This window comes from Euleptes europaea, chromosome 18 (assembly GCF_029931775.1).
Source record: "Euleptes europaea isolate rEulEur1 chromosome 18, rEulEur1.hap1, whole genome shotgun sequence".
NCBI lineage: Eukaryota > Metazoa > Chordata > Lepidosauria > Squamata > Sphaerodactylidae > Euleptes > Euleptes europaea.
In genome coordinates this window covers 8,556,617-8,626,419 of record NC_079329.1, presented here as the reverse complement: position 1 = coordinate 8,626,419, position 69,803 = coordinate 8,556,617, and the positions used below count along the sequence as shown (strand labels likewise).

The 69,803-nt window shown below is 47.3% G+C and overlaps 7 protein-coding genes across 7 annotated transcripts; all 7 read left to right on the top strand.

Annotated features, from left to right (window-relative positions):
* The first annotated feature begins 68 nt into the window (after positions 1-68).
* On the top strand, positions 69-2,231 carry LOC130490374 (zinc finger protein 883-like). Its single transcript, XM_056864200.1, has 2 exons — positions 69-606; positions 805-2,231. The coding sequence occupies exons 1-2, from the start codon at positions 69-71 to the stop codon at positions 2,229-2,231; spliced, it is 1,965 nt and encodes a 654-aa protein (XP_056720178.1).
* Positions 2,232-10,323: 8,092 nt separating this feature from the next.
* Positions 10,324-19,918, top strand: MAPK7 (mitogen-activated protein kinase 7). Its single transcript, XM_056863021.1, has 7 exons — positions 10,324-10,543; positions 11,706-11,871; positions 12,965-13,676; positions 14,937-15,363; positions 16,653-17,596; positions 18,759-18,886; positions 19,765-19,918. Exons 1-7 carry the CDS (start codon positions 10,324-10,326, stop codon positions 19,916-19,918), a joined length of 2,751 nt encoding a protein of 916 aa, XP_056718999.1.
* A 9,100-nt stretch (positions 19,919-29,018) lies between these two features.
* LOC130489327 (zinc-binding protein A33-like) lies at positions 29,019-40,320 on the top strand. The gene is made up of 6 exons (XM_056863023.1): positions 29,019-29,447; positions 31,777-31,872; positions 33,243-33,479; positions 38,017-38,039; positions 38,513-38,637; positions 39,769-40,320. Exons 1-6 carry the CDS (start codon positions 29,019-29,021, stop codon positions 40,317-40,319), a joined length of 1,461 nt encoding a protein of 486 aa, XP_056719001.1. The 3' UTR covers position 40,320.
* A 4,657-nt stretch (positions 40,321-44,977) lies between these two features.
* On the top strand, positions 44,978-45,922 carry LOC130490373 (olfactory receptor 10AG1-like). The gene has a single exon (XM_056864199.1). It carries the CDS (start codon positions 44,978-44,980, stop codon positions 45,920-45,922), a length of 945 nt encoding a protein of 314 aa, XP_056720177.1.
* A 7,382-nt stretch (positions 45,923-53,304) lies between these two features.
* Positions 53,305-54,225, top strand: LOC130489330 (olfactory receptor 5V1-like). Its single transcript, XM_056863027.1, has one exon. It carries the CDS (start codon positions 53,305-53,307, stop codon positions 54,223-54,225), a length of 921 nt encoding a protein of 306 aa, XP_056719005.1.
* Positions 54,226-59,845: 5,620 nt separating this feature from the next.
* LOC130489340 (olfactory receptor 5V1-like) lies at positions 59,846-60,811 on the top strand. The gene has a single exon (XM_056863037.1). It carries the CDS (start codon positions 59,852-59,854, stop codon positions 60,809-60,811), a length of 960 nt encoding a protein of 319 aa, XP_056719015.1. The 5' UTR covers positions 59,846-59,851.
* Positions 60,812-64,955: 4,144 nt separating this feature from the next.
* Positions 64,956-65,927, top strand: LOC130489339 (olfactory receptor 5V1-like). Its single transcript, XM_056863035.1, has one exon. The coding sequence runs from the start codon at positions 64,968-64,970 to the stop codon at positions 65,925-65,927; it is 960 nt and encodes a 319-aa protein (XP_056719013.1). The 5' UTR covers positions 64,956-64,967.
* The last annotated feature ends 3,876 nt before the right edge of the window (positions 65,928-69,803 follow it).

Here is a 69,803-nt window from a genome sequence, read left to right as displayed (position 1 = left end):
CTTTATTTTTCAGCTTGCATTTTCTTTCCTCCCTCAGGAGAAGTTGGGTCCAGAACTGAGAATGAGGAATGGATCCCCGTCAGCAAAGAGTTCGAGGGGTGCACGTTCCCCTAGTGGAGGAAGCCCGTTCGTCTCCTGAAGAGGAACCCCGGTGTGGGAACAGCTACACAAAATGGGAGAACAAGCAGTGGACGGAAGGATGCTTAAAAGCTGGAGAGGAACTGGATTGGGAAGAGGCTTCTGATACTAGCTCGGTGGTCTTTGTTGAGGAACGGGGAGAGGTGCGCAAAAGTGGCAGCATTGGATGCGCGTCTGATTTAGACGACTTTGGGGAGAACTCCGCCCTTGTGGAGACCCCCAGCGCTGAGAGACTCCATATGGAAGGACCAGAGGTAATCCTTTATCCAAAGGGGCCTCCGACAGATGCTGGATTTGCCACCGAGGAATGTGAGGAAGTTGCTTATCGAGATGAAGGCTGTGTCGGTGCTGAATGGATCCATTTTCCAGAGGAATCGCTGGGGAGGGAGGAGTCTGAGGAGGAAGAAGCTGAGGACACTGTTTACGAGGGTGGAAAGCTATTAGAGAAAATGCCGGTTGGGGTTGAAGGTGAGTTGACCTTTTTTCCGGAGGGATTCAATGGGGAGGGGTCTGAGGAGATTCCGTGTTGGGGAGGAACTCCCCTGGATAAAGCAGCCACTGGGGGAGAGTCTGAGGTGATTGTTTGCCAAGATAAATCTCCTATAAGGGGAGGATCCAGTGGGAAGGAGCCTGAAGCAATCCACTCCCAGCAAACCTCTCTTTCAGGGAATGGATCTGACGAAGAAGCGATGGCGGAGTGGGCCGTGCCTGTGGAGGAGCTGGTTGCCAAGCAGCGGCCTTCGAAACCACGTCACATCTGCAGCGAATGTGGCCGTAGCTTGGCCAGCCATTCGGCCCTTGTCCGTCACTGCCTCATCCACACCGGAGAGCTCCCCTATGCTTGCACGGAGTGCGGACGCCGCTTCCGACAGTCCTCGGCCCTCGTCCGCCACCTTCGGGCCCATCGGGGCGAGCGTCCCTATGTTTGCGGCGAGTGCGGCAAAGCCTTTGGAGTCCGATCAGCGCTGGTTCGCCACCAGCGGGCCCTGCATTCAAGCGAGAGGCCCTATGTCTGCGGGGAGTGCGGGAAGGCCTACGCGGACCTTTCCATCCTGACAAAGCACCAGCTCATTCACGTCAACGGGCGGCCGTTTTCCTGTCCTGACTGCGGCCAGTCGTTCGGGCACCGCACCACCTTGACGCAGCACCGGCGAATCCACACGGAGGAGCGGCCGTACCGCTGCGCAGAGTGTGGGCAGACCTTCCGGCAGAATTCGGCCCTGGCGAACCACCGCCAAGTCCATTCCGGAAAGCGCCCCTTTTCTTGCCAGTTCTGCAGCAAAACCTTCACGGGCCGGCCTACCCTCGTCCAACACCTCCGGACTCACACCGGGGAGAAGCCGTACAGCTGTCCGGACTGTGGCCGCCGTTTCAGCACCAGCTCCAACCTCCTGCAGCACCGGAGGAACCACCTCGGCGAGCGTCCCTTCGCCTGCTCCTTGTGTGGCCGCCGGTTTGCCCGACGGCCCGACCTGGCTCGGCATTACGTCACCCACGCCGAAGGCAGTGTCCGGCCGCACCGCTGCGGGGAATGCGGGCGGCGTTTTGTGGAACTGGCTGACCTGGAGCAACACAAAGCCACGCACCGTGGGGAACGGCCCTATGTCTGCAGTTACTGTGGCAAATCCTTCACGGAGGCCGCCACCTTGGCTCGACACCGCCGCTCGCACCTTCCGACAACTCAGCAGGCCTACAAATGTGAGGTGTGCAGGCAGACGTTTGGGCAGAGCTCTGACCTCCTGGCGCACGGGCGGGTCCACAGCGGGGAGCGCCCCTACGCCTGCGCGGACTGCGGCAAGTCCTTCGGGCGCAGCTCCAACTTGTCGCGGCATCGGCGGGTGCACACCCACGAGCGCCCGTACATCTGTGGGGACTGTGGGAAGAGCTATACCCAAAGCACCCACCTGATGGAGCATCAGAGGCAGCACACAGGCGAGCGCCCCTATGAGTGCGCCGACTGTGGCCGCTCCTTCGGCAAGAAGGGGCATTTGGACTCCCATCGCCGGGTGCACCGCCTCTTGCCAGGACATCACGACGGTGTGGCCGAGCAGCTGGTGGAATGTCCCAGTTCTGGAAGTCCGCTGAACCAATGAAAGAGTCTGGTGGTGTTCCGTGTGTGTGAGCATGTATGTGAGCGAGTCTAGCTTAATTTGAGCATGACTCATGGAGGCTTAGCACTACAGCTTGTTTGAAGCCCCTCCGTCTCTCTCCGAAGTCTTTAGTGTAACATCAAATTACCGTATTTTCCGGCGTACAAGACGACTGGGCGTATAAGACGACCCCCCATTTTTACAGTTAAAATATAGAGTTTGGGATTGTCCCGAGTCCGCAGCCTGGGGCCGGCCCTCGGGACTGCGCCCCAACCCCGCGGCCACCCCCAGTCCTCCTGGGGCGGCTCATCCCCCGGGGAAACAACACCACTTACCAGGGCGGGAGAAAGAGGGGGCGGGGGCGGCTGGACGAGCTGGCGGGAGAAACAGGAGGAGGCCGGGGGCCGACCTTCCGGCATGGAAGAGTGTGTGCCGACCCGGCCCGGCCGGAGCAAATCCTGGAGGCGAGGCGGGGAAGGAGCCTCCCCGGGCAGCGGGAGCCCCACAGCCAGAGACGCCAGCTGTAGCCAAGGCTCAGCCCCGGGCTCTAGCGGGAGGGTGGGAGCCCGAAGCGGCGGGACGTGGCTCTCGGGGGGAGTCTGCAAGGGGAGAAGGGAGCGGGGAAGAAGAGGGGGACGGGGGCGAGAGTAAGGGCCCTCGAGAAGGGCGAGGCTAAAGGCGAGGAGAGGACTGAGCCGACGGCCTGCGGAGGACGGGGCTAAAGGAGGGTTTGGAGGGGAGGGAAGCCCATAAAGACAGAAGCTGAAGCGGAGGCCGGGGAGGAAAGGGGGCATGTTGGGTGTGCTAGGCGGCAGCCAAAACACCCTGTGCCGGGAGAAGAGAGTGGCCACCCCGGCCAGCCAGCCGCCTGCCTGCCTTGCGCTGCTGCTGGAGCGCAGCCGAGCACTTCCCTCCGTGCACCCCGGCGCGCCTGGCTCCGACTCCGAGCCGGGCAGTGAGCACCCTCGCCGGGCTCGCCTCCCCTCCCTCCTCCGGTGGACATGGACAGAGCGGAGGCGGCTCCCCAGGCAGATTCTCCAGTCCGGCTCGGAATTCAGCATCCGGCGTATAAGACGACCCCCGACTTTTGAGAAGATTTTCCTGGGTTAAAAAGTAGTCTTATACGCCAGAAAATACAGTATATAGGGTGGTTAAAACAAGAATGGATTGTGAAGAGCTCCGAAAGAATCTCTCCAAACTGGAGGAATGGGCATTAAAATGGCAAATGAGATTCAATGTGAGCAAGTGTAACTTGATGCATATTGAGGCAAAAAAATCCCAACTTCACATATTCACTGATGGGATCTGTGCTGGCAGCGACAGACCAAGAAAGGGGTGGGGGAGTGGATAGCTCGATGAAAATGTCAACCAGTGTGCTGGCAAATTCCATGCAAAGGCAAATTCCATGCTGGCCATAATTAGACATGGAATAGAGAATAAAACTTTTGCTATCATACTAGTGCCCTTAAACAAATCTATGGTGAGACCATACTTGGAATACCATATACAGTTCTGGTCACCACATCTAAAAAAGGATATTGCAGAGCTTGAGAAGGTGCAGAAAAGAGCAACGAAAATGTTCAGGGGACTGGGATACTGCCCTATGAGGAGCGGTTAAAACGCTTAGGGCTGTTTAGCTTAGAAAGAAGGCGGTTAAGGGGAGACATGATAGAGGTCTATAAAATTATGCATGGTATGGAGAGATTGGACAGAGAGAAGCTTTTCTCTTTCTCTCATAATACCAGAACTGCTGAAGCTGAAGGGTGACAGATTCAAAACACATAAAAGGAAGTATTTCTTCACACAGTGCATAGTTAAATTGTGGAACTCCCTGCCCCAGGATGTGGTGATGGCTGCCTACTTGGAAGGCTTTAAGAGGGGAGTGGACATGTTCATGGAAGAGAGGGCTATCCATAGCTACTAGTCAAAACTGATACTAGTCGTGATGCATACCTAAAAAGAGTGTCCCTATTATATTAGGTGCTGCGAAACACAGGCAGGATGGTGCTGCTGCAGCTATCTTGCTTGTGGGCTTCCTAGAGGCACCTGGTTGGCCACTGTGTAACAGACTGCTGGACTTGATGGACCTTGGTCTGATCCAGCATGGCTTTTCTTATGTTCTTATAATTACAAAGTCAATTCAATTTCAACACCTTTATTGGCATATAATTACAAAGTCCATGTGCAGACATTTTTTCTACCAGAGATCCACAAAAGTAATTGGGCTCATGTTTTTGAAGGGAAGAAGATCTTCCAGGCTGAAGAGATCCCCTGAGCCTCTCACGTTAGAAATTTTACCTGTTTGGTAAAATGAGTTGGAATTATCCAGGCTGACTGATATTCAATGAGAGGCCGCTGGTTACAAGGATAGAAACCAAGCCTTTAAGTTCTCAGTACACTCGATTTCATTTATCCCTTCAGAGCAGGGGTTCAAATGCCCAGGGGACCCAGCTCACAGGCCCTACCAGCCATTCTAGGCACCGAGCTCTGCTCTCTTCAAAGCAAGCAGAGGCAAATTTCCCAGAAAAGCTTCCACGCTCTGCTTCTCTCTTCTGACCTGTATTGCCTCACCCCCCCTCCCAAAATGCAGAGAGAAATTGGTTGCCTTTTGAGATGTTCAAATATTATTCCGCTGTTTCCTTATCAAATTTTGAGTGTCGCTCGGCAATCAGGCTTGGACCTCTGTTCCAAGAGGTTGCCCTGGATTACGTTGGAGAAACTGAGGTTCCAGTTGGGGCGTGCGTGTCTTCTACCTCGCATCTCTTGACCTGGCTGTGCTTTGCTTTGGTCCTGTAAATATACCAAGAAGCACTCCCGTTTATTAGAATTTTGTCATTTATGTTTGTTACCTGTTAAGTTTTAAAAAAAACATTAAATTGATATTAAGGGAGGCAGTTTAAAACATGCAGCAAAACCTCACTTTGGCCAGTGTTTCATGTTCATGAGAGCCAGCGTGGTGTAGTGGTTAAGAGTGGTGGTTTGGAGTGGTGGACTCTGATCTGGAGAACCGGGTTTGATTCCCCACTTCTCCACATGAATGGCAGAGGCTAATCTGTTGAGCCGGGTTGGTTTCCCCACTCCTGCGCACGAAGCCAGCTGGATGACCTTGGGCTAGTCACAGCTCTCTTAGAGGTCTCTCAGCCCCACCTACCTCACAGGGTGTCTGTTGTGGGGAAGGGAAGGTGATTGTAAACCGGTTTGATTCTTCCTTAAGTAATAGAGAAAGTTGGAATATAAAAAACCAACTCTTCTTCTTGAAAGTTTACAGGAAATCGAAAAAACAGACTTTTGTCACAGCAGTTTCCAAATGTGTATGTTGCCGGAATATTGTTACAGTGCTTGATTGTGATAAAACTAATTACAATATTAAAGGCTACTGAGAGCCCCCAACACTCCTTTTTGCAAAGGAAGCTTGCAACGGCCTCTGCTTGGTTCTGGCCCGGCTTTCTTCCAATCAGCCTCTTCTTGGATCTTCTAATTCTGCCACATCTCTGCATCAGGTGAGACTGGGTCAATTCCTGATGCAGAGAGTGCTCCAGAAACCTCTGCTTCTGGGGGCAAATGCCTGTTGCATTTCTGCATGAGTTACTTCATGGGCCTTGCAAGCCCAAGCAGCAGGGACTTCTGCAGAACCTTAGCTGGGCGAGGGCGAGTTCTTTTTCGTACACACAATAAATGGTTTCAGGTACAACAGAAAAGGGGCCTCGAGGTTTAATTTGGAAATAAAGTACGCCTTGGCTGTCAAAATTTCTGGAAAAGTTAAACGAGAAAACTCTACAATGTATGTACCCTGCAATGTGCATGTTATGTGCATCGAAGAAATTAGGAAAAAGTGATTGCCACAACTAAGAACTGGGGGTTGTGGGGACTTAGTGGATTTGTGCTGAACTGCAGTCTCTTGGGGGCATCTCGTTGGATGGGCTTTACTCAAGTTCTTAGTTCTGACTGATCTTCATAGAGGAGCAGGTCATATTGGTTAGTGCTAGTGACTTCATAGAGTTGAAAGAGACCACCAGGGTCATCTAGTCCAACCCCCTGCACAATGCAGGAAATTCACAACTACCTCTCCGCCACACCCCCAGTGACCCCTACTCCATGCCCAGAAGATGTCCAAGATGCCCTCCCTCTCATGATCTGCTTAAGGTCATAGAATCAGCACTGCTGACAGATGGCCATCTAGACTCTTAATAACCTCCAGGGAAGGAGAGCTCACCACCTCCCGAGGAAGCCTGTTCCCCTAGAAACCGCTCTAACGGTTAGCAAATTCTTCCTAACGTCTAGATGGAAACTCTTTTGATTTAATTTCAACCCACTGGTTCTGGTCCAACCTTCTGGGGCAACAGAAAACAACTCGGCACCATCCTCTGTATGACAGCCCTTCAAGTACTTGAAGATGGTTATATTTTGATCTTTTCTCTCCCCAGCTGGAGCAAGTTCCTTAGCTCTGTTGTGGGAATCTTCTGTACTCCTTGCTCCTCAAGTACCCTCTCTATTTGTGGCCTACAACTGTGCCGGGGAAGTTGTTCTATAACTGTGGGGCTACCACGGAAAAGGCCCTCTTGTGTACCCGCCATATGTGTATCTTGAGTTGACGAGCCTGTCAGGTAGGAACATATGGAAGAAGACATTCCTTCAGATATCTTGGTCCTAAGCCATTCAGGGTGGACTCTATGGTGTTACACCCCACTGAGGTCCCTCCCCTCCCCAAAACCTGCCCTCTCCGGGCCCCGTTTCCCAAAGCTCTGCGAATTTCCCAACCTGGAGTTGGCTACCCTGTCTGTTGAGCTGAAGACCTAGGGCACTTTCACACACACTGAATAATGCACTTTCATTCCACTTTCAATGCACTTTAAGGATCATTTGCAAGTGGATTTTGCCCTTTCACACAGTGGCCACCTATGCACGGGAGGTTTTGCCTTGGATTTGCCGCTCTCTAGATGCACATTTTCCCCATCCGAAATCTCAAAACTCTGCATGGGGGCTTATTGGCCATTTATGCATGGGAGGTTTTGCTTTTGATTTGCCACTCTCTAGATGCACCTTTTCCCCATCCAAATTCTCAAAACTCAAGAATAAGCCCCCCTGCAGAGTTTTGAGAATTCAGCTGGGTAACATGTGCATCCAGAGAGCAGCAAATCCAAGGCAAAACCTCCCATGCCTAAGTGGTCATTGTTGAGTTTTGAGAATTTGGATGGGGAAAATGCACATCTAAAGAGCTGCAAATCCAAGGCAAAACCTCCCAGGCATAAACGGCCCCAGTAAAATCCAGCTGCAAAGTGCATTGAAATTAATTGAAAGTGCATTATTTGGTATGTGTGAAAGCGCCCTAAACCCGGGGCAAACCGGAGCGTCGCTCATCTCTGCAGCAGAATTTATTTTTAAATTGGTTACAGATCTAGAAGTCCCGAAAGTTTTCTTTTGGATTTTCTCCTAACAGGACTCTCTTCCCTTTAACTCGAGCATCGCAGGCAGAAGTTCAACCAAGGAACTCCTCTCTCTCCCCCCCCCCCATTAAGCGCTTGTCCACGCTAGGGAAATCTCCACCTGTCGAATTACCGGGGCTTCCCTGCCTTGTGACTGGTGCTTTAACCAGTCACAAGGCAGGGAAGCCCCGGTAATTCGAGCCAATCGGAGATCGCAGGAGGTGGAAAGGCGGCCAATGAGAGAGAAGGAGGTCGGATGAAGCCGAACCGGCTTCATCCGACCTCCTCCTCTCTCATTGGCCGCCTTTCCACCTCCCGCGTTCCCCGATTGGTTCGTGGGACGAGAGCGAGGCGGGACTTGGCCGAAGGGGTGGGGGAGGAAATCGCGGCGAAGGAGGGGGGGAAAGGCGTGGAGGAGCCGCCCCTTTACTACTCGCCCCGCCCCCGCACGTCCTGATTGGCCGGGGAGGGTTCGAAGCCGTGACATCCGGGCACTTCCGAGAGGCGGCTTGTCGGAGCGAGGCGGCAGGGGAGGGGGCGGACCAGAAAGGGAACCTCCCCAGGTGAGCCAGCGACCCAGGGCGCCTCCCATTGGCCCAGGTGAGATCTCCCTCTCCATCTCACCCCATTGGGAGGGAAGGAAAATGAGACCCCCCCCCCCGAGCAGGGGGTGGACTAGCTCCTTTCTTTTCTTTCCCAACTGAACACCTCCCTTCTTCTACAGTGTAGCTTTCCCCCCCCAACCTGTAATAGAACCGCCCTTCCCCCAATGATGGTGGTCCCATGTCTTTCTACCCTGTTATTCTCTCTCTCCCCCCCCCCTCCCCAAAGATTTCCATCAGTTTCTTACCATGCTCTTTGCTCAACCCAGGAGCGAGAATCAATCCTGTCCCATCCCATAAGCTCTTTTTCACTCACCCCATGGAAGGTAGCCCCGCCCTCTCTGCCCCATTGTATCTTCGTTGATGCCCCCGAGGAGGGGCAGCCCATCTTTCCCCATCTACAGTCCGCAGTAGCCATACTTTGGATTTCACACATTAACAGATCACTTCAGGATACAATGGTTCCGTATTAACATACCACGCCCTCATTAGCACATTATCTTGATACTTACAGGACAATGATTAGCACATTACCTTTGATACTTTTTTGCAGGACAATGATTCAGCTCAAACCCAACCCCTTTCTGACTATATATTACTCTTCCTACACACTTGACACTGAGAGACGCTGTCCTTCAGTGTTACTCCTCTGAAGATACCAGCCACAGCTGCGGGCGAAACGTCAGGAAAGAAAATACCAAGACCATGGTCACACAGCCCGAATAACCTACAAGAACCAATGAAGTCTGACCATGAAAGCCTTCGACAATTTTCCCCATCTCCTTGATTGTCTCTGATTTGGGTGGGGGGCAGATTGTTTCCCTATCGGTGCTGTCTTCACTGGGTGTCCAGATGAGGTGTGGGGCGATGAAATATCCCCCCCCCTTTGTGCCTTCGTGTTGTTCATTTTCTCCTACTTCCAGCTTTACTCTGTCTCTCATACATTCCTCGGTTTGGCAGGTTCACCTACCCCTCCCACTGGTTTCCCCCTGTCGTAAAAATAGGGCCATTGTCTGAACGGGTATTGTAGAATTGGAAAACGCACAGAAAAGAGCGACCTGAATGATGAAGGGGTTGGATGACATTCCTTACAAGGAAAGGGTAAAGTGTTACGGGCTTCCCAGTTTAGGGGCAAAAGAGTTTAAGTAGCAGGCTATGGCTGAAGTTTATAAAATTGTGCATAGTGTGGAGACAGAGTAGAGAGATTTGTTTTTCTACTGGAACTGGGGAGCGGGAGCATCTGGATGAACAAAAAGTGACTTCTGTACACAATGCATAAACAATCTGTGGAACTCACTGTGACAGGATTTAGTGATGACCACTACTTTGGGTGGCTTTCGAATCGGATTAGCCTGACTCGATTAGGATTTATGGGTAGCAGTTAGTAATGTTGGCTAAATGGGACTTATGTGCACAGAGGCAGCATACCTGTAAATACCAGTTGTTGGGAGAGGGGGTTAAGAACTGAGGGAGGGCTTTGGCCTCTGTGCCCCTGCTTGTGGGCATTCTAGGACATCTGGTTGACCGTTGTGGGGAAACAGGAGGCTGGTTTAGACCTGCCCTGCCATTCCTCCAAGGAGCGTAGAGCAGCATTCTGGTTAGATATTTAAAACCTGCTTTTCTCCCCCAAGGGGACCTAATGCAGCTTACAGCGTTGTTCTTACTTAACTCCAATTTGTTCTCACAATAACAACCCCGTGAAGTAAGTTAGGCTAAGAATGTGTGACTGGCCCAAAGTCACCCAGCAAGTTTCCTTGGCAGAGTGGGGGTTAGAGTGTCAGGTCTTAGTCTGCACCTTGCTTGCTCAGTAAATGGCCTGTTAGTCAGAACTAGCAGAGGTTTTTCTTATGTCTCGGGCCATTTTCCTCCATTCTCATGCCTGAGGAGAGCTGGGCTCTTCCTATTCACTCTCCCACGAAACAGGATAGCGTGTTTTTTTTAGCATCCTACACGATGAGGACCAAACAGAGAAGAATGGTTGACCTGCTCAAACCTTGATACATCATTGACCTTTGACATAAATTTGACACTGTTCAATTACTTGTGTGTGTTTTGTTGCAGCGAGGAACCATGGCGGAGCCCCCCATAGACGATGAGGGCGAGGAAGCCGCCCAGGGCCAAGCGAAGCAGGAGCGGGCTCACCAGGAGGCTGTGGCAGCCAAGAACCTGGCCATCTTGAAGGCCCACTCCTTTGACATCACCTTTGAGGTGGGGGACGAATATGAGGTCATCGAGACGATCGGCACGGGAGCCTATGGGGTCGTGAGCTCAGCACGGCGCAAGGATACAGGTGTGTGAAGATGGAGGGGTGGTGGATGGCATGTGGGATTTCCTGAGTTCTGCCTGCAGTGGTGCAAAGAGATGGCGGCTGGGAGATCGTCACTGAGGATTAGAAGGATGCTTTGGTGGTTCCCCCCCCCCCCCAAAAAAAATACCAGATGCTGTTAGTATGGCAAACCAGAACTGGGGAGACTGTATTTGAGTTCTCCCTTTGCCATGGGGATTGCTGGGTTACTTTGGGCCAGTCATTCTCAATCTATCCTACCTCATAGGACTGTTGTGAGAATAAATGACGAGATGGATAACTGTGGCTAAGATGATCAAGGTAATAGCCTGGCCTTCATCCAAGCCTTTTGTTTTGCCAGCGTGGTGTAGTGGTTAAGAATGGTGGTTTGGAGTGATGGACTCTCATCTGGAGAACTGGGTTTGATTCCCCACTCCTCCTCATGAGCAGCAGATGCTACTCTGGTGAACTGGGTTGGTTTCTCCACTCCTACACATGAAGCCAGCTGGGTGGCCTTGGGCTAGTCACAGCTCTTTCCGCCCCACCTACCTCACTGGGTGTGTGTTGTGGGGAGCGGAAGGGAAGGTGATTGTAAGCCGGTTTGATTCTTCCTTAAGTGGTAGAGAAAGTTGGCATATAAAAAACAACTCTTCTTCGTAGCTGGGCTGGAGAGAAATCTGCCTGATGCCAAAGAGGACTGGGAGGGATGACAGGGGAGGGTTTAGTTCCCTTTTTGAACTAAACTCTAGCCCCTTATTTACTTATTTTTATTTCTTTCATTTGTACCCTGCCTTTCTCCCCTTTGGGGATCCAAAGCGGCTTATGTTGTTCTCCTCTCTTCCCTTTTATCCTTACAACAGCCCTATGGCAGAGTGGGGATTCAAGCCTGGGTTGCCCAGATTCTAGCCCAACACTCTAACCACTACCCAACACTGTCAACCCTGCTGCTTAATTTGTCAACAGGGTCGGTGAGTGAACAAAAAGGACGGCCTGCCCTCGTTGAGTCTTATTAGCTGTGATTCCTGGTTTTCAGTCCTGGCTCAGGCGCAAAAGCTTTTAGGGTTGATAAATTGCCTGGAAAGTAGGAAACAGATACGTAGAAGTACACACGAACACAAGTCCCCAATCAGTGCATCTAACCTGCCCCCCATTGCCTTTCTCCCTCCAGGCCAGCAGATGGCGATCAAGAAAATCCCCAATGCCTTCGATGTGGTGATGAATGCGAAGCGCACTTTGCGCGAGCTGAAGATCCTCAAACATTTCAAGCACGACAACATCATTGCCATCAAGGACATCCTGAAGCCCTCCGTGCCTTATGCCGAGTTCAGATCTGTGTGAGTGCTTCCCTTCCCCTGCCTATAGGGTTGCCAACCTCCAGGTACTAGCTAGAGATCTCCCTCTATGACAACTGATCTTCAGCCGATAGAGATCAGTTCCCCTGGCGGAAATGGCTGCTTTGGCAATTGGACTCTATGGCATTGAAGTCTCTCCACTCTCCAGACCCCGCCTTCCTCAGGCTCCGCCCCCAAAATCTGCAGATATTTCCCAACCCGTAGCTGGCAACCCTACCTGCCTAATGGAAACCCTTGCCTGGATACTGATTCCCTGAGGTTTGGTGCTTTCTTAGCATGATTCTGCATTCCCTTCTTGGAGATGCACCCGGGCTGGTATCTTTTCTAACCCTGCCTGTAGAAAAATAGCTTGCCAGGGAGAAGGCTATGGAGAAATTCTAATCTCTGCGTGTTACTTTTCTGCAGTTTGAGACTGGGAAGCAGTAAGGCCTTGAAATCTCAAATAATAACAGTCCAGGAAGGGCTATACCACACAGTTGATGGCATGTTTGAATTGGTTTTCTCTACCACTTAAGGAAGAATCAAACCGGCTGACAATCGCCTTCCCTTCCCCTCCCCACAGCAGACACCCGATGAGGTAAGTGGGGCTGAGAGAGTGTGACTAGCCCAAGATCACCCAGCTGGCCTCATGTGTAGGAGTGGGGAAACAAATCCAGTTCACCAGATTACCCTCTACCGCTCATGTGGAGGAGTGGGGAATCAAACCCGGGACCTTCTAAACGCCAAGCACATGTTCTACTACTGAGCCAGCATGGTGTAGTGGTTAAGAGTGGCAGACTCTGATCTGGAGAACCGGGTTTGATTCCCCACTCCTACATATGAAGCCAGCTGGGTGACCTTGGGCTAGTCACAGTTCTCTTCGAGCTCTTTCATCCCCTCCTACCTCACAAGATGTCTGTTGTGGGGAGAGGAAGAGAAGGAGGTTGTAGCTGGTTTGATTCTCCTTAAAGGGTAGAGAAAATCGGCATATAAAAACCAACTCTTCTTCGGCCTTCTATCCTTGACTGTTTTCCAAAAGGCCGCTCATCCCGCTTACCATGTTGTTCTCCCCTTGACAAAATAAATGTCCCGGCAGGTACGTCGTGTTGGACCTGATGGAGAGCGACCTCCACCAGATCATCCACTCCTCTCAGCCCCTCACCCTGGAGCATGTGCGCTACTTCCTCTACCAGCTTCTCCGGGGCCTCAAGTACATCCACTCGGCCAACGTCATCCACCGGGACCTGAAGCCCAGCAACCTGCTGATCAATGAGAACTGCGAACTGAAAATCGGTGACTTTGGCATGGCCCGGGGCCTCTGCACCAAGCCCGACGAGTACAAGTACTTCATGACGGAATACGTGGCCACCCGCTGGTACCGGGCCCCTGAGCTGATGCTTTCCCTGCACGAGTACACCCAGGCCATTGACATGTGGTCGGTGGGCTGCATCTTCGCCGAGATGCTCGGGCGGAAGCAGCTCTTCCCCGGGAAGAACTACATTCACCAGCTGCAGCTGATCATCACCGTCTTGGGGACCCCCCCGGCCAAGGTGGTCCATTCCATCGGGGCTGACCGGGTGCGGGCGTACGTCCAGAGCCTGCCGTCCCGTCAGCCGGTGCCCTGGGAGAGCCTCTACCAGCACGCTGACCGGAAGGGCTTGTCCCTGCTCTCCAAGATGCTGCGCTTCGACCCCCGCGAGCGCATCTCGGTGGTGGAGGCCCTCGGCCACCCCTTCCTGGCCAAGTACCACGACCCCGACGACGAGCCGGAGTGTGTGCCGGCCTTCGACTTTGACTTCGACAAGCAGGTGAGGTGGGTTCCTTCAGGCTGGGACCCAATTGATTAAGAAGTACTCAGAGAGAACCCTGAAGTTTAGAGATTTAACTTTAATAAAAGAAACAAAGCATCCAAGGAAACAGACAGTGTTCAAGGCAATAGCGGCTATGGACGAGACAAAACATACAACAAGGCTTTTGCGCAAAAGGGAGGGAGATACGGCAGTGAACTTTAGAACAGTGCTAGTTCTCTCCCTCAACTTGTTTCTACGTTACAGACCTCTTTATAGGCTAAAGAGAATACGGAGAAATGGTAAACAAATTCCATTGTTGTGAACTTTTGGAACCCCCCTAAGTCATAATTTAGGAGCCCCGTGGTGCAGAGTGGTAAGCTGCAGTACTGCAGTCCAAGCTCTCCTCACAACCTGAGTTCGATCCCGACAGAAGTTGGTTTCAGGCAGCCGGCTCAAGGTCGACTCAGTCTTCCATCCTTCTGAGGTTGGTCAAATGAGGACCCAGCTTGCTGGGGGTAAAGGGAAGACGACTGGGGAAGGCACTGGCAAACCACCCCGTAAACAAAGTCTGCCTAGGAAACGTCGGGCTGTGACGTCGCCCCATGGGTCAGGAATGAACCGGCGCTTGAACAGGGGACCTTTACGTTTATAGGCTAAAGAGACTACGGAGAATTGGTAGACACATTCCATTGTTATGAACTTTTGGAACCCCCCCTAAGTCATAATTAATAGTGTCTAGAAACTGGGATGTCAGGCTGACCCTTTAGGCAGGTCCTTGCCCGAGCCCCTTTTGCCAAGTACTCTTATTTCTCAAAAATGTATTCATATTTGTTCCAAACAGGATATAGGTTATTAATACAGCTTAGAATAAATTAGAGAAATCTTATGAATCTTTCTTTGCAAAACATTATGGTTATGAATATGTCTTAGCCTTAAAGGTAAAGGTCACCTGTGCAAGCACCGGGTCATTCCTGACCCATGGGGTGATGTCACATCCCGACGTTTCCTCGGCAGACTTTGTTCACGGGGTGGTTTGCCAGTGCCTTCCCCAGTCATCTTCCCTTTACCCCCAGCAAGCTGGGTACTCATTTCACTGACCTCGGAAGGATGGAAGGCTGAGTCAACCTTGAGCCGGCTGCCTGAAACCGGCTTCCGTCGGGATCGAACTCGGGTCATGAGCAGAGCTTGGACTGTAGTACTGCAGCTTACCACTCTGCGCCACGGGGATCCTGGATCTTATCCTTACTTAGGCCTTATTGTCAGATTTCTCTTTCCCAGGTGCTGACCAAGGAGCAGATCAAGGAGGCCATCGTGGCCGAGATCAACGACTTCCATGACCGCCGGGAGGGCATCCGGCGCCAGATCAGCTTCAAGCCAGCGCTGCGGCCGGCAGTTGTCGGGGGCTGTGTGACAGCCGCCGGCCCAGGCCTGCTCCTCTGCTGCCAGGACGTCGACATGCCCAGCGCCGGCTCGCCTCAGCCCAGAGAGGGTGACTATGCCATGGCATCTCCCGCCCCCTATCCGTTACCGGAAACCATAGACCTTACCTCTCCCCTCATCGCTACTGCCATTCCCCAGCCTGAGGTGAAGGCCGAAGTGGAGCCTCCCGCCGCGCCGCCCAAACGGGAGGGCGCCATTTCAGATGACACCAAGGCCGCCCTCAAGGCTGTCATCTTAAAGTCGGCCCTCCGGAATAAGAACAAAGGTAAGGTGGAAGGGGTCGGGCGTGGGGAAGGGGTGTCTGCCGGATTGTAGTAATAATAATCATAGAATCATAGAGTGGGATCATTAGGGTCATCTAGTCCAATCCCCTAAGCCATGCAGAAAATTCCAAACTGCCTCCTCTCCCTCCACACCCTCAGTGACCCCTCCTCCATGCCCAGATGGCCAAGGTGCCCTCCCTCTCATCATCCGCCTAAGGTCATAGATTCAGCATTGCTGACAGATGGCCATCTAGCCTCTGCTTAAAAACCTCCAGGGAAGGAGAGCTCACCACCTCCCGAGGAAGCCTGTTCCACTGAGGAACCGCTCCAATAATAATGAACACACAAACACGTGAAGATGTGTTATCAGAGCCTTGGTATATCAAAGTCAGTATTGTCTACTCAGACCAGCAGCGGCTCTCTGGGGTCTCAGGCAGAGGTCTTTCACATCACCTGCATGCCTAATCCCTTTGACTGGAGATGCCGAGGATGGAACCTGGGACCTTCTGCCTGCCAAGCAGAGGCTGTACCACTGAGCCACAGCCCCTCCCCTTGAACCCCACAGATCTACTCTTCTTCCCCCAAAATGTGTCCAGAGAGAGGCCAGCTGTCCTGTTGCCCTATAAGAACATCAGAAAGGCCATGCTGGATCAGGCCAAGGTCCATCAAGTCCTGCAGTCTGTTCACACGGTGGCCAACCAGGTACCCCTAGGAAGCCCCCAAAGAAGACAACTGCAGCAGCCCTATTCTGCCTGTGTTCCACAACACCTAATATATTTGGCATGCTCCTTTGATCCTGGAGAGAATAGGTCTGCATCATGACTAGTACCCATTTTTACTAGTAGCCATGAACACCCCTCTCCTCCGTGAATATGTCCACTCCCCACTTCAAGCCTTCCAAGTTGGCAGCCATCACTACATCCTGGGACAGGGAGTTCTACAAGTTAACTATGCGTTGTGTGGAGAAATACTTCCTTTTTTCTGTTTTGAATCTCTGCCCTTCAGCTTCAGCAGATGACCCCGTGTTCTAGTATTATGGGAGAGGGAGAAAAACTTCTCCCTGTCCTCTCTCTCCATACCATGCAGAATTTTATAGATCTCTATCATGTCTCCCCTTAACCACCTTCTTTTCAAGCTAAACAGCCCTAAGCATTTTAACCGCTCATAGTAGGGCAGTTGATCCAGCCCCCTGATCATATACTATATATTTTATCTCTTGAGTTCAAACATATCGAGCCACAAGAGGGTAGAGTGAACGGACATTGGTCTTCTAAAGCTGTTTGTCCCACAGACACCCCGTCCTCCATCCCAGAGACGCCTGACATCCGGAGGCCGGTGACGGCGAAGGAGCGCCAGCGTGAGCGAGAGGAGAAACGCAAGCGGCGTCAGGAGCGGGCCAAGGAGCGCGAGAAGCAGAAGAAGGAAAAAGAGAAGGAGCGCAAGGACATGCTGACTGAGAACGACCGGAACCTTCTGGAGAGGTGGACCAAGATGGTCGACCGCACCCAGAACAAGCCGGCCCAGAACGGGTCCGCGGTCCCGCCGCAGGTGACCGGCGCCAGCCATATCCTGTCTCAGGTGCCCTCTGCCAACCCTTTGCCACCTCAAGTGCCTCCTGCCAGCCATATCTCGCCCGCCTCTTCCACCAATGCTTCCACCCCCACCGATTTCCTTGCCTTCTCGGACAAGGTGGCACCTGCCTTGAGACCCAAGCTCACCCTGGTTCCTGTGGGGGCGGAACTAGCCCCAGTTCAAGGGTCCAACGCCAACGTGGTCCGCTTTTTCCCGGCCCAGCCTGCCCCATTCCTGGTCACCGCCCCGGCCTGTCAGAAAGTGGCGCTGTCCAAACCGGAGTGTGTGCTAAGCGTCAAATACGGCCCCGGCCAGATATTCCAGGCACCGTACGGGGTGACGACCCTCAACACTTGGAGCGGGGTCCCCCAGCCCGAGAACTGGGCCGTGGCCGGACAGCTGCCGGTGAATCAGCCGGAGATCGTGCCCCCTGGTGACGCGTTGCCTGAGCAGACGGTGAGTTATGGAGCGGGGGCTGGTGCGGAGGAGGCCATGTTTCTGACGGAGGCGGGCAAAGCGGAGGCGTCTTCGCTGGGTTTGGTCGCCGAGGAAACCCAAGGGCCCAACCGGCACCAGATGGCTCCGGAGCTCTCTCCAGAGACCGCTGTGCCTTCGGAAGCGCCGGATATCAATATGGTGACCCAACAGCTGTCAAAATCCCAGGTAATTGTTTTGTTTAGGTGTTTACTTTCAAAATGTTTATCCTGCCTTTCTGTCCTCACAAGGGCCGCCAAGGTGGCTAATAGTTTAAATTAAGTACCCAAGGGTCAAGGAAGAAAATCAACATCCTGAGAGCCAGCGAGGTGTAGTGGTTAAGAGTGGTGGTTTGGAGTGGTGGAGTCTGATCTGGAGAACCCGGTTTGATTCCCCACTCCACCACATAAGTGGCGGACACTAATCTGGTGAGTTGGATTTGTTTCCCCACTCCTTCACACGAAGCCAGCTGGGTGACCTTGGGCAAGTTACAGCTCTGTTAGAGCTCTCTCAGCCCCACCTACCTCACAGGGTGTCTGTTGTGGGGAGGGGAAGGGATGGTGATTGTAAGCCGGTTTGAGTCTCCCTTAAGTGGTAGAGAAAGTCGGCATATAAAAACCAACTCTTCTTCTTCATCATCCAAGGCCTAATGTTATATAATATAAAGGTTACGTCAATACAAAATGCGTGTATATTTTTTACAGGCTAAAATCAATAACATATCAATAGCCTACCAAACCAGCCTGGTCATGTAAACCTGCAACACGAATAGACACAAAATTGCAAAATTAGACTTTCTAAATAGCCTTCTTCAGTGGTCAAAACAATCACAATTCCAGACTAAAAGTGTACATAACTTTCTAAAACTCTTATATATGTTATTGATTTTCGCCTGTAATAAATTTTTGAGGCTGATCTCTGTTCGGTCTCTTTGCAGAACACTCTGCAGCCTCATTTTGTAAGCACTGGGGGGCGGTCATGGGACCTACCTGAGAATCGTCAACTGACCGTACTGCATGGTTGAGCATCCTCAAATAACAAGTAGTTTAGAGTGCCTGTGGCAACCTAATTCTTTTCAAAATTCATCGTGGGCTCCTCTGATAGTATTGGCTTTGAGTGTTGGGTCCCTCACTCTCCAGCCCTGCAAGGACTGCATTCTGTACATGCTCGGTACATGCTTTGTCCACAGTGCCCCTAATTGGTATGGACCTCCAAATGAGAGGTCTCTGTTGAATGGCAGCCACTGAAAACTCTTTGGGGCAATCCTTGTCTTATGGGGGGGGGGTTCTACAAATACCTGTTGTCTGTTTATCTTTGACTGACGAATGATCTCAGGGTTTCTTGATTCCAGGTGGAAGACCTTCTGCCTCCCGTCTTCTCTGGCACCCCTAAAGGCAGTGGCGCTGGCTACGGAGTTGGGTTTGACCTGGAAGAGTTTCTGAATCAGTCGTTCGACATGGTTGGGGAAAACAGGGAGAGGTAAGAGGGCAGTCTTTCTGGACTTAATAGGCGAAACAGGTTGGTGGAGTTTTGAATGAAGCAAGTGCATTCTTGGCTGGGAGTGGGGGCACAGATGAAAGTAGGTGGCTGGCAGCACCAGGAGCTCTGCCGGCGCTTTGTGTGTCCTGGAGCAGTTGCTCAGAAACTTCCTCAAAAACCCAACCCCCCCCCCAGTAAACCCCCCCCCCCCAAATACCCTTTTCTTGAACTAGGGGTATGATTCTTGCTTTGGGTGCGAGAGGTCCCGGGTTCAAATCCTGGATGAACCCCATCTTTAGGGCAGAGGCTGTGGCTCAGTGGTAGAGCATCTGATTGGCATGCAGAAGGCCCCAGGTTCAATCCCCGGCATCTCCAGTTAAAGGGACCAGGCAAGTGGGTGATGTGGAAGACCTCTGCCTGAGACCCTGGAGAGCCGCTGCTGGTCTGAGTAGACAATACTGACTTTGATGGACCCAGGGTCCGATTCAGTATAAGGCAGCTTCATGTTCATGTGAACTGCTGGATCTCTGATGGGAGAACAAAACACCTTTGTCTCCGCTAGAGGGTGCCATTGCGCTTGGAAAAATCCAGATTTGGCATAACCCTCAGAGTGCAAATGGAACGATTTGCTCAATTTTGTAGCCTTGAGCTGATCTCCTAATTAAAAAAACCGCTGCGATGTCTCAGCACTGCATCCTGATTGCGGTACTCAAGCTGTGTCCCGGTCGAGCTAATGCTTCGAACAGCCTTTTCTTTTGGTTTCCTCCTTGCTAAAGAGGCACACTTGGTACCTCCTGCGCCGTACAAACTGTTCTCTGTTGCTTCTCCTTTCCACTGCCTCACCCCCTCACCCTTCTTTTCTCTCTGTCTCTCTCCAGTCAAGGCGACTCTGCCCCGCTCTCGGCCTCCCTTCTCGCCGACTGGCTGGAAGTTCACCGCATGAACCCGGCCGACATGGAGTCCCTCCAGCAGGAGCTGCAGCTGGGCTCTCCCATGATCCTCTCCGACATCCCCGACCTGCAGGACGCATGAAAAGCCGGGACCTCGCCTTCCGCCTTCTCTCTCTCGCTCTGATTTTATCGGCTTCCAAAAAAGGGCCACACCCACTTACCTTCTCATGGGACGGTTTGTCCGTTGGCCTTCCCTGTTCACTCTGGCTGGGAGCTTCACCACAGTGCCTGTTTTCTTATTGCTGAAAGGAAAACGCAGGTCAGGCCTGGTGGTTGTGTTGGACTGGAGGCCTTTAACAAAAGGTTTTCAGATGGCCTCGCTACAGCTGGGTAATCCTGGGTCGGTGGGTTGTGGGAAACGGCATCCTCACCACTCACTAGTGACCTCTGTCACGACACTAAGGGCCTTCCTTCTTGCTTTGGGGACCGGCGTCCGGTCGACTTCTTCCTGACCCCTCACTGTGTTTCCTTACCACGTGGCCTGAAGCATGGATATTACTCGGATGTGGAAAACAGCATGCATTGCCTTGATCCCGAAACGTCACCTCGCCTGAGTACGTTAGAGAATGGAACACCTGAAAGCATGAAGAGCTCCATAGAATTGCCCTGGGAGTGCTTCCTCACAGGTAGCCCGTGAGGGTTCCCACCTGCCGAAATGTCAAGAAGCGGTATCTTACATTGGCGTCTGGCCGGCTGTTTGCATCGTGTGTCTTTATGGATTCCGAGGGGCTGCGGTTCTCTAGGCCTCAGGCAGATGCCCTTCCCGCCTTCTGAAATCCTTTAAAGGATTATAATAAAAGGTCCCCCCCCTGGCCTGAGATGTTTGGGATTGGAATCAGGACCTTCCCTGTGCAAAGTTGTGTGCTTTCCTCATAAGCCGTGGTGGCTACTGCAGCTGCCGTCGGTGCCCAGACGAACATCTAGGAGAGCTTCGCTGCTTCTGTTTTGGTTCCAAGTCTGGACGACTCACTTGGCTTTGGGGTTGCCTTGTTGCCACCCAGAAGAGGGCTCCTGTCCCCTGGCCTCCTTTTTGGAGCTTCCAGAAGGCCCACAACTGTGTTAGCTCTTTGGTGGTTAAAGTGCCAGTTGTAACTTGTGGGGCTGGCCTGGGTGGGGTCCCACCATAGTCAGGCGAGCTTCTCAGGCAGCCCTTTCGACACCCGAGAAGAAGCAGCTATTTTGGACAGGACCGTGGGACCAAACGCGGCGGCCTGGCTGCCTTTGGCTTCAGCATTTCCCCTCATGCCAAAGGCCCTAGAGTTACAGCTGAGAATAGTAAGTGCGGATACTCCCGTTTTCACCAAGGTGAAGGTACCCCAGGCTTCTTGGAGTGCCTTTTGTAGGGCCTGTTTCTTTACACGCAGCCAGCCTTTCGAATTTAGGATTTGGAAGCGATGACCCCGTTAATCCTGAGATGATAACCTCTAGGTGGTTGAAACTGATCCAGGGTTGTTTGCCATTCTTGACGGAAGGGTGTGTGCGACACTTCCTCTGGGAAATATGAATTTCCTGCACCACAGGTGTTTGCTGCCCTCCCCGCCCCCAGTTCATGATGACCTACTAGTAAAAAACAGGGACCTACCCAAATGTGTAGGGGAATGCAACTAAGGCATGTTGACTTGAACAAACACTGATAGATTTATTTGGGAGTGGAGGGCGTTCAGGTCTTTCTGTCAGTTCAAATAATTCCGCCGCCACAATGCTTTTGAATGCTGGTTTGTCAATTGTTACATTTCTCTACGAGAAGGTGAGTTTGATATTTTGCACATATCTTGGGGCCTCTGGCGCTAGGACATATCCAAAACCCACCTCTGAAGAGCCAGAGGTCAGATCTGAAACTGGATTACTTGTTTTTGTTGTGTGGTTTTTTTATTTTGGATTTGTATGTACAATTCCTTTGTTTCCAGCTTTGGGTGCTGCTGACTGTAGGTGTTCGACCGCGCGGTGGATTTCCCCAAAGTGATGTGGTGTTAAGATGGTTTTGCCATTAAACTTTCTATTAAAATGGTGGTTTCTATTTTAGAAAGCCCAGCGCCGTTATCACTTTTTTGTACCGTGGCTTCCAATGTTGTCTACGTGTTGCAGGTACGGGCAAGGCATTTTTTGGGGGGGGGGCGTATTTGGGCTTGCAGCAGGAAGGGGGGGAAATGAGAAAGCACTCCACTGATGGAATTTCTGCTGTCAGCGGTAATATTTGGTAGTCTCCAAGCCTATATGCATACGGTTGGGCTTCGTATTGTTTTCAAGGGAAGGAAACAAGCTGACTGACGAGGCCGCCTGCTCTGTGTTGGGAACGGTTGTGTGCTTCTGTGAAGAAATCGAAATGGAGCGTTCGTCCTTAGCATTTAAGGAAACAAATCATTAATGTTTACCTTGCTTCTTCCAGATACCCTTCAATAGAACTTCCTCCTTGCCAGGCTATTTCCACTGGTTAGAAATTCATAAGTTCAGATGAGCTTTCTTATTGGCGAGAGGTAATGCCCTAGACTCGGCCGAGACACCAGGGCGATAAAATAAAATTACTGCAGAAGAACGCAAATGCCCATTTTGTCCGGATCAAATAGACTCCCTAGCCCACACTGTTTGAGCATGTCCGCAAAATAATGTTGCACGAAATAAATATATCACTCCCTGAATAAAACAGCTAAAGACGCTTTCTGAGAAGCGGATGCTGCGTTATGTGCTGTCAAATAGATCAGTCAATTGTGTGAGATATGTGGCAACGTTTCTCTTTAGAGTGTCAAGGAAAAATTTAATTTAACTTCCCCCTTTTAAAGCGTGATGTGGTTGATGGATAGCCGGTGGCTGTTAAATCTGGGGAAAGGAAGTGGAACATTCTCAAGAATCGCAAAATATTTCTTCTGGAGAGTCCAAGCAATTCTTAAAAGACACTCTGCGTCTGCTGAGGCTTCAGTTACATAACCGTGACTTGTAAATCTTGGCACAGGAAACAGAATGTGCTCCCAAAATGCAATCAGCTTCGAGGTACAGCTCTTGAAAGGGCATAAAAGAAAGTTATCTGGAATGCATTATTAGGGGTCCCTGCTCAAACAAGCTGCCAGGAAGGGTTCAGAGAGAGGCCGGCCGGAAAAACCTGCTTCTTCTCGGCCGGCTGATCTTAGCATGTCAGCAAGGGAGGATTTCCTGTCCCAGCCGGGCTGCAGTGAGGGTGCAGAGGTGGGGTGGTGGAAAGACAGGGAAAGACAGACGGATCCGACCCTTTCGGCCATGGCCTTTGGCGAGTGACAGTCTCTCTGCTTCAGCTCTATATTGGTAATATTGGGAAATAACGCTGACCACATGGCGACTGCTCTAAAACAGGATGACGCACCTGGAAGAGTTATGCAAGTTTTTATTATGCTACCAGTACAAGTACAGGGTGACGTGTGTGTGTCAGGGATTGGGAGAGACCGGCTCTGATCTTAAGCTGTAACGGAAAGATTTTGGATCCCAGATTCCTGCAGTTTGGGCCTGAACCTCTGTTGAGAACCTGGTTTGAATCCCAGTTCTGCCATGGGAGCTCACTGGGTGGACTTGGGCCAGTCACCCACACTCTCTCGGCCTAACCTACCTCACAAAATTGTTGTTCTGAGGATAAAATGCATGCATGCATGTGTGTGTAGACCTTTGGGTCCCTGCTTTAGGGGGGGAGCAGGGTCTAAATAAAACAATACTGTGATTCCTTATTCTCAGCCGCTTCTAGTTTCCTTGCACAAAACTTTCCCCATGATCAATATGCACATTTTTGAAAAGTTAATTTGTGTGTCAATACATCGGCAATATTCTGCTCATAGAAGGGGCATGCATACATAATAAATACATCAATGTTGTGAAATATATTGGGCATACAGTATATTACCACAGGGGTTCCTGAAACAAATGAGTGTACAAATCCTACAGTGAAAAGCAGAGAATTAAAATGGTTGGTGATAAGGATCGAAATATAAATAAACACACAAAGAAATGAAATGGAACATTTTGCTCGCACCTATTGCAAATGGAGGCACCTAAAAGGAACCCTTTTTGGAGTCTGTTGCCAATCGGAGGCGTTGACTGTTCTTTCGCATCGCCCTCTTCCCTGATCTGTTACAGGTTTCCTAGTGCTTGTTAGAAACTTTTGACTCTGTCACTATCTCTTGGATGTACTGCCCCTGCCAGGATGGAAGTTAAAAATTATTTATCCGGCAGGGTTATTTAAAGCTGTACAACATTAAGACGTATCTTTGCTGCTTCTCTTTCTCACGTTGCCTGATTTTTGGGGGGGGTGGGGGATGGAGGCTAGAAAAATATCTAATCTGGAGAACTGGGTTTGATTCCCCACTCCTCCACATCAGTGGCAGACTCTAATCTGGTGAACTGGGCTGGTTTCCCCACTCCTCCACATGAAGGCAGCCGGGTGACCTTGGGCTAGTCACAGCTCTCTTAGAGCTCTCTCAACCCCACCTACCTCACCGGGTGTCTGTTTTGGGGAGAGGAAGGGAAGGTGATTGTAAACTGGGTTGATTCTTCCTTAAGTGGTAGAGAAAGTCGGCATATGAAAACCAACTCTTCTTCTTCAGGCACAGTAAAACTGGATAACTTTATGGGAGTTCTTACAAAACATGTTATCATTTCAGGTCTGTGCTTGGTGGAGATGCGACATTTTTTTCTGGCTCAAAAATAAAAACTTGCCTTATAAGCTGGTTGGACTACTGGTCCATTTGACCAGTACTGGTCTTTCCCAGTCTCTCCTGTGTGAGATCCCCCCAACACTGCATCTGGACCCTCCCCATGTCTCCTCTTGCACTCCTTCCTTGACTCTGGCATGTTTTCCCCTTGTATCTGCTTGCTTTCCTCTCTTTCCCCTGCCTCCACCATGGCAAAGGAGGAGGAGTGAGAGGCGGGGGAAGAAGCAAGTTGGAGCTCGCTCCAGATTCCCCTGATAGCTGCTGCTGTCCTGCTTTTGCATGCTATTTTGGGTTGCTGTGGATACTCAAAGTACCAATGAACTTTGTTTTTTGACAGTCTGCGCGTGCACAAATGATGCTATTCAAACTTTGGCAGTTTTGTATCCCCCCTTAAAAAAACTAACAAACAGAAAACATAAGATAACATAATTAGCACATTACCTTGATACTTACAGGACAATGATTAGCACATTACCTTTGATACTTTTGCAGGACAATGACTCAGCTCAAACCCAACCCCCTTCTGATCATATATATTACTCTTCCAACACACTTTGACACTGAGAGACACTGTCCTTCAGTGTTACTCCTCTGAAGATGCCTGCCACAGCTGCTGGCGAAACGTCAGGAAAGAAAATACCAAGACCACGGCCACACAGCCCGGATAACCTACAAGAACCGATAACCTACAAGAACCCAGAAAACATAAGATTTTTTCTGTAAGTCTGGGGTTCTCCTAGCCAGGGCTGTTTGGTTTTGCCTATCTGCAAAAATTCTGAAGTGTAAGGATGTGTCACTGGCAACCAAGATCAAGTTAATTCATGCCATAGTATTCCCTATTACTGTGTATGGGTGTGAAAGCTGACAGGAAGAAAGTTGATTCCTTTGACAGGTGTTGGAAGAGAGTGTTGTGGATACCGTGGGCCACCAAAAAGACAAGTAATTGGGTTCTAGATCAAATTGAGCCTGAACTGTCCTTAGAAGCTAAGGACTAAACTGAGGCTATCGTACTTTGGTCACATTTTGAGAAGACAAGAGTCACTGGAAAAGACAAGCATGCTAGGAAAAGTGGAAGGCAGCAGGAAAAGAGGAAGACCCAACAAGAGGATTGACTCTATAATGGAAGCCACGGCTCTCAATTTGCAAGACCTGAGCAAGGCTGTTCAAGATAGGACGTTTTGAAGGACATTGATTCCTAGGGTTGCCACGATTCGGAAGCGACTTGACAGCACTTATCACGCACACACATGGGAAGAAGAAGAGTTGGTTTTTATATGGCAACTTTCTGTATCACTTAAGAAAGAATCAAACTGGCTTACAATCACCTTCCCTTCCCCTCCCCACAACAGACACCCTGTGAGGTAGGTGGGGCTGAGAGAGGGTGACTAGCCCAAGGTCACCCAGCTGGCTTCATGTGTAGGTAGTAGGGAAACAAATCCAGTTCACCAGATTAGCATCTGCTGCTCATGTGGAGGAGTGGGAAATCAAACCCGGTTCTCCAAATCAGATTCTACCTTTCCAAACCACCGCTCTTAACCACTATACCATGCTCCAAACCACCACTCTTAACCACTATACCATGCTCCAAACCACCGTTCTTAACCACTATACCACAATAATGCTAGGGAAAGTTGAAGGTGGCAGGAAAAGAGGAAGACTCAACATGAGATGGATTGATTCTCTAAAGGAAGCCAGGGCCCTCAGTTAGCAAGACCTGAGCAAAGCTGTTAATGAGAGGACGTTTTGGATGACATTGATTCATAGGGTCGCCATGAGTCGGAAGCAACTCGATGGCACTTAACACGCACACGGGAACCAGATATACAAATAACTAAGCACAGACATGTCCATTGTTCTGCTAGTCTTACAGCCTGGGCAGCTGATTCTCTTTGCTCCTTTTGATAGCATTTCAGCAGGAGTTATTTTTGTGCGGCTGCCAAGGATTTTCCCAACGGTGTTACACAACCGAATCCAGGGCGTGGAAGCGTTGCACCACTGAAGCTGTGCGGATGGAGGAGGAGAGAGGGCCCCATGCTAAAAAGTGACACAGAGTTTTCTAGATCTTTCGACCTGCTGTATTGGGTGTGTAGGAGGAGCGGAATTGCATTGATCCACAGAAACCCACCGTCCATGACATGGGCTGAGCCGCTTTGGACCCACTTCCTACAGGGGTGATTCACCTGAGTCAACAGCATGCATTCCTAGAGGGGCCAGGTGATTCACCTACTGAGTCAACAACGTTCATTCCTAGAGGAGCCTGGTAAACGAAATTTCGAAACTGAGGCAAGATCGGAAGAACGACCCACTAATTCACAACTAAAGAAGCTTCACTTCATTAGGGAGACGTCCTTTTAAAAAATGAGTCACAAGTCAGAAAAAAATAATAAAGCTGTAAAATCGTTTTTCATCGCCCGGATTTTATGAAACAATTGAGAGGTGGGAAAATAGAGGGGAAGGACGACGCTTCAGTACGTTTCCCAACTCGAATTAAAAAAGGTAAAGGTCCCCTGTGCAAGCACCGGGTCATTCCTGACCCATGGGGTGACATCACACTTACTATGCAGACTTTGTTTGCGGGGTGGTTTGCCATTGCCTTCTCCAGTCGTCTTCCCTTTACCCCCAGCAAGCTGGGTACTCATTTGACCGACCTCGGAAGGATGGAAGGCTGAGTCAACCTTGAGCCGGCTACCTGAAACCGACTTCCGTCGGGATCGTACTCAGGTCGTGAGCAGAGCTTCAAATTAGCTCATGATATTTTCTTGCATAGTACTCAGACAACATTCCTTCTAATGGAAGTTCCTCAACTTTTAAGAAACAAAAGAAAGAAAAGAAGTCATTGAGTTTGGCATATTAACAAGGCATGGGGTTTTGACTTTAGGGAAACTTTTCCTCAAGGTAAATTCTGAAATTCCAAAATCTTAGGATTCAAATTTTGTAAATGTTTTGTTCTTGGGAGGTGACAAGGCTCAGTGGTAGAATATCTCCAATTAAAGAATCTGGCAGAAGGTGAAGGAGCTGCTCCCAGTTTGAGTAGACAGTACTGACTTCGATGGACCAAGGGTCTGGTTCAGTATAAGGCATCTTTATGCATGCTTCTCCCTGCCCCTAACCAGTTCCCTCTGGTTTGATGGCCTCTGGATGAGAGGGAACTGGAGATAATTGTAGCACCCTTGTAAAATTAGTTTTATTTACAGATACGGGAGCAGCGCTTAGAAAAAACAACAGCTAAAGGGTTGGTGGGCAAAAGAGGGCGAGACGCGGACACTGTAGCAACCTCTGGGAAACTCTATGAAAACCATAGAGTTTTGGTGGAGATTGCTAGACCGCCCGCGTCACTTCCGAGCAAACCCGGAAGTGACATCGGCGTGTCGAGTGGGGTGCGTGTGTGCATTGTGCAGGGTGCGGGCACGCATCACGCGTCCCCCGCAAAGTTCCTGCTGGTGGAGTGAAGGACCTGGCAACCCTACACCCAGCCCTGAGGGGTCAATGATCAAAGCCTGTTAAATAAAAGAGAATACTGTAAGAGTGTGATTGTTTTAAGCATGTTTGTATTTTAAGTTAAAAAATAAATAAAGTAAAAATAATACCATTAATTGGCTTTGTGTTCTGTAAAGTTTGTATCTCCGGTGCCTGGCATTTTATGGTACACATGGCCCGGCCTGACCAAGTGACATTTACGTCATATTCGGCCTTCGTGACAAATGAGTTCGACACCCCTGCCTTAGCCCTTTGCAAACATTCTTGTTAGTCCTTATCACTCATAACTGGTTTGGTGCTCTTGAACAATGAATGCCTATGAATGTATTTAGGTGATGTGGGAGTCTGGGAGGTGCCAGCTATCAGATGCTTATGTTGGCATGAGTGATATACACATGCATTTGTAGGGAAGAGGCGGGCCGAAAAGGGCAGGGCCTTTGTGGGAAATAAAAGAGACCGAGATATTGGAGAGATTGAATAAAGTCCCAGATTTGACACACAGCTTGACTCGGAGAGTCTCTTTATCTGCGATCTGGCAAATTATTCAGCAGCTGCGTTGAGACTTGTGCGGTTTGGGCAGGGCTGATAGGAAAAGAAGTGCTCGAAAGACTCGCAGAAGGAGAGACGGGAGGAGAGAGACATTCTTGCAGAGGAGAAGAGAAACGGGAGGAAGGTGGCTCGGCGGTCCAGTGAGTGAGTGGAGCAGTCGCTATGAAGGGCTAGGCTTAGAAACAAAAAGGCACAGGCGACGTAGAAGAACAATAGCTAAACGGTACTGGAGCTGCCGTTTGGAGAAGCTAGAGCAAAACAGAGAGTCGTGACGTGACCCGACAACCAGATGCGTACAGAGAGAACGGGATAGAAACTCGTAACAGAGGTACAGAAATAGAACAGGAGAGGAAGCACGGGCCGTGGACTGCTGAATGCAACAAGAGCCGCAAAACAGAAAGGGAAGGAGAGAAGTATTATACATAACCAGATAGGGAGAAGAGTTGAAGCTAAAGGTGTCCTCCTGTTGCCCTGTCTTGCTTTTCCTCCATGGCGGCCCCAATCGGAGTGGAGGACTTGGCGGAAGACCTGAGCTGTTCCATCTGCTTGGAGCTCTTCTCCGACCCCGTCATCCTGGAATGTGGGCACAATTTCTGCCAGGTCTGTATCACACGCTATTGGGAGGAGATACCTGCCAACGGTGGGGAAGACATGCCGCTTCCCACCTGTCCGGAGTGCCGCTGCGAGATACCGGGGGGCAAGTTCACGGCCAACCGGGTGCTGGGGCAGCTGGCGCAGAAGGCGATGGAGTCCCTCTCGGCCCACGCCAGCGACGAAGATGCCGAACTCGAAAATGGCGAGGATGTGCAAGGGGACCTAATCTTCTGCACGGAGGACGGCTGCCTGGCAAGGGTCTTGCAACCAGAACACTGGGGGCACCAGTGCCTTCCTCTGGGTGAGGCTGTCGAACACTATAAGGTCAGTAGGGGGCACTGCCATATACCAGACTTGGCAGTTAATTCAGCTGGTCAGGAGGTCATTGTTCAATAGTCAGAGTTAAACTGTGGAACTCCCTGCCCCAGGATGTGGTGATGGCTGAAACTTGGAAGGTTTTAAGAGGGGAGTGGACACGTTCATGGAGAAGAGGGCTATTCATGGCTACTAGTCATGTATCAGTTCCCCTGGAGAAAATGGCCGCTTTGGCCATTGGACTCTATGGCCATTTTTGCATGGTAATTAGCAGAGCGTTCCAGGCTGAAGTGCCCCGCATTTTTTTTTAATTTTGCATGCTTAACCATCACGTTTTGCTTTTGGCTATTTAAAGATTTAAAGATCTGCTTGGAACCTTCATGGTCCTCCAATTTTTCTCTTACTATGGTTTTGTAATAATCTGCGTTGCGCATTGGCTGATGAAGCCAAAAGTGAAATGTGTCAAATTGATCTGGATAACACGTCCTGAAGACCTCCACGTTATCAATCCTGGACTCAAGCCTTCACTGCTTCCCTGGAAACGGCTTTTTGCCCATTTGAACTTACCAAAGGCTTTTGCCTTATGAACTGTATTTATATTGCTTGATGACTTGCTGTGTTGATATTCATACCAGGTGTTGATACTTTGGTCTTCATACCATGTAGGTGTATATACATATGTTGGTGTATGTTTGTCCCATTTTGTCACATCACTTGTTGTAATATAGCACTACTTGTTAGCAACCTGTTTTTGGGTACTGTCTTTCTTCTTTAGTAATTACCTGGAGGTTGGCAACCCTACCTAGCAGGGAGCTTGTTTGGAAAAAGCCAAACAGATAATGGGAAGCATTTCAACAAGCGAAGCCTGGCCTTGTGGCGCAATCCAACAGGGCTGTACCACCTGATGAGCCTGAGTATGTGGCTCATTCATTTCGCTACCCTCCCGGGCCCTGAAACTGGAAGGTTGCTCATATCGCTCCTGATGCTTGCTCGCCCAGAGAAGGCCTGATTCATGAGCTTTGGGCTTCATTACACAACTCCGCACAAGCCGCCTTTGCCGGGTGTGCCCGATCATCTTGTGTCGTCATCCTGGGTATTGCTAAAGAGCTGCCCTGCAGCTGGGCTCTCATGCCCCAGAGTCGGCCACGCTTCGTCGATCCAAGTGGGTTTTTCTTTTTAACTTATTTGAACATTTTAATCCTGCGTTTCCTGCCGGATGATGGCGATTTGCAAGTCTTCACTAGCGAGCGGCAAATATTTAACACCCGGGCCCTAAAAACAAAATTCACAAGTGTGTGACATAGGGTTGCCAGGTCCCCTTTAGGGATGGGCTGTGGCTCAGTGGTAGAGCATCTCCTTGCCTCGCAGAAGGTCCCAGGTTCAATCCCCGGCATCTTCAGTTAAAGGGACCAGGCAAGTAGGTGATGGGAAAGACCTCTGCCTAAGATCCTGGAGAGCCGCTGCCAGTCTGAGTAGACAATACTGACTTTGATGGACCAAGGGTCTGATTCAGTATAAGGCAGTTTCATGTGTCCCTCTTTGTCACTGGCCGGAGGTTTCTGGGGCGGAGCTTGAGAAGGGCGGGGTTTGGGGAACGGCGGGACCTCAATGCCATTGAGTCTAATTGCCAAAGCGGCCATTTTCTCCAGGTGAACTGATCTCCATCAGCTGGAGATCAGTTGTAATTGCAGGAGATCTCCAGCAAGTACCTGGAGGTTGGCAACCCTAGTGTGACAACAGCCCTTGACAACCACCTTCATCCCCCAGGGATGATAATTGCCCAACTCAATGGCCATTAAAAAGCTTACCTGTAAGACCGATGTGTTCTGCCAGGCCTATGGTTAGGTTTGCCAGCTCTGGGGTGGGAAATACCTGGAGATTTTAGGGGTGGAGCCAGAGGAGGGCAAGGTTTGGGGACAGGTGGGACTTCAGTGAGGTATAACGCCATAGAATTCACCTTCCAAACAGCCATTTTCTCCAGGTAGGGTTGCCAGCTCCAGGTTGGGAAATACTTGGAGATTTTGGGGGGGGGGGCTGAGGAGGGTGGGGTTTGAAGAGGGGAGGGACTTCAACGCCATAGAGTCCAATGGCCAAAGCAGCCATTTTCTCCAGGGGAATTGCATTCCAATTGCCTTCAAGCAAGTCACTGAGATGAGGGTGTCTATGTTGATCAATGTAAATCACTTGTCTCTTTGCAAACTGAAGCTATGGCAGCAAGAACTTAAACAAGAGCCTGCAGGATCAGGATCAGGCAGAAGGTTCAGCATCTTGTTTCCCGCAGGGGCCATCCAAATGTCCCTAAATCATGTCTCTTTGTGGTGTTTGTATTTCCATCCAGGTGATCTTGACGGCGTCTCAAGCACCGCTGGAATCCAAAGCCCAGGCAGCAAAATCCTTGCAAGACTTGAGTGCCCAGAAGGTCCCCGAAATCACAGTGAGTCCAGCCCTGTGTTCTGTCTGTCTGTCTTAGCCGTGGGCTTCCTCCAGCTCTTTCGTTTGGCCATCATGCATTCCACCAGGGGTGCCAACATCCCGGTGGGGCCTGGGAATCAATCAATCGACCTTTACTGGCATATACTCAGAAACATGATGTAAGCAGTACACAAAATTCACTGTCCATACATTATCGATTTAAATATGGTTTGGACTTTAGTCCTTATATTGACAACTTCCATCAAAAATTCCGCCACCTTTAAAGTGACTTCAGGAAAATCATTCAACAAAAACTGGCATACAGAGAATTCTTAGCTAGATTTCATTTTATCAATCAAGGATAGAATTGTTTGTTGTTGTTTTTTACGAGGACTGTCATGCAGGTGACAATTTATGATTATATGCTGTAGCGTATCGTGTTGACTCAAGCCACATACACATAACCTTTTCTCAAAAGGAATATTTTTAAACCTGCCATTTAGTACCGCCAAAGGGAGGGCATGCCTGGGAATCTCCCGGAATTACAACTGGGGTTGCTTGAGGAGGGCGGGGTTTGGGGAGGGGAGGGACTTCAATGCCATAGAGTCCAATCGCCAAAGCAGCCGCTTTCTTCAGGTGAACTGATCTCTGTTGGCTGGAGATCGGTTGTAACAGCAGATCTTCAGCTAGTACCTTGAGGTTGCTGAAATAGTGTAGACTAATGGAAAAAGAAGCACGTGGCTCATTTCTACAAAATGAAAAAGCAGAATTAGCTATTGGAGTAAAAATTGTATTTTCTTAGGTAATTAATATATGCAACTCCAAAGGGAAACCAATTATATGAACTGGCGTGTTGCTGGACACACCCACCAAAGAACAAAACTGCCACGCAGGGCTTAAAGAAATGCTGGGTTATTCTTTTATGTTAATGCTTTTGTTTTATTATCATTGTCAGCCTGGTGAGGCTACTTTTTAGTTAACTGCCATTATTCATAGCTTTAAGCCCTGTGCGCAGCTCATAAATTACAAGCCCGGTTGAAGTTGTCATCAGTTATATATTTCATATTAATTTTCATTGCTTTAAGCCCTGCGTGGCCGTTTTGTTCTTTGGTGGGTGTGTCCAGCAACACGCCAGTTCATATAATTGGTTTCCCTTTGGAGTTGCATATATTAATTACCTAAGAAAATACAATTTTTACTCCAATAGCTAATTCTGCTTTTTCATTTTGTATAAATGAGCCACGTGCTGCTTTTTTCCATTAGTACCTGGAGGTTGGCAACCCTAGCCATTCTGCCATTCAATTTTTGCACATGGTGATTGTAGAAGAGAACGGAGAAGTTCCACCAGTGCATCAGGCCGCTCATCCCTTCTTGTCTCTGTCTTCTCCAAAGGCCCAGCGGCTCCGACTGGAGCAGCACCTCTCGTCCCAGTTCCTTGAGCTCCACCAGTGGCTCCAGGAGAAGGAGGCAGCCATGAGGAGGGAGATTCGGCGGGAGGAGGAGCTACTCCTCAGCGAGCTGGAAACCAACCAGCGCAATGGGCAAGAGCAAGTCCGTGTGGCAGAGGGGCACATGGCTAAGATCCAAGCTCAGCTGGAGGAGCAGCAAGATCCTGAGATGTTCCTGAAGGTTGGTGCATCTCTCAGGGTTGCCAGCTCCAGGTTGAGAAATACCTGGAGATTTTGTGGGTGGAGACTGAGGAAGGCGGGGTTTAGGGAGGGGAGGGACTTCAGTGGGATATAATGCCATAGAGTCCACCTTCCAAAGCAGCCATTTTCTCCAGGTGAACTGATCTCTGTCGCCTGGAGATCAGTTGTAATAGTGGGAGACCTCCAGCTACCACCTGGAGGTTAGGAAAAACTGCACCGGAGACCAAGCGTACAAAAATAGCAAAATTCTTATTAGTGCTTAAGACATATATAACAATCACGCAGAACAGTGGAATACATGAACAAAAGAGGTGGAAATATATACAATATATACAAAACTGAATAGATGTGAAGTCTATGCAACAAGGTTAAGAGACACTAAGGTCTTCTAGGTATATATTTCTAAAGGTTTCTTCAAAAGGTCCAATTGCTGGTACATAGATCCCAAAAGCAACACTTTATGGGAAATGCTGGGGGACGGCCGTTTCAAAGTCTTTTCTTCAGCCCCATTCCTATATTAAACATAACATGATTTATTTTTATACATATCACAGTATATCTAAGGTTGCATGTATACAGCAAATAATTTTTACTTACAAAACTATGTTTCCAGATAAATATCCTTCTGTTAAATATTCTTTAAGCAGTTCACAGTTCTCAGTTCCACAAGGGATACTCCAAAGTGCAGCCGAATACTAAGCTCTCCTACTGAGTGCTCTAGATACAAAACAGGTGTTGGTGAAACACATCGCATTCGTTTGTCCTGAGCAAGTTACCATATACTATCTAATGTTTGAGCCAGTCATAGTTATTACCATATAACATCCAAATTATATATAACATGAAAAATCATTTTCTAAATTCAAACCGTTTGGCTTTATTGTATCAAAAAGGCGTATGAAGAATGTTTCTTTTTGCCTTAAAATTCTTTCTCTGTCCCTTCTGTCATAACACTTGCCCTGTAAGTTCCATATAACAAAAAACCTAAGATCGTTCTCCGAATGGCGGGCTTCCATGAAGTGATCAACAACCGGAGCTTTAGAAATTTTTGCGCGTATGCTCGCATGATGTTCAAGGATCCTATTTTTTATTGGTCTAATGCTGGATCCTATGTACAAATAACCGCAGGGACACCTAGGGCAATAAACAGAATTTTTCGTTTCACAATTTGTGAAATTATTAAGTTTGAACGTGAAATGTCTATCTGTCCGTTTGAATTCTTTCACTTCCAAACTAAGATTGCAAGCCAAACAGCCATGACATTTATAATGTCCTCTACATCTACTACTCTTGTTATCTGTGGTGTCAACAATATCTGTATGAACTAATCTGTCCCTAATTGATGTAGTTCTTCTGTACCCGAACCGCGGTAAGTTCTCACATCCGGGTATTTCCCTTAACATATGCCAATGCTTCTTTATTATCTGGCTGATCCTACCTGATAAGTGTGTGTGTTGTAATGCGAATGTGAGTTCTGTGCATTATTACTATGAATTGGATTATCATATAATAAGGATCGCCTGTCCCTTTGCTGCGCCCGTGATCGAGCTTGATGAATGATCCTATTCGGATATCGTCTAGCCACTAATGCATCTGTTAGTTCGTTTGCTGCTTGTTGATAATCCTGATCTTGAGTTGAATTTCTTTTCAGTCTAATGTATTGACCATACAGTAGATTTTCCCTGAGGTGTTATAGGAATGGGGCTGAAGAAAAGACTTTGAAACGGCCGTCCCCCAGCATTTCCCATAAAGTGTTGCTTTTGGGATCTATGTACCAGCAATTGGACCTTTTGAAGAAACCTTTAGAAATATATACCTAGAAGACCTTAGTGTCTCTTAACCTTGTTGCATAGACTTCACATCTATTCAGTTTTTGTATATATTGTATATATTTCCACCTCGTTTGTTCATGTATTCCACTTTTCTGCGTGATTGTTATATATATCTTAAGCACTAATAAGAATTTTGCTATTTTTGTACGCTTGGTCTCCGGTGCAGTTTTTCCTAACCAATTGGTATTAGCACGGAGGTGCCTCATTGTTCTGATTTATAACTATTGTTGTGGCACTATGGACAAATTGACTGATACCTTTTCATTTAGTGCAGCCGAAAGGGATAGAATATTAAAAGATTTACCCACTGTTTGTGATACTAACACTGAAGAAGTTGATATATCTGCTCTGTATTATGCTTGTAAAAAGACCATCAGATGTGAGCTACATGCTGCTGTGCTATCATGTCAAAGCCAATATAATACCGAGGGGCTTAAGAATGAATAAAGTCCATATTTGTTCAAAGAGAATGTTGAATTTAAGGAAAAGTGGGTTGCCATTTTAAATCGATGTTCCATTGACCTAATGTTGTTAATCATTGATCAAGCGAAAAAAGAAGTGATTAACATTAAACAGGAAACAGATTCCTTGAAACTTACCCTGGAAAGTCAAACAACACCTGACTCCTTTAAGACCCAAATAGAGAAGTTAGAACGGGATGTTAAAACTTATGCTGATGATATTAAGGACTTCAAAGCAAAAAATTTAAGCGGGATAAAGATGATTATGCTGCCAAAAGAGTATATACTTGGTATTTCTCTCAGGATAAAACTGAGAACAATAGAAAAGTCAGAAAAAATTACAGGAGAAAGGATCGTCGCAATGACGGATATTCTGATGAGGGGGAGTCTAATAGTGTTTCCATGGCGAGCTCCAACTTGAGCCATAGCTACATGCTGCGCCCCAGGGATCAAAACCATCATTTTTTTGTGAAGCGCCCATACCGCAAGAAGAAAAATCAATAGTGAATCTGTCTTCTAGAACGCTCAATCCAACAGAAGAAAAAGTTTTGAGTCTAGATCTATGTACCCATGCCGACTTATTCACCGCTTCAAACGCAGGTTGATTTATATAAGCTGTTTCGTATTGTCAAATTAAAAGATCATTTCAAAACCAACTCTACACATAGTGGTCCTTTCCATCCCAAGTCTAAATTCAACCCGACAAGCAACAACCCTCTCATTAGTGCGTTTCAATCTGTAGTCCTGAGAGACATACATAGATTAGAACAGGATAAAATACCCAGATATCACAATTTAACCAAATAAGAAAAAATAGCCTTAGAGGGATTGGCTTCAGATAAAAATTTAATAATCAAATCGGCTGATAAAGGCGGCACGATAGTCCTACAGGACAGAATACACTATATGCAGGAAGCGATGCGCCAGCTTAATCAAACTGCTTACTACAAAAAAATAGCTAGGGATCCCACTGACAGGATAGCAAAAACAATACAATCTGTGGTGTTAGAAGCTTTTAGATCGGGTAGTATAGATAAATCAACAGCTGAATTCTTAATTAATAAACATCCACATATACCTATATTCTACATACTTCCCAAAATACGCAAACCTGGTCAGATACCCCCAGGAGGACCCGTAGTATTAGCTTCACAAGCCATAACCGGACCCCTGGCAAAATATTTGGACTATCACCTAAGGCAATTTGCTATGGACACAGCCTTTTACATAAAGGATACTGGGGACTTCATTAGGTATGTTGAGAACCTAGAAGTCCCGCCACAGTACATACTGGCAACAGTAGATGTAACATCTCTGTACACAAATGTTCCTATTATAGAGACACGTGACATTATTCAAGAGCTCTTAGAGTCACGTATAGACCCAAATCCGGATTCGAAATTTCTTTTATGTTTACTCAATATCATTTTGGAAAACAATTTTTTCAGATTTGGTAATCAGTTATTTTTACAGGTAGATGGAATAGCCATGGGTTCGGCCAGCGCTCCTACCATTGCAAATATTTTTATGGCTGAAATGGAATGCCGTTTTATATATAATAACAACCCGTTTATAGAATTCATCATAGGGTATCGGCATTTTATTGATGATTTGTTTTTCATTTTTTCTTCCGATATTGTTTTTGAAGATTTTCTTAATTGGCTTAATACATGTTCCTCAATTAGATTTACAGGTACCTGCAATGCTAAATCTATATCCTTTTTGGATACTGTTGTGTACCGTACTACATCTAATACATTGGCGGTCAAGGTTTACAAAAAACCTACGGACTGTAATGCATTATTGCATTTTAATTCATTCCACCCGAAACACCTCAGGGAAAATCTACCACATGGTAAATACATTAGATTGGAAAGAAATTCCAACTCAAGATTATCAACAAGCAGCAAACGAACTAACAGATGCATTAGTGGCTAGGCACTAAGCTATGAGAGCCAGCATGGTGTGGTGGTTAAGAGTGGTGGACTCTAATCTGTTGAACTGGGTTGGTTTCACGACTCCTTATTTAAGGTTTGAGACTCCTTGAAGGTAGATAAAAACCAACTCCTCCTCCTCTTTCTTCTTCTTCTTCCATTCAACCTTGGTTGAAATAGACACAAGCAATTTCACCACCTAGTTTTTAACTAGCTTCCATGTAGGCTATGATAGAAAATTATGCTTAACAGCTGCCATTCCTCTGCTAATTCCTCTTATCTTTTCACAGAACATCAAGGCTTTCGTGGAGAAGTGAGTAGATCTTAGGATCTCTTTCCCCCCTCTCTTTCTCACCCATCTACCCTCTCACCCGTCTACCAGTGTGGTTGTAGGGAGCCAGTATTGTGTAGTGGTTAAGAGTGGTGGTATGGAGTGGTGGACTCTAATCTGGAGAACCGGGTTCGATTCCCCACTCCTCCATATGAGTGGCAGAGGCTAATCTGGTAAACTGGGTTGGTTCCCCACTCTTACATATGAACCCAGCTGGGTGACCTTGGGCTAATCACAGCTCTCTTAGAGCTCTCTCAGCCCCACCTACCTCACAGGGTGTTTGGAAATAATTTTGTTTGTAATGTTGTATTTTTGTAAATCTTAATAAATATTTTTTAAAGAGCCTAATAAGCTTGTAGTACTTTCACCATTGACTACTAGAGGGTGATAAAGATGGGCTTCTTCCACCTAATTCATTCCCTTCATCAAACGTTGTGGTTCCTGCAACCTTTTAGATATTGCCCCAGCGAAGAGAGAGGGTCCATCACGCCAGTGGTCTTCCGGGATTTCAGCCTGGGCCAATTTAAAGGCCCCATTCAGTACATGGTGTGGAGAGAGATGCTTCCAGCTTTGAGACCTGGTAAGTACTGGTATAGTCAGCATTTACTTGTGTCAGTTTGGGGTGTAAGTTTGATCAGGATGGGACCTGCTAACTGGAGCAAGAGACTCCCCAGCTCTGAGGCTTAACGATCCAGCTCCATCCTGTTTGGGGCTTCAGTTTCTCATCTTTGGGGTCAGCATTGCTGGTGTTATTCCAGATGTTGTCTTTGGCACTGGACTCTATGGCATTGGAGTCCCTCCTCTCCCCAAACCCCACCCTCCTCAGGCTCCGCCCCAAAAACCTCCCACCAGTGCCGGAGAGGGACCTGGGAACCCTAGACAAGACCCGCGTTGCAAAGTTCATCATGCAAGGCCTCATGGGAAATTTCCTCCCAGAAGAAGTACCCCGCTGGTTCAGTTTAGGGCTCTTTTCTCTTCTTTGAAAGAGGATAGTGAACATTCCAACCCATATTTCATGTTGCCTTCCTCCCCCAAAGACCCCTGGGAATTGTCATTTGGGTATGTGCGTGAGGGGGTCGCCATATGTTGGCAGAGACTTGACAGCACTTTACATACACACATGCATGCTGAGAATCTTTTAGTATGAAGAACTCCTAGGGTTGCCAATCTCTCAGTAAGGCATTGATCTCCAGACAACAGAGATCAATTCCCCTGAAGAAAATGGCGCTTTAGAGGGTAGACTCTATGGCATTGTAACCTGCTGAGGTCCTTCCCCACAACCTGCTGTCTCCAGGCTGCGCCCCCAAAATCTCCATGAATTTCCCAACCCAGAGTTGGCAGCTCTAAGAACTACAGTTCCACAGCTTCATTGTTAGGTTTCATTATCAGATTGAGATTGAAACCATGAAGCTGCCTTATACCCTTAGTCCATCAAAGTCAGTATTGTCTACTCAGACCGGCAGCGGCTCTCCAGGGTCTCAGGTAGAGGTCTTTCCCATCACCTGCTTGCCTGGTCCCTTTAACTGGAGATGCCAAGGATTGAACTTGGGACCTTCTGCATGCCAAGCAGATGGTCTACCACTGAGCCACCGCCCCTCCCCAATCGGGGGATTGGTTTGCATATTTAGTGTAGACAGGTTGTGTCTGTTCTTTTGGGATTTTCAAAATTTGGCCCAGACAGGTAATCTTCATGGCTGTCTTATCCCTCCAGCTCCGTGCCGTATAACGTTGGATCCTGCCACCAACCATCCCAACCTTGTGCTCTCCAAGGACCTCGACAGTGTACATCTGGTTGACAACCCCGAGGAGGAGGTTCCTGATGGACCTGAGAGGTTCAGCAAGTCAGTATGTGTCCTGGGCACCCAGGGTTTCACGTCGGGACGTCATTACTGGGAAGTAGAGGTGGGCGAAAAAACCAGCTGGGACGTTGGCGTAGCCAAGGAATCGGTCAACAGGAAGGAAGCCAAAGTGACCGTCAAGCCCAGCAATGGATTCTGGGCCATCTGGCTGCGGAACGGCAGTGAATACAAGGCTCTTGACTCTCCCTCTAAGCAGCTGGCCCTCAAGGCCAAACCTCGGAAGGTGGGGATCTACCTGGATTACGAAGGGGGACAGGTCTCCTTCTACGACGCTGACACCATGGCCCACATCTTCACCTTTTCTGACGCCTTCTCCGAGTGCCTCTACCCCATGTTCAGCCCTGGGTTCAATAAGGATGGACTGAACGCTGAACCCCTCCGCCTGCTGTCCCCAGTGTTATAGCCAGGACTGCGTGTAGGGTTAACGGATCCTACAGTTGCTTGAATTGGAGCTGAGAACAATCTGGGAATGACTGGATTTTTTTGTCATGGTGTTGAAGTCAACTGGCCACGGACTTGATTGTCACCTGGAAGAGAGACTGCTTGGAGTTCCATGTAACCTGCTCTGAACAAAGAGAGGGCTATGTGTATAATGAATAAGTGAACTTGATTCTACCCCTCCAAATTCTATTAGAATTTTCTGTGTTCTGAGTTTCTTGGACTCAGCAAATTACTTATTCATACCCAAATCCAGTCCTGAGGCCAGAACTGCTCATGCCGGCTGTGGTTTTCAGATTAGTTTTCCTAATCCAGGAATATATCCAAGCACAGACTTCTTGGAGATATACTTTACAGGCTGCCGAGCACCAAGAACTCCTGCTGTATCCTCCATCTAAATACTGATTTTTATATTTTATTGGAGAATTTTTATTTATCCAGGAACTAATTCTCCCCTTTCAAATACCCCCTCCCAGCTCTTTTGTCAATTAATACACACTGTTTACCTTTGCATGCAAGTAATGATTTGTACTGTAAAAAATGATCAACACTGACATTTTCAAATGAGTTTATTAAAGACGTAGTATTTATGGATGGAGCCAGCATGGCGTAGTGGTTAAGAGTGGGGGACTTTAATCCGGAGAACCGGGTTCGATTCCCCACTCCTCCATATGAATTCTGCTGGGTGACCTAGTGCCAGTCACAGTTCTCTCAGAGCTCTCTCAGCCCATGCAGAGGCAGGCAATGGCAAACCACCTCTGAACTTGTCTTGCCTTGAAAACCCTACAGGGTCGCCATAAGTCAGCTGGGACTTGACAGCATTTTCCACCACCATTTATTTCCGTCTAGACATTAGGAAGAATTTTCTATCAGTTAGAGCAGTTCCTCAGTGGAACAGGCTTCCTCTGGAGGTGGTGAGCTCTCCTTCCCTGGAGGTTTTTAAGTAGAGGCTAGATGGCACCTGTCAGCAATGCTGATGCCATGAACTTACGCAGTTCATGAGAGGGAGGGCATCTTCTGGGCATCTTCTGGACATGGAGTAGGGGTCACTGGGGGTGTGGAGGGGAGGTAGTGGTGAATTTCCTGCGTTGTGCATGGGGTTAGACTAGATGACCCTGGTGGTTCCTTCCAACTCTATGATTCTATGAAGAAAAGTAAGCGCCAAAACTTTATTTTTGAAAAAGCAGATTTCCATAAGCCATCATCCATAGGAAAAGGTAACTCCAGAGGCTGCTAACGCTCTTCCTGTAAAGACATGAAAGATAGCACCAAAGATTCTTCACCAGCCATCAACATGACGAGAAAGTTTGTGCTGTGAAAATTGTCAATAAGAATGAACAGCCAGGTTCTGAGTGTCATTCATGCCCAAAGGGGCATGTTATTTCCTTTTTTAAAAATTATTTTTTAATTATTATTTCATAAATGTAAAAAAACAAAGCATAACATAAAAACCCATCACCCCCCTCCAACCCCTTTATATACCGCCAGTGCATGACTTCCGTTAGAGTATCACCCAAATCCAAATTCTACATTACTTCCCCTATTACAGTACTCAAATATTATAACCTTTTCACAACAGTTCTAAAATCCACCTTCGCATATTTAGCTAAATACACAAATGCCAAGCTCCATTTCTTCCCAAATTCTTCCATATCCTTTCCGTGTAGTCCATTTGTTAGCTTATCCACCTGTACATTCTCTATTAGTTTTTCTCTCCAATCTTTCTTCGACAGTTTTTTATCTGCTTTCCAGGTTTTTGCAATAATTATTCTTGCCGCTGCAAAGCAATATTGACAGATTGTTTTATCTTCCACATCCCTGGAATGTGGCATGTTATTTTTCTACCCCCTTTTCTACCCTCAGGGGCATGTTATTTCCCAAGGCTTCTGGGGAAAGCAGGGGCTGGTCCGTTGATGAGGCCTCGGGGAGGACGTGTGAGGGTAGAAAAGCGTCCGTTGGCTCAGCCTGGAAGCCTCTCCTCAGTCGGTCGGCTGAGTTATGTTCTCACAGGTAAGCTTTCTTCTTTGTTTCCCCCTGTTCTTAGACCAAGATCTTGAACAATAAAACCATAAAACTTAAATAAGACCCATCTCTAAAAACACCTCCCTTCGACTCTTCTCCGCAGCCTCCAAAAAGATGAGCAACAAAATAAGTACGCTGAAGGTCAGAGTCCTCTAAGAGGAACTGAACCTTTTGCCCCAAAGTTGCTCGAGAAGATGTGGACCAGTTGTTAAAACATGGTATAATCCATTTTAGCCTAAGTTGGTAAACGTAAGGACAGAGCAAAAGGATATGTACCAAGGAGTCCACTGACTGAAGAGGGCAGGGATACAGCCGGTCTGAAAAAGGGATCTTTAGCATATGGCCCAGCAAAACCATTGAAAAAGGGCAATTAAATCTTGAATGCATAAAGATACTACATAACTTTGGTCTAACCAGAGAATCCAGATAGGAAGGAAGATTACCTTTAGATAACAGGCCCAGGGCATGCAAAGAACATGTCCTCTGAGCCTCACAGGTAAGCGTGGGTGTTCTGTAGTGTTTTCAAGCAGGGTGGAGTTTTCTGCATGTTAACTGTTGAACTCCTTTGGAAAAAGCGCATCTCAATGTTGTTTCTCAAGTTCGATATTTGCATTTGTTCCCAGGAGTCAGCCTGCATAGATCTTGTTCAGGGGTAAAGCAGACACGCAATCTGTATACATGAAGCTGCATTTTATCTCTCAGCATGGTCTGCTGACTGGCCAAGGGTCTTGAGCACAGAAAGCTCGGGCACAGAGAGCCAGCGTGGTGTAGAGTGGCGGACTCTAATCCGGAGAACCGGGTTTGAGTCCCCAGTCCTCCACACGAAGCCTGCTGGGTGACCTTGGCCTAATCACAGTTCTCTCTGAACTCTCTCAGCCCCACCTACCTCACAAGGTGTCTGTTGTGGGGAGAGGAAAGGAAGGCAATTGTAAGCTGGTTTGAGACTCCTTAAAGGTAGAGAATCATAGAATCATAGATTTGGAAGGGACCATCAGGGTCATCTAGTCCAACCCCCTGCCCAATGCAGGAAATTCCAAACTATCTCCCCCCACACCCCCAGTGACCCCCTACTCCATACCCAGAAGATGGCCAAGGTGCCCTCCCTCTCATGATCTGCCTAAGGTCATAGAATTGGCATTGCTGACAGATGGCCATCTAGCCTCTGCTTAAAATCTTCTTTCTCATCACCTGTTAATGGAGATCTTTTCACTGGAGATGCTGAAAGTGAACCTGAGACTTGCAGTAGGTGAAGCAGGGTGCTCTACCACTGAGCTCTGCCCCACCAGTCATCCATTCCTCCATATTTTTGGAGAAAATGTGAAGTTTATTGAGCCCACGTAGCTCAGGCTATGGTTGAGAGCATGGGCTAGAATTTTGTAGGACACTGTAGTGAGATGTGCATAATAGGCTGTAGCTATGCAATCAGAAAGAGGGAAGGCAGTATGGTACAGCCCAATGCCATCAGATCTTGGAAGCTAAGCAGGGTGGGTCCTTGGAAGGGAGACCATACTGTTCCTGTTTACAGTATCTTTCGTGGGTCCACATTGCATGTTGCAAAAACTTGGCTACATGGTTAATTGTGACCACATCCTGAGCAGACATAAGAAAGGCTACCTGGGTGCCCATTCCCTACCAGCGAACAATGGGTTGATTAACTTAAAAGAGGACAGTGCAAAAGAGCACGTGCAACTGATTCTATGTGATTCATTCCACAGGGGCATAACCTTGCAGTGAGTGATATTGATTGAAATCTCCCCTGTAATAGAAGAAGAAGAAGAGTTGATTTTTATATGCCAACTTTCTCTACCACTTAAGGGAGACTCAAACCGGCTTACAATCACCTTCCCTTCCCCACAACAGACACCCTGTGAGGAAGGTGGGGCGGAGAGAGCTCTAACAGAGCTGTAACTTGCCCAAGGTCACCCAGCTGGCTTCGTGTGTAGGAGTGGGGAAACAAACCCGGTTCACCAGATTAGCCTCCGCTGCTCGTGTGGAGGCGTGGGGAATCAAACCCGGTTCTCCAGATCAGGGTCCACCGCTCCAAACCACCACTCTTAACCACTACACCACGCTGGCTACACCACGCTGACTAATACTGATGAGGATAGCACATTTAATCTTGCTAACATATATGCCCTCCTTTGTTTTGGATCCGTTAAATTAAAAAAATAGGTTGCCACTGAATGTTCACATTTTGCCATCCCCAAACTCACACAAGCCCCATTCCTGACTTTGCTGTTGCGTTCTTGCAATTCGATGTCCAGCAATCTGGGTTGGATAATATCGAACACCGGTTTTTCTGATAGGCAATAAAGGGATTCTACTGATATTCCTATCTGCCTGAATTTGTTCTCAATCCCTTTTTGCCACCCTGATGTTTGATAATCAGCTAGATAGACTCTCTGATAAAGTGGTGTCCCCTATTTGGGCCATGGTCCTGCCACTCAGACGGAGACTTTTCAGTTTGGTTCCAGAACCTTCACGGCTGTGCTGATCCAGAAGGGAGAGGAAGAAAGAGGAATGGCAAACGTATGCCCAGATAACCTTCATCAGCATCTGTGTCTCTCTCTTTTCCTATAGATGAAGTATTTATTACCAGTCATGGCCAATCACTCTTCTCTAGTGAGCGAGTTCATCTTTGACGGTTTCTCTGGGTTGCCCCATTTGCAGACGTTCCTTTTTATGGTGGTCCTCTCCATGTACGTCGTGTCGCTCGCCGGGAATGCCACCATCACTGCTGTGATCAAGTTGAACCCAGTCCTTCATACGCCCATGTACTTTTTCTTAACAAACCTGTCCCTGTTGGAAATCTGCTACACAACAGCCATTGTTCCCAAAATGCTAGTGAGCCTGGTGTCTGAGAACCGAAAGATACCTCTCTGGGGCTGTGCGACTCAGATGTATTTCTTCACCCTCTTTGGCATCACAGAATGCTGCCTCCTGGCTGCCATGGCCTATGACCGCTACGTGGCCATCTGCAACCCGTTGAGGTACACGGTCATAATGAATCGAGGGGTCTGTGCCCAACTCTCTGTGGCCTCATGGTCAGTAGGGGTGATAGTAGGACTAGGCCAAACCAACTACGTCTTTAGCCTGACCTACTGTGGGCCAAATAGGATTAACCACTTCTTCTGCGATATCCCACCTCTCCTGACGTTAGCTTGTGGTGATACCTCAATGAATGTCATTGCCGTGTATATGGTGGCCATTCTTTTCATCACCACTCCTTTCCTTCTCATCCTCACATCCTACATATACATCATCACCTCTATTTTGAGGATGCCATCAGCTGAGGGCAGGCGTAAAGCTTTCTCTACATGTTCCTCACACCTCATTGTGGTCTCCTTGTTTTATGGTTCAGGCATCATCACCTATCTTAGGCCCAAATCCAGCTACTCCACAGCAGGTGACAAGTTACTCGCCCTCTTCTATACAGTTGTGACATCCATGTTGAACCCCATCATCTATAGTCTGAGGAACAAGGAAGTCAAAGAGGCCTTGAGAAGAACGATCAGCAGTGGACTGTGCTCTGGAGAGATCAAGTGATCCTCAAAGGATCCAGTGACTGTAGCTGAAACCTAGCAGGCCTCATGCTTCAGTCTTCATATTTAGGGTGCCATCTATGTAAACCTTTGAATAATTTTTTTTGTGACAGAAAAGTGGTTGTTTGCATTTTTATAACAGGTTGTGTGTGTGTGTTAAGTGCCGTCAAGTCGCTTCCAGCTCATGGCGACCCTATGAATCAATGTCCTCCAAAATGTTCTATCTTTGACAGCCTTGCTCAGGTCTTGCAAATTGAGGGCTGTGGCTTTCTTTATTGAGTCAAGCCATCTCTTGTTGAGTCTTCCTCTTTTCCTGCTGCCCTCAACTTTTCCTAGCATGATCGTCTTTTCTAGTGACTCTTGCCTTCTCATAATGTGACCAAAATACGACAGCCTCAGTTTAGTCATTTTAGCTTCTAGGGTCAGTTCAGGCTTGATTTGATCTATAACCCACTGATTTGTATTTTTGGCAGTTCATGGTATCCGTAACACGCTCCTCCAGCACTACATTTCAAAGGAGTCTACTTTCTTCCTGTCAGCTTTCTTCATTGTCCAGCTTTCACACCCATAAATAGTAATAGGGTGTGATAGTAACAGGTAATATATGCTATAAATATTCAAACAATATTAGCTAATAGTGCTTACAAGAGTTCATAACCAGAAGAAGTTCACAGTTGCAACAATACAAAAGAAGCTTGTTAGGCTAAAGCTCCGGTTTCATAGCCTGCTGCATCCACTCCAAAACTGCCTCCAAGCATTAGTTCGGGGTTTCTACAGTCTACCTGTGATGAGCTGGAAGCATGAGATAGAGCTGTGTCATCTGCAAATTGGTGACAATTCAGCCCAAATTCCTGGATGACCTCACCCACAGTTTCATGGGTCTGTTAAAGAGCATAGGGGACACGATGAAACCTTGTGGGACCTTCTGGGCCAGTGGCCAAGGGGCTGAGCAGGAGTTCCCCAGCAATGTACTCTGAAATCTACCCTCCATGTAGGACTGGAACCACCACAATACCATAGTACCTCCCAATACCAGCCTGGAAAGGCTGTTCAGAAGGATACCATGGTTGATGGTATCAAAAGCTGCTGAGATGTCCAGGAGAATCAACAGAGTCACACTTCTTTAATCCATCTCCTGGCACAGGTCATCAATCAGGGTGACCAAGGCTGTTTTAGTCTTATGACATACTCAAGTGCTGTCAAGTCGCAACCAGCTTATGGTGACCCCAGCGGATAGAGGTGGTTTGCAATCGCCTTCCTCTGCAGAGCTTTCCTTGGTGGTCTCCCAGCCAAGTACTGATCCTGCCCCTTAGCCCCCTTAGCCCCTGAGATCTGACAAGATCAGGAGTCACCATGTTGCCTTCCCTCTCTCTGACTGGGTAACCAAATTACATTGATTGGAAGTAGGTTTAGGAAAGACGGAATAATCATATATGGTGTGAAGAAGTGTCTTTGCCTTATAGAACTGTCTGGTACAAGCTAGCTTAGATTCTTTTTATAGGACCTTAGATAAATTCATGGACGGTAGGTTTACTGATGGCTATTGGTCATGATCTATGAAATACCAATGTTCAGAGGCAGTGTACCTCTGAACACCAGCTATTGGGGGAGGACAGGACAATAACTCATGGCTCCAAGACAGAACACATTATTTGGATACAGGAAGTCCCTCGTACAATCCCTAGCATCCACTTAAAGGACTACAGTTGGAAGAAGCTTGGAAATACTATGAAAAAAAGATCCCTACACTTTGGTAATTGACACATCAGAGAGAAGGTTAGACTTGAAACCAGCTAGATTTCTTTATGTAAGGATTTTGTTCTTCAGTCATGTGACCCTGAACATTCTATCTATCTTGGTCTAGTCCACATACCTGTTCACCATCTAAGTCAACTAGGCTTAAAAGACCTGTTTAGACCCAACTCTAAACAGAAAATTCATTTATGTTTTATATATATATTATATGCCCTTTATACACATAGCCTGAATTTAATTTTGAACAATATTTTAAAATAATTTTGATTATGTTGAACCATCAGAAAGCTGCTTGGTGCGCTGCTGAGGTCCTGTGAATAATGCCTGCATGTTGGCTCAAAATGTCCATATTTCGGATCTTTCCATATTTTGGATGTCTGGATAAGGCATACTCAAATTGTATAATGCCCCTGAGTCCACCCTCTGAAGGAGAGGAGCTGTGGCTCAGTGGTAGAGCATCTGCTTGGCATGCAGAAGATCCCAGGTTCAATCCCCAGCATCTCCAGTTAAGGGGACTAGGCAAGTAGGTGAGGTGAAAGACCTCTGTCTGAGGCCCTGGAGAGCTGCTGCTGAATAGAAAATACTGACTTTGATGGACCTTGATGGTCTGATTCAGTAGAAGGCAACTTCATGTGTTCAAGCTATCGTTTTCTCCAGAGAAACTGATCTCTGTTTTCTGGAGATCAGTGATTATTATGGGAGAACCCCAGGCTCCACCTGGAGGTTGACAACCCTAAAGTAGTGGAAGAAGAAGACTTGGTTTTTATATGCTGCCTTTCTTTACCACTTAAGGGAGAATCAAACCGGCTTAGGATGAGAGAGCTGTGACTAGCCCAAGCTCACCCAGCTGGCTTCATGTGTAGAGTGGGAAAACAAATCCAGTTCACCAGATTAGCCTCTGCCACTCATGTGAAGGAGTGGGGAATCAAACCCGGTTCTCCAGATCAGAGTCCACTGCTCTTAACCACTACACCACGCTGGCTCTTTTATTATTGGGCTGAAGACTGAATCAGAAGTATATCTCTGGCACCACCAGAGGAGCTGGAATTAGGGATGCCAGCCTCCAGGTGGGACTTGGGGATCTCCTGGAATTACTCCTCATCTCCAGGTTACAGAGATCAGTTTCCCTGGAGAAAATGCTGCTTTGGAGGGTGGACTATCTGGCATTGTACCCCACTGAGGTCCCTGTCCTCCCCAGGCTCTATTCTCCAAATCTCCAGAAGTTTCCCAAACCCAAACTGAATCTAACAACCCTACCCCCCATCCCCTGCTGTTGGCCAGGGCGGGCCTGGCAACCCTACTTGGAATTATATCTAACACTGCCTCTTGGGACCATGGAGGTCCTAGCTCCTCCCTCGTGTGCTGCCCTACTTCACTAAGTAGCACAAGAGCTCTGGACCAGGGAAGCACAATTACCCCTCGACCTCTATTTGTGCTTCGTCCCCCCCCCATCCCCGGGCTGGACCTCTGCTCCGCGTCTTGCAGCTATGTGCTTGGCTGAGAAAGGTGGTCCAGCTCTGAGTGACCCTTTCTACCTCTCTATGGATGAAAGGAATTTGTGACTGTATTCCACTGGAGAAATGGACACAGACTACGTACTATCTGTAAGTATTACCGGCCGTTTGATGCAAAGAGCAATTGTAATGGTGAGGACCAAGGCTTAAGAAAGAGGGCGGACTTGAGGTACAGAGACAGCTCATGAGAAACAAGTAGGGTTCATCAACAGCAGCTGGAACATTAGGAATGGGAGAGGCGATGTTCTGGAATGGATGCTCAGAAGTGTAGAAAGATGGGGCCGGATGAGAGCAAGTCGGGTACGTAGGACAATCTGCTCATGCCGAGTTTTGTGAAAGCTCTCATAATTTTGAAAAATCCTTAGATAGTGTCCACCATATCTCAACATGATTTGGCGGGGTTTGCTACAATTATAACCTCTGCTGAGTATTATTGAGGCGTGGAAGACTTAAATATGAGCTTCCAGGTCAAAACAGACTCGATGATTTCACAGATGTCCGTCAGTCTGCATGAACGAAGCTGTGCCTTGGATCAGGGCTATACATGGAAGGTAGAGGAGATTTTACCCTTCTACCCCTCACCGTCCTGTTCAGTTCTGTTGACGGGAAACTGGCCCCCTGCATTTTTATTAGTGCTTTAAAAGGGGGAAGTATGTTTTAACAGAACACACACACACCTTTAAAACCATTACCAAAAGCGAGAGGGGGAAGCCCAGCTTTACTTAGGAAAACTGTGCAGGGCTTAAAGGACTAAATCCCTATCCCATACCTCCATGGCCCTGATCCAAATCACAGCTGTGTAAAAATGACCTTACAGACAGGTCTGTAATCAGACCTCTTTTGGTCCTCAAATGGCCACTGTCTCTGGATTCGGTTCCCACCGAAAGCTCTTTTCACTCCTGTTTTACTTTGCCAGCTATGGGGACATCGGTCATTTGTGCTGTATTTTGATTCCTATGAAGGGCTTTTAGAGCAGGGATGCCAGCTTCCAGGTGGGACCTGGGGATCCCCTGGAATTACAACTCATCTCCAGACTACAGAGATCAGTTCCCCTGGAGAAAATGTATGCTTTGGAGGGTGGACTATGGCAGTGTACTCCACTGAGGTCCCTGTCCTCCCCAGGCTCCATCCCTAACCGTCCAGAAGTTTGCCAACATGGATTTGGCAACCTATGTCCCCCCCATTCCCTGCCAATGGCCAGGGTGGACTTGGCAACCCTATACGAGAGCCAATTTTGGGCTGAGAAGTGGGATGAAAACGCAGTAAGCTAAAAATAAGAATTTATTGGGAGATATGATTGAGGACATACCGTAACGTGAAAGGAATAGCCAAGCCAGTTGAAAATTTAACACTGGAACACCCACAAAATGAACAGCCAGAAAATTAGAGAGAGAGAGAGAGAGGTCTTGATGCAGCTTGATTGATCAATGTTCCTTTTTAAAAAAATACTTTTTATTCTTCAAACAAATAAAACAAAACACATAAACATACACATCAAATTCTTACATTATAATGGAACTTACTTTATAACTTCTATTCTATTATATCTTCTTTGAATATTATATTTGCATATCTGTTAGTGCATTTCTTAAATTCTTACATTCCATTATTTTTTATTAGTTCAGATATATACTCAAAAATACTTACCATTGTTCATAAAAATCAGAGGTTGATTCACTGAAGACGGTAACTTAGCCATAGTTGCATATTTTGCTTCTTTATTTGTCCATTCCGTTACATCTGGGTTGTCCTCTGCTTTCCACTTTCTTGCATACTCCACTCCTGCCGTCGTCACCATATACTTAAATAATTGTATATTTTTGGCATATTGCCTGGCAAAATATTCCTAAATTTTGCATCCATTTTACCATACTGTCCTTTACTTGTTCTGTCTCAGTTTCATTCTGTAGCAACAGTTTATAAATCTTCCCTAACAATTGTCGTGAATCTCCCGTTATTTGACGTTCAAAATGGGTCTTTTCTCTCAAAAGTCCACCTTCTATTTTCAACTGTTCTTTCATTGTTGAGAGAGTGTGAAGACCGTGCAGAGTTCCAAGAGGATCTCTCCAAACTGGAGGAGTGGGCATAAAAATGGCAAATGAGATTCAATGTGAGCAAATGTAAAGTGATGCATATTGGGGCAAAAATTCCCAGCTTCACATATACACTGATGGGGTCTGTGCTGGCAGCGACAGACCAAGACAGGGATCTTGGGGTGGTAGTGGATAGCTCGATGAAAATGTCTACCCAGTGTGCGGCTGCTGTGAAAAAGGCAAATGCCTGCACATAATTAGACAAGGAATAGAGAACAAAACTGCTGCTATCATACTGCCCTTGTACAAATCTGTGGTGAGACCACATTCGGAATACTGTGTACAGTTCTGGTCACCATACCGAAAAAAGGATATAGCAGAGCTTGAGATGGTGCAGAAAAGAGCCACCAAAATGATCAGGGGGCTACAGCAACTGCCCTATGAGGAGTGGTTAAAACGCTTAGGGAAGCCCTGCTGGTGTGGCTGACTGGCTGTGTTGGCGGTGGGGGTTGCTAGCACCAGATGCTGGTGTGTTTGCCCTCGCACTGGCGTAGCTGCCGAGATAAGGTGGCGCCTACGCCAGCGCGGGGTCATGCCGGCTCCTAAGGAGCTTCGCCCCCCCCCCCAGGGTAGCCAACCTCTAGGTAGTAGAACCATACTGTGTATGGTTCTGGTCACCACACCTAAAAAAGGATATTGCAGAGCTTGAGAAGGTGCAGAAAAGAGCAACCAAAATGTATAGGGGACAAGAGCAACTGCCCTATGAGGAGCGGTCAAAATGCTTAGGAAAGCCCTGCTGATGTGGCTGTGCTGGCGGTGTGGCGGCGCCCAGATGCATGTGTGCTTGCCCCTGCGCTGGCGTAGCTGCTGTGATAAGGTGGCACCTTTGCTGGCACGGAGTCATGCCGGGTCCTAAGGAGCTTCGCCCTCCCCTTCAGGAATGGGCTCAAAACTAATAAAAATTTAATAATAAATCCAATAATTAGAAAAGGAAAAAATAGCTGAAATACCACAAAAAGAAAAAAACACCAACACCAGCAATAAGAATATAAAAAACAAATAAGATTTTTTTAAAAAGAAAGAAAAAATCAAAATTGATGTTTAAGCTTTTGTCCCAGTTTGTAAACTTCCAAAGAAAAAAAAGGAGAGAGAAAAGCAAAGCAAAAGATTTTAAAAAGATTAAAAAAGAATAATAAACCTAGTCCACATTTTCTAATCCAAACCAGTATTTTCAGAGTATTTATTATACCTTTATAAAATATTCCAAACTAAAATATTGTACGTCCAGCAAATGGTCACAAATGTCCCTTTAGGCCTTACCCTTTTCAGTTAGCAGGTGTATTGTAAACCCAGTAAATGGGAACAAAGGTCTTCTCCCTTCTATGAGATCTTACCAATTATATTATAAAGCCAACACATCCAAAAACGGTCACAAGAATCTTCTCCCTTCTCCCTGGTTTTAATAACAAAGGTATTCTTAGGTCTTTTGACCTTGCACTATTCTCTGAACAAATATACTGTAATCCAGCAGATGGTAGTAGAAGGCAGCAAATATCTTCTTTTCTGAGGTCTAAACTACCTTCTTTCAGCAGATTTTTCAAGTGTAATGGTTGAGTCCAATGAGCTGGTGCTTGCACAGGAGACTACCTTTACCTTTTAATGATTGAGTGTACCTACAGGGTTGCCAACTTTGCGTTGGGAAATGCATGGAGATTTGCGGGTGGAGGGCGGGCTTTGGGATGAGGAGGGACCTCAGTATAATGCCATTAAGGTTGCTAAACTCCAGGTAATACACAAGCAAAGTATCACCAATACTGTAAGTTCAGTTAAGCAAAGTAACAGTACTTAGCTCAGAGTTGATATAAGGCACAAGGCAATTATTGCGAGACACAAAATTTACTGTACAAAACAACAACCAACAAGGCAAAGAGTGCGAGACATAGACACAATATATACATTCTGCAAAGCAGGTAGGATGGACACACGAAGTCTTGTTAAATATACAAAGTTTCTGTAGCAATTTTGCTGCAATTCTATAATCTTGTTTCTTCTTGTTGCAGGAAAACTCCTCCGTGAGCAGAGAAATGGACAACAGCACAACAGTGACAGAATTCATGTTGATAGGACTTTCAGATCTTCCAGCCGTCCGGTTCACCTTGTTTGCTGTTTTTTTGCTTGTCTACATGATTACTTTGGTGGGAAATGGCACCATCCTTCTTGCCATAGGAGCCGACTCCCGTTTGCACAACCCCATGTATTTCTTCCTCACCAGCCTCTCCTTGCTGGACATCTTCTGTCCCACAGCCACGGTGCCTAAGATGCTGGAGAGCCTCTTGTCGGAGAACAATGTCATTTCCTTTGTCGGCTGCATTCTGCAGCTCTACTTCCTGTTGGCCCTGGCCGGGACTGAGGGCATCCTCTTGGCTGTCATGGCTTATGACCGCTACGTGGCCATATGCAACCCATTGCGATACGAAGTCATCATGAGCAAGAAGCTCTGTCTTCAGATGGCTGCTGGCACCTGGATCACTGGGTTCCTCCACTCCTTGCTCCACACGGTGCTGACCTTCATCCTACCTTACTGCAAATCCAATAGAGTCAATCAATATTATTGTGACATTCCACCCGTTCTAGCTCTCTCTTGTGCTTCCACCTACTTGACCGAGATGGTTGTTTTTATTGTCGGGGGCTTTTTTGGAGTGGGGTCTTTCCTGGTCATGTTGGTCTCCTACGTCTACATCATCTCCACCATCCTTCGGATTCGCTCTGCCGAGGGGAAGCGCAAAGCCTTCTCTACCTGCGCCTCTCACCTCACGGTGGTGTGCCTCTTCTACGGGACCACCATCTTCACTTCTTCCAGCCACCATCCAGACCAGGACAGAGTCGTGAGCATGCTGTATGGGGTAATCACCCCCATGTTGAACCCCTTGATCTACAGCCTGAGGAACAAAGAAGTGAACGGGGCTTTAAAAAGGGTAATCGCTCATCTGTGGCGCAAACAATGAAAGACTGGCTTTGGTAGAGTGATGTGTCCTCTGCCATGAACATGTATTTATTAATATATTATACCAAAGCAATGAAATCCTGCGCCAAGGAAAGGCAGAATTCTGTGACTGGTCTAGTAAAGCCAAATGATGTGAATCTGTAAACAGCATCTCAAAACCCGCCTCTGACATGAAGGCTCCAGCCGTTTCTCCCTTCAACATGTATTGTTACGGCCATTGGCCAGCATAAAATAACAGAGCAGTACAAGTACCTATATAACATTAGTAAAAAATAACAATAAAAAGGGGAAATAAAAATACAGTAAAAAATCAAAAATAAACTGATTAAATACATTATTAACATAATAGAGTATCAGATAAACATTGTGCGTTGTATATTGTGAATTTCTTCACCCTTCAGTCGTCATCTGATATGTCACTAATAATATAACCCTTTTTGTTTTGATCGTTCCTTTTAATAAAAATTTAGCTACATCATAAGAAAGAGCAGGATTTTTATCTTCGAGCAGAAATTGGATAATTAATCTTTCTTCCATTATAGGTTGATGCAAATAACCATATCATTGTAACCAGGGATCGATTATAGGTCTTCTAAATTCCTCGTAGAGTTCACAATACAATAAAATGTGTGTCAAGGCTCTTGCTGTACACGCACATTTTTTCATCTTTCTGGGTTGATTTAGAAATCTACCCAGAAGAACAGCCGTGTTTTCCCCTTCAGTCTTCTGCTTGCTGCCATTTCCCCCAGAACTCCCGTCTCAAATACTGAAACCACTTTTCCTCTTTCCCCCTCAAAACAGCGGTGACGTGAACGTGTCCGAACTTACTCCAGGCATCTCAAGTTGACGACAATGGGGGACCCAATCGTCCAGTAGCAGAATCATACTGGACAGAAAAGAGCAAGAGTCCAGTAGCACCTTAAAGACTAACAACATTTCTGGCAGGGTATGAGCTTTCGAGAGTCGCAGCTCACTCCGTGATCTGTCTTCTCTGAGGAGGAGATTTGTAGTTAAGGGGTACTATGGGGCTAAGAATTGCTGTCTGGTTGTCAAGTCCCTTTTGTGGCTCAGACCTAGTTCCTTTCATCAGCTTTGGCCAGTGTGCCAGCTGCGCCCATGGCTGCAAAATGGATTCCTGGCTACTGGCATTCATAGAATCACAGAATCATAGAGTTGGAAGGGACCACCAGGGTCATCTAGTCCAACCCCCTGCACAATGCAGGGATTTCACAACTTCCTCCCCCACACATCCCCAGTGACCCCTACTCCATGCCCAGAAGATGGCCAAGATGACCTTCCTCTCATGATCTGCCTAAGGTCGGAGTAGCATTGCTGACAGATGGCCATCTAGCCTCTTCATACTCTAGTTAACCTCCGGGCTGAACTGCTGTAATGAGCTAAATGTGGGGTGAAGTTGGACAGTGATCTGGAAACTGCCCCGATACAGAGTGGTGATACTTGCTTCTTCAGTATGAGCTGACAAGAATATATCACAGGGGTTATTAAAATGTATTTTTGTTTAAGTTTAATAGAAATATAGAAAGAGACAACAAATATAGTATACTTCAGAATGTATCGGGATACAAGGGATACCCACTCCCAGGGTAGGCATGCATGCTTTTGTCAATAAAACTGAACAGTAGATAAGATTTGTGAAGCATCATTGTAACCCCCTTCCCCCCTATCTTTTTTTTTATGCATGATTTGGAGAGAGTGGACAGGGAGAAGCTTTTCTCCCTCTCTCATGATACTAGAATACGGGGGGTGAGAGATTAAAAACTGGAGGATGAGAGATTAAAAACTGATAAAAGGAAGTATTTCTTTACACAACATATAGTTAAATTGTGGAACTCCCCGCTCCAGGATGTGGTGATTGCTACCAACTTGGAAGGCTTTAAGAGGGGAGTGGACATGTTCATGGAGGAGAGGGGTATTCATGGCTACTAGTTAAAATGGATGCTAGTCATGATGCAGACCTGTTCTCTCCAGGATCAGAGGAGCATGCCGAACATATTAGGTGCTGTGGAACACGGGTAGGATAATGCTGCTGCAGTCATCTTGTTTGTGGGCTTCCTAGAGGCACCTGGTTGGCCACTGTGTGAACAGACTGCTGGACTTGAAGAATCAAAGCGGCTTACAATCACTTTCCCTTCCCCTCCCCACAACAGACACCCTATGAGGTAGGTGGGGCTGAGAGAGTGTGACTAGCCCAAGGTCACCCAGCTGGCTTCATGTGGAGGTATGGGGAAACAAATCCAGTTCACCATATTAGCCTCTGCCACTCATGTGGAGGAGTGGGGAATCAAACCTGATTCTCCAGATCAGAGTCCACCGCTCCAAACCACTGCTCTTAACCACTATACCACGCTGGCTCTGCATCATGACTCAGTGGGGTGTAATGCCATTGAGTCCACCCTCGGAAGCTATCACTTTCTCCAGGGACAAACTGATCTCTGTGGTCTGGAAGATCAGTTATTATTCTGGGTGAACACCAGGCCCTAAAGTACTCTTATCATTGGGCTGAAGACTGAATCATAAGTATACATCTAACGCCAGAGGACCTGGGATTTGTGGTGCCAGTCTCCAGGTGGGACCTGGGGACCCCCCACAATTACAGTTCATCTCTAGACTACAGAGATCAGTTCCCCTGGAGAAAATGGTCACCATGGAGGTGGGACTCTATGGTATTATACCCCACTGAGGTCCCTGTCCTCCCCAGGCTCCTTGACCAAATTTCCAGACGTTTCCCAACATGGATCTGGCAGTCCTACCCCCACCCCCATCCCCTGCAGGTGGCCAGGAGGGACCTGGCAATCCTACCTGGAATTGCCATCTTAATTATAGTTAACAATACCTTTTGGGTCTTGTTTGAGTGGAGAACAAAATTTCAACAGCCTTTGGCTATCAGTGACTGATGGGGCAGTGTGCCCATTACAGGAGGCCATGGGAGTCCTAGCTCCTTCCTCTTGTGCTGCCCCACTTCGCTAAGTAACACAATAGCTCTGGATTGGGGGAGCACAATTAACCCTCTACCTCTATTTAAGGGCTTCATTCCCCCACCCCTGGGATGGACCTCCGCTCTATGTTTTGCAGCTATGTGCTTGGGTGAGAACACATGAACACATGAAGCTGCCTTATATTGAATAAGACCCTTGGTCCATCAAAGTCAGTATTGTCTACTCAGACCGGCAGTTGCTCTCCAGGGTCTCCGGCAGAGGTCTTTCCCATCATCTACTTGCCTAGTCCCTTTAAATGGAGATGCCGGGGATTGAACCTGGGACCTCCTGCATGCCAAGCAGATGCTCTACCACTGCGCCACAGAAAGGCAGTCCAACTCTGAGTTCCTTTGTGGACTCTATTCTACTCCTTTTATAGTCCCAGGGAGGATTCATTAAGCAGCGAGCCCATTACTTGCCTGCTCCCCGCATGTATTTTTGTCAGATACTCCCTGCTGTCCATCAGAGTTTCTGTCCACATCACCCACCCCAAAAAGAGTCTTGGCTTGCCTCAGACACACAGGTGCACCCAGGTGGAGGTAGCACTGCTCAGGAGAGAACTCAGCAAGGTTGGGCTGAACTGAGGTTCCTCTGGCTCTTCTTTCTGTACCTCTCTTTTTTAAACATAGTAGAAGCTCTGTGGGGAGAAAGGGCTTGAATGAAGGTTAATCAGCAGGCCGGCTGTTCTGGGAATTCCCATTCCCATTCTTCACTTCAACATTCACCATGGAAAATGTAGCAGCCATAGTTTGGCCCAGGGGGATCTACTATTCTCTTGGGTTTCCACCGCACACCTTTATAGGAGAAAGCTTGGCTGCCAGAGCGAGAAAGTGACTCTTTCCATCGCTCTACGGATGAGAAGAATCCTTGCCTTTATCCATTGGAGAAATGGACACAGACTACGTACTATCTGTGAGTGTAACTGGCTGTTTGATGCAAAGAGCAATTGTAATGGTGAGGACCAGGGCTTAAGAAAGATGGCTGACTTTAGGTACAAAGATAGCACAGCAGAAACAAATAGGGTTCATCAACAGCAGCAGGAACATTATGAATGAGTGTGGTAATGGGAAAGTTCTCGAATGGATGCTCAGACGTGTAGAGAGTAAGTGTAGTGTAGTGGTTAAGAGTCGCAGACTCTAATCTGGAGGACTGGGGTTGATTCCCCACTCCTCCACATGAAGCCTGCTGGGTGACTTTGGACTAGTCATATTTCTCTTCAAACTCAGCCCTACGTACCTCACAAGGTGTCTGGTGTGGGGAGGGGAAGGGAAGGTCATTGTAAGCCATTTTGACACTCCTTAAAGGTAGAGAAAAGCAGGGTATAAAAACCAACTCTTCTTCTTCTTAAGATGGGTCTGAATGGGAGCATGTTGGACAATCTGCTGAGTTTTCTTAAAAGCTCACAATTTTTTTTAAAAAAAACCCATTAGCTAGCATCTACCATATCTCAACATGATTTGGTAGGGTTTGCTAAACTGTTAACTTCTACTGAACATTATTAAGCTGTGGTAGACTTCAAATATGTCCCCCCCCCCCCAAGTATACAAGGTTGAACTTAAATATGAGCTTCCAGGGTCAAAGCATGCTCGATGACTTCACAGATAGACACCTGTCAGTCTGTTAAAGGTAAATGGCAAGAATGAAGCTGTGAAAAGTAGAGATTTTACCCTTCTACCCCTCCCTCCCCCCATTCAGTCCTGCTGATTGAAAACTGGCTCTCTGCATTTTTTATTATTGTTTTAAAGGGGGTAAAACATGTTTTAACAGAACACACACCCTTTTTTAAAACCATTAACAAAAGTGAGGGGGGGGGGAAGCCCATGAAAACCGTGCAAGGCTTAAAGGGCTAAATAAAATGAAAATCTAATATAAGATACTGAAGAAGAGTTGGTTTTTATATGCCGACTTTCTCTACTTTTTATATTCTGACTTTCTCTACCACTTAAGGAAAAATCAGACTGGTTTACAATTGCCTTGCCTTCCCCTCCCCACAACAGACACCCTGTGAGGTAGGTGGGGCTGAGAGAGCTCTAAGAGAGCTGTGACTAGCCCAGGGTCACCCAGCTGGCTTCATGTGGAAGAGAGGGGAAACAAATCCAGTTCACCAGATTAGCCTCTGCCGCTCATGTGGAGGAGCGGGAAATCAAACCCGGTTCTCCATATTAGAGTCCACCGCTCCAAACCACCACTCTTAACCACTACACCACGCTGGCTCTCAGAGCTATACTTGTTTCTGGAACTATACTTGTTTCTCTTTACTTACCATTACTTGTAAAGGCTATGGCTAAACAAATAACCTCAAACTGAATAAGGAGATGGTATAGAATTCAGTCCATTATGGAATGACAAAGGTTCTTCAACATATTATGTTTCTAGTGTTGGTCAGATAGGGAAGATTACTCAGTGAGTATGCAGTTGATAGCGAACCCCCAATGTTTGTATCCATGAGCTAACATTTGAGCTTCTGAACAGGAATTTTTCATTTATAGCCATTATAATCCCTAGATGGATCCTCGATGTCCGTGTCTAATCCTTTTGAAAGCAGACCTTCATGACTGTAACTTTTCACAAACTTAATATGCTTTTCATAGCTTCTTCTTATTGCAGGAAAATTCCACTCTGAGCAGAGAAATGGACAACAGCACGATAGTGACAGAATTCGTCCTAATGGGACTTTCAGATCTCCCGGCCATCCGCTTCTCCTTGTTTGCTGTTTTTTTGCTCATCTACATGATCACCGTCATGGGAAATGGCACCATCCTTCTTGCCATAGGAGCTGAGTCTCGTTTGCACAACCCCATGTATTTCTTCCTCACCAACCTCTCCTTGCTGGACATCTTCTGTCCCACAGCCACGGTCCCTAAGATGCTGGAGAGCCTCTTGTCGGAGAACAATGTGATTTCCTTTGTTGGCTGCATTCTGCAGCTCTACTTCCTGGTGTCCCTGGCCGGGACTGAGGTCTTCCTCTTGGCTGTCATGGCTTTTGACCGCTACGTGGCCATCTGCAACCCTTTGCGATACACAGTCATCATGAGCAAGAAGCTCTGTCTTCAGATGGCTGCTGGCACCTGGATCGCTGGGTTCCTCAACTCTTTGCTCCATACGGTGCTGACCTTCACCCTGCCTTACTGCAAATCCAATAGGGTCAATCAATATTATTGTGACATTCCACCCGTTCTAGCTCTCTCTTGTGCTTCCACCTACTTGGCTGAGATAGTTGTTCTTATTGTTGGGGGCATTTTTGGCGTAGGGGCTTTCCTGGTCACGTTGGTCTCCTATGTCTACATCATCTCCACCATCCTTCGGATTCGCTCTGCTGAGGGGAAGCGCAAAGCCTTCTCTACCTGCGCCTCTCACCTCATGGTGGTGTGCCTCTTCTATGGGACCACCATCTTCACTTACATACGTCCTTCTTCCAGCCACCATCCTGACCAGGACAGGCTGGTGAGCATGCTGTATGGGGTGATCACCCCCATGCTGAACCCTTTGATCTACAGCCTGAGGAACAATGAAGTGAAAGGGGCCTTGAAGAGAGTGATTGTGGGATGGGGCAAGCAAAGCTTAGAGAGAGCTAGACGTTGTTTGCATTGAAGGAAAAAAAAGATTAAATCAATGCTCTGAGGTAACCAAGTACTGAGTCAAGAAAAGCAATATTCTGCATTCAGTAGAAATGAGCAAATCTCATGTCAATACCAACTGTTTCCATGAACACTTTGGTTCTTAATTTCTAGTACTTGAACCTTAAGAAAAACTATACAGTTAATGTAAACTGAATTTTCTTACATTTTCCCCTTCCTTACTATTCACCCTTGTCTTACTTAGTTGTTACTTATGAGTAAAGGAGAAGGTTAATGCAGTATAGTGGTTAGAGAGCCGAATTCAGGATCAGCCAGGAAGCTTGTTGAGTAATTTTGAGCCAGTTACTATCTCTTAAACTAACCTACCTCACAGGGTTGTTGTGAGGATCAAAGGGGGGGCAGGAGAGGGCCACCATGTATATCTCCCTGTGACTCTGGTAGAAAGGTGGGATAAAAAAATAAATAAACTCCTTTGTTGAAGGATCCCTCTGTTTTTTCATGCTATGAAACTGTACGGTACCCAGTACACTAACAATAATGAAGAAAATGGATATCAATCCATGTCATAAGCACAATTTTGATTCTTTTGCGGTGGCAGAGGGCTTGTGTCATTCTGGATTTAGGTAGAAATATGGAAATTCTGTGAATGTTTCTTTGAAGAATGGCATAATGCGTAAACACTGAATAAAGTATAAACGATGGCTATATGGCCTGCATATTGTCAGAGCTATGTTGTCCCTGCTCTGGATCAAGATTGCAAAGTTGGTTGACACCTGGTTATCCTTGGGTCACTTCCTGACATATTTTTTTACTGGCGAAAGAGGAAGAAAGGAACCATTTTGATCACTGAAAGGCTATGCCTGGGGATTGTGAGACAAAAGCCACAGGGAATCGATACTTCATGGAGTAGCAGATTCAGGTGACATTGAGCGCAGGATACAACCCATTGGGCCTTGCTATGGCTGTACATGGGTTTTTTGGGGGGTATTTTTTGGCTTCAGGTTCACAATACCCAGAATTTTTCAGAAAATCCATTAAAAAAAAATTGGGTAAATAAATCTGAAATCAAAAAAGTGCCGAAACCCCCGAAACCCACCCCACGCAGCATCCCCTGGATCCAGGGAAGCCACATAGCTAGGGTTGCTACTTGCCAGGTCCCTCTTTGCAATAAGTAGCATATATACACAGAGACACTCTGTTTGACTGTTTTGGTGCTGTGCATTGCTCACACTTGGATTACTGGCAACTATTCTCCCCTATCATTTTGCTTTCTATAAAGCATCTCCAAGAAGCTGTTTAGCCCCATAAATATCTTTGCTTGCTATGACCTGCATATATTGGTGATTTTAGCACCCCACCTATCACGCCTATATACCTTAACATAAAGATTTCACTTGCTCCCCTTCCAACTAAGCTAATACATATTTTCCTTCACCACTAAAAGAGGAATAGAAGAAGGAAAGGGAAAGACTTGAAGGGTTATGCATGACAATTCGTTTTTCTTGCTAGCTTCTCTCTGGTGTTCAGCTGAGCTCTCAAAATAATAATATAGCATTAGGGAAGGTAGATGAAACCCAATGGGCCAGCAGTGGCTGTCAGGATTGAGAAGATCTCCAACAGCCACCATGAATCTCCCCATGAATCTTCATTCAAACTCTCTGGCAACTTTCTTGGAAGGAAAGCAATGGTGAAGCTACTGATGGCCAGAAAGCCCGTATAGGCCAGGACAATATAGAACAGGGGTGTCAAACATAAGGCCCGCAGGCCGGATCCAGCCCCTTTATCCGACCCGCGACCCAGCCGAGGAAGCCACCCCCTCCCCACTTTCAATCTGGGCTGACGAGGCATGGCCCGGCCTGAGCAAGTGACATTTATGTCATATCCAGCCCTCGAAACACCCCTGATACAGAACATGTTGTCCGAGCCTTCAGTGCATTGTGCAAAGGGTCTCTGTGCATGTATTCAGATGATGTTGCTATTTTATTTATTTATTTCTCTTTTACCCCACCCTCCCTGGCCCAAAGGAAAAGGATGACAGCATGTAGAACAGGGGCCGCCAAACCTTTTGAACCCATGGGCACTAGGGTTGCCAACCACTACGTAGTAGCTGGAGATCTCCTGCTATTAAAACTCATCTCCAGCCGATAGAGATCAGTTCACCTGGAGATGATGGCCGCCTTGGCAATTGGACTCTATGGCATTGAAGTCCCTCCCCTCCCCAAGCCCCACCCTCCTCAGGCTCCGCCCCAAAAACCTCCAGCCAGTGGCAAAGAAGGACCTGGCAACTCTAATGGGCACCCTTGGAATTCTGATATGGAGCGGTGGGTGCAGCCACGAAATGGTTGTGGCCAGCTTCCCTTCAGTCATGCAGGGAAGGTTCTTGTGCTATGGTGGCAGCTGCTGCCAAAGAAACATTTTTTAAAAATCTCCAATCAAATCTGCAATGGCTAATCAGAAGCCGTGCTGGGCAAACGCCTCACCTGGCCCCGCTCACTTTCTAAAGAGCTTTGACAGGCTCCGCGGCATGAATCGGCCCCACACTGGGAACCTCTGATGTAGAAAAAAATATTTTGTTGTGCCATTCTTTCCTCCCAATTGCATACCTACAAACATGGTCAAATGGGTTGCCTAACACCGTTGCCCAATAAATAATTCAAGCTGACAAGGTTTAGTCAGGAAACATCACTCGATTTATTACATCTCGGAAGCATTCGCTGTTATTTTTCTGATCTGAGTTTTCATCTGCTTGCAGAAGGCGCGATCGGGTGGGGTGGTGGGGAGAAGGCGGGACAGCCCACCCATCAGCTGGCCGGCGGGAGTGCGCTGGAAGAGGGCCCGGCAGGCGAATTACCGTATTGACCTGAGTATAAGCCGAGGTGAGTTTTTTAAGCCAAAAATCATGGCTAAAAAAACTCAGCTTATACTCGAGTATATACAGTACTCATATGCACACACATAGAAGCTTTAGGGAAGTTGGCATCCAAAGGCCTTTGAGCCAATAAATCATACTCTGCCTGGTACTGCCTCTCACCAGTAGAGAGAAAGTTGTCTTTGAATTACCTCTAACTTTAGGAATGTAGTTTCTGTTTCCTAGCTCACAAGATCAAGCACTTTCCTAAGTGACACCTTCGGGCTACACTAATAGGCTATGCTAATTAACTACTAGTAGATACCTAATGTGTATTGGTTCTTTTGTAATACAAAATGTTTCTTTGTAAGGCAATGTACCTCCCCCAATCCTAAGATATAAAGGATCTATCCCATGCTTTGTTCCTTTGTGAGTAACCCTGTGCCTTATCTGTGGTTCTCACCCAGCTCTGTGTTTAGCTAAATAAAGAACTGTTTGCTGTTGAACTTAACCTCCTCCTTGCTGTCTGTTCATTGGACTCTATGAGACAGCCAGGCACTTCAGAAGCCTCTGGACTCAAATCTGTGTGTGTGTGTTAAGTGCCGTCAAGTCGCTTCCGACTCATGGCGACCCTATGAATGAAAGTCCTCCAAAATGTCCTATCTTTGGCAGCCTTGCTCAGATCTTGCAAATTGAAGGCTGTGGCTTCCTTTATTGAGTCAATCCATCTCTTGTTGGGTCTTCCTCTTTTCCTGCTGCCCTCAACTTTTCCTAGCATGACTGTCTTTTCCAGTGAGTCTTGTCGTCTCATGACGTGACCAAAATGCGAAAGCCTCAGTTTAGTCATTTTAGCTTCTAGGGTCAGTTCAGGCTTGATTTGATCTAGAACCCACTGATTTGTTTTTTTGGCAGTCCACGGAATCAAATCTAGCAATTATCATATGTGTTAACTGGAGAAGGCTGTGGGCACCACAAGACAATAGCTGCCACAGGGGCTAGGTGGGACCAGTCACAAAATGGAGGCTGCTGTTTCCAAATTGGGGCTCCCCGCGGGCAAAAAAGAAATGCCGCATGGGCTCTTCTGAAAGAGAGCCAGTGTGGTGTAGTGGTTAAGTCCAAATGGACTCTAATCTGGAGAACCGGGTTTGATTCCCCACTCCTAAACATGAAGCCTGCTAGCCATTATAATCCCTAGATGGATCCTCGATGTCCGTGTCTAATCCTTTTGAAAGCAGACCTTCATGACTGTAACTTTTCACAAACTTAATATGCTTTTCATAGCTTCTTCTTATTGCAGGAAAATTCCACTCTGAGCAGAGAAATGGACAACAGCACGATAGTGACAGAATTCGTCCTAATGGGACTTTCAGATCTCCCGGCCATCCGCTTCTCCTTGTTTGCTGTTTTTTTGCTCATCTACATGATCACCGTCATGGGAAATGGCACCATCCTTCTTGCCATAGGAGCTGAGTCTCGTTTGCACAACCCCATGTATTTCTTCCTCACCAACCTCTCCTTGCTGGACATCTTCTGTCCCACAGCCACGGTCCCTAAGATGCTGGAGAGCCTCTTGTCGGAGAACAATGTGATTTCCTTTGTTGGCTGCATTCTGCAGCTCTACTTCCTGGTGTCCCTGGCCGGGACTGAGGTCTTCCTCTTGGCTGTCATGGCTTTTGACCGCTACGTGGCCATCTGCAACCCTTTGCGATACACAGTCATCATGAGCAAGAAGCTCTGTCTTCAGATGGCTGCTGGCACCTGGATCGCTGGGTTCCTCAACTCTTTGCTCCATACGGTGCTGACCTTCACTCTGCCTTACTGCAAATCCAATAGGGTCAATCAATATTATTGTGACATTCCACCCGTTCTAGCTCTCTCTTGTGCTTCCACCTACTTGGCTGAGATAGTTGTTCTTATTGTTGGGGGCATTTTTGGCGTAGGGGCTTTCCTGGTCACGTTGGTCTCCTATGTCTACATCATCTCCACCATCCTTCGGATTCGCTCTGCTGAGGGGAAGCGCAAAGCCTTCTCTACCTGCGCCTCTCACCTCATGGTGGTGTGCCTCTTCTATGGGACCACCATCTTCACTTACATACGTCCTTCTTCCAGCCACCATCCTGACCAGGACAGGCTGGTGAGCATGCTGTATGGGGTGATCACCCCCATGCTGAACCCTTTGATCTACAGCCTGAGGAACAATGAAGTGAAAGGGGCCTTGAAGAGAGTGATTGTGGGATGGGGCAAGCAAAGCTTAGAGAGAGCTAGACGTTGTTTGCATTGAAGGAAAAAAAAGATTAAATCAATGCTCTGAGGTAACCAAGTACTGAGTCAAGAAAAGCAATATTCTGCATTCAGTAGAAATGAGCAAATCTCATGTCAATACCAACTGTTTCCATGAACACTTTGGTTCTTAATTTCTAGTACTTGAACCTTAAGAAAAACTATACAGTTAATGTAAACTGAATTTTCTTACATTTTCCCCTTCCTTACTATTCACCCTTGTCTTACTTAGTTGTTACTTATGAGTAAAGGAGAAGGTTAATGCAGTATAGTGGTTAGAGAGCCGAATTCAGGATCAGCCAGGAAGCTTGTTGAGTAATTTTGAGCCAGTTACTATCTCTTAAACTAACCTACCTCACAGGGTTGTTGTGAGGATCAAAGGGGGGGCAGGAGAGGGCCACCATGTATATCTCCCTGTGACTCTGGTAGAAAGGTGGGATAAAAAAATAAATAAACTCCTTTGTTGAAGGATCCCTCTGTTTTTTCATGCTATGAAACTGTACGGTACCCAGTACACTAACAATAATGAAGAAAATGGATATCAATCCATGTCATAAGCACAATTTTGATTCTTTTGCGGTGGCAGAGGGCTTGTGTCATTCTGGATTTAGGTAGAAATATGGAAATTCTGTGAATGTTTCTTTGAAGAATGGCATAATGCGTAAACACTGAATAAAGTATAAACGATGGCTATATGGCCTGCATATTGTCAGAGCTATGTTGTCCCTGCTCTGGATCAAGATTGCAAAGTTGGTTGACACCTGGTTATCCTTGGGTCACTTCCTGACATATTTTTTTACTGGCGAAAGAGGAAGAAAGGAACCATTTTGATCACTGAAAGGCTATGCCTGGGGATTGTGAGACAAAAGCCACAGGGAATCGATACTTCATGGAGTAGCAGATTCAGGTGACATTGAGCGCAGGATACAACCCATTGGGCCTTGCTATGGCTGTACATGGGTTTTTTGGGGGGTATTTTTTGGCTTCAGGTTCACAATACCCAGAATTTTTCAGAAAATCCATTAAAAAAAAATTGGGTAAATAAATCTGAAATCAAAAAAGTGCCGAAACCCCCGAAACCCACCCCACGCAGCATCCCCTGGATCCAGGGAAGCCACATAGCTAGGGTTGCTACTTGCCAGGTCCCTCTTTGCAATAAGTAGCATATATACACAGAGACACTCTGTTTGACTGTTTTGGTGCTGTGCATTGCTCACACTTGGATTACTGGCAACTATTCTCCCCTATCATTTTGCTTTCTATAAAGCATCTCCAAGAAGCTGTTTAGCCCCATAAATATCTTTGCTTGCTATGACCTGCATATATTGGTGATTTTAGCACCCCACCTATCACGCCTATATACCTTAACATAAAGATTTCACTTGCTCCCCTTCCAACTAAGCTAATACATATTTTCCTTCACCACTAAAAGAGGAATAGAAGAAGGAAAGGGAAAGACTTGAAGGGTTATGCATGACAATTCGTTTTTCTTGCTAGCTTCTCTCTGGTGTTCAGCTGAGCTCTCAAAATAATAATATAGCATTAGGGAAGGTAGATGAAACCCAATGGGCCAGCAGTGGCTGTCAGGATTGAGAAGATCTCCAACAGCCACCATGAATCTCCCCATGAATCTTCATTCAAACTCTCTGGCAACTTTCTTGGAAGGAAAGCAATGGTGAAGCTACTGATGGCCAGAAAGCCCGTATAGGCCAGGACAATATAGAACAGGGGTGTCAAACATAAGGCCCGCAGGCCGGATCCAGCCCCTTGCAAGCTTTTATCCGACCCGCGACCCAGCCGAGGAAGCCACCCCCTCCCCACTTTCAATCTGGGCTGACGAGGCATGGCCCGGCCTGAGCAAGTGACATTTATGTCATATCCAGCCCTCGAAACACCCCTGATACAGAACATGTTGTCCGAGCCTTCAGTGCATTGTGCAAAGGGTCTCTGTGCATGTATTCAGATGATGTTGCTATTTTATTTATTTATTTCTCTTTTACCCCACCCTCCCTGGCCCAAAGGAAAAGGATGACAGCATGTAGAACAGGGGCCGCCAAACCTTTTGAACCCATGGGCACTAGGGTTGCCAACCACTACGTAGTAGCTGGAGATCTCCTGCTATTAAAACTCATCTCCAGCCGATAGAGATCAGTTCACCTGGAGATGATGGCCGCCTTGGCAATTGGACTCTATGGCATTGAAGTCCCTCCCCTCCCCAAGCCCCACCCTCCTCAGGCTCCGCCCCAAAAACCTCCAGCCAGTGGCAAAGAAGGACCTGGCAACTCTAATGGGCACCCTTGGAATTCTGATATGGAGCGGTGGGTGCAGCCACGAAATGGTTGTGGCCAGCTTCCCTTCAGTCATGCAGGGAAGGTTCTTGTGCTATGGTGGCAGCTGCTGCCAAAGAAACATTTGCAATGGCTAATCAGAAGCCGTGCTGGGCAAACGCCTCACCTGGCCCCGCTCACTTTCTAAAGAGCTTTGACAGGCTCCGCGGCATGAATCGGCCCCACACTGGGAACCTCTGATGTAGAAAAAAATATTTTGTTGTGCCATTCTTTCCTCCCAATTGCATACCTACAAACATGGTCAAATGGGTTGCCTAACACCGTTGCCCAATAAATAATTCAAGCTGACAAGGTTTAGTCAGGAAACATCACTCGATTTATTACATCTCGGAAGCATTCGCTGTTATTTTTCTGATCTGAGTTTTCATCTGCTTGCAGAAGGCGCGATCGGGTGGGGTGGTGGGGAGAAGGCGGGACAGCCCACCCATCAGCTGGCCGGCGGGAGTGTGCTGGAAGAGGGCCCGGCAGGCGAATTACCGTATTGACCTGAGTATAAGCCGAGGTGAGTTTTTTAAGCCAAAAATCATGGCTAAAAAAACTCAGCTTATACTCGAGTATATACAGTACTCATATGCACACACATAGAAGCTTTAGGGAAGTTGGCATCCAAAGGCCTTTGAGCCAATAAATCATACTCTGCCTGGTACTGCCTCTCACCAGTAGAGAGAAAGTTGTCTTTGAATTACCTCTAACTTTAGGAATGTAGTTTCTGTTTCCTAGCTCACAAGATCAAGCACTTTCCTAAGTGACACCTTCGGGCTACACTAATAGGCTATGCTAATTAACTACTAGTAGATACCTAATGTGTATTGGTTCTTTTGTAATACAAAATGTTTCTTTGTAAGGCAATGTACCTCCCCCAATCCTAAGATATAAAGGATCTATCCCATGCTTTGTTCCTTTGTGAGTAACCCTGTGCCTTATCTGTGGTTCTCACCCAGCTCTGTGTTTAGCTAAATAAAGAACTGTTTGCTGTTGAACTTAACCTCCTCCTTGCTGTCTGTTCATTGGACTCTATGAGACAGCCAGGCACTTCAGAAGCCTCTGGACTCAAATCTGTGTGTGTGTGTTAAGTGCCGTCAAGTCGCTTCCGACTCATGGCGACCCTATGAATGAAAGTCCTCCAAAATGTCCTATCTTTGGCAGCCTTGCTCAGATCTTGCAAATTGAAGGCTGTGGCTTCCTTTATTGAGTCAATCCATCTCTTGTTGGGTCTTCCTCTTTTCCTGCTGCCCTCAACTTTTCCTAGCATGACTGTCTTTTCCAGTGAGTCTTGTCGTCTCATGACGTGACCAAAATGCGAAAGCCTCAGTTTAGTCATTTTAGCTTCTAGGGTCAGTTCAGGCTTGATTTGATCTAGAACCCACTGATTTGTTTTTTTGGCAGTCCACGGAATCAAATCTAGCAATTATCATATGTGTTAACTGGAGAAGGCTGTGGGCACCACAAGACAATAGCTGCCACAGGGGCTAGGTGGGACCAGTCACAAAATGGAGGCTGCTGTTTCCAAATTGGGGCTCCCCGCGGGC

Bases quoted from the DNA above. Each gene is read 5' to 3' on its own strand.
- MAPK7 (XM_056863021.1), top strand. From the start codon at position 10,324: ATGGCGGAGCCCCCCATAGACGATGAGGGCGAGGAAGCCGCCCAGGGC. The intron at 11,872-12,964 runs GTGAGTGCTTCC...ATGTCCCGGCAG, and splicing joins TATGCCGAGTTCAGATCTGT to GTACGTCGTGTTGGACCTGA. The intron at 17,597-18,758 runs GTAATTGTTTTG...TCTTGATTCCAG, and splicing joins AACAGCTGTCAAAATCCCAG to GTGGAAGACCTTCTGCCTCC.
- LOC130490373 (XM_056864199.1), top strand. From the start codon at position 44,978: ATGGCCAATCACTCTTCTCTAGTGAGCGAGTTCATCTTTGACGGTTTC.
- LOC130490374 (XM_056864200.1), top strand. From the start codon at position 69: ATGGATCCCCGTCAGCAAAGAGTTCGAGGGGTGCACGTTCCCCTAGTG. The intron at 607-804 runs GTGAGTTGACCT...CCTCTCTTTCAG, and splicing joins AATGCCGGTTGGGGTTGAAG to GGAATGGATCTGACGAAGAA.
- LOC130489327 (XM_056863023.1), top strand. From the start codon at position 29,019: ATGGCGGCCCCAATCGGAGTGGAGGACTTGGCGGAAGACCTGAGCTGT. The intron at 29,448-31,776 runs GTCAGTAGGGGG...ATTTCCATCCAG, and splicing joins AGGCTGTCGAACACTATAAG to GTGATCTTGACGGCGTCTCA. The intron at 33,480-38,016 runs GTTGGTGCATCT...ATCTTTTCACAG, and splicing joins ATCCTGAGATGTTCCTGAAG to AACATCAAGGCTTTCGTGGA.
- LOC130489330 (XM_056863027.1), top strand. From the start codon at position 53,305: ATGGACAACAGCACAACAGTGACAGAATTCATGTTGATAGGACTTTCA.
- LOC130489340 (XM_056863037.1), top strand. From the start codon at position 59,852: ATGGACAACAGCACGATAGTGACAGAATTCGTCCTAATGGGACTTTCA.
- LOC130489339 (XM_056863035.1), top strand. From the start codon at position 64,968: ATGGACAACAGCACGATAGTGACAGAATTCGTCCTAATGGGACTTTCA.